Source organism: Serinus canaria, chromosome 5 (genome assembly GCF_022539315.1).
Source record: "Serinus canaria isolate serCan28SL12 chromosome 5, serCan2020, whole genome shotgun sequence".
Classification (NCBI taxonomy): domain Eukaryota; kingdom Metazoa; phylum Chordata; class Aves; order Passeriformes; family Fringillidae; genus Serinus; species Serinus canaria.
This window is the reverse complement of record NC_066319.1, coordinates 18,427,241-18,499,329: the sequence shown is the minus strand read 5'-3', so window position 1 is coordinate 18,499,329 and position 72,089 is coordinate 18,427,241. Positions and strand designations below refer to the sequence as shown.

General features: G+C 38.1%; 1 protein-coding gene across 6 annotated transcripts; it reads right to left on the bottom strand.

Annotated features, from left to right (window-relative positions):
• Positions 1–19,972: 19,972 nt before the first annotated feature.
• Positions 19,973–71,138, bottom strand: PPP6R3 (protein phosphatase 6 regulatory subunit 3). Of its 6 annotated transcripts, XM_050975748.1 has the most exons (25): positions 70,589–70,607; positions 57,131–57,302; positions 51,524–51,651; positions 49,303–49,535; positions 48,127–48,313; positions 47,177–47,314; positions 46,580–46,645; positions 45,604–45,716; positions 45,014–45,127; positions 44,213–44,345; positions 42,982–43,134; positions 40,946–41,095; positions 40,386–40,450; positions 37,834–37,949; positions 37,358–37,443; positions 36,080–36,166; positions 34,398–34,495; positions 32,404–32,458; positions 31,616–31,746; positions 30,869–30,987; positions 29,421–29,574; positions 28,240–28,346; positions 27,150–27,300; positions 23,794–23,916; positions 19,973–21,827 (listed from the first exon to the last, which is right to left on the bottom strand). In XM_050975748.1, the coding sequence occupies exons 3-25, from the start codon at positions 51,533–51,535 to the stop codon at positions 21,776–21,778; spliced, it is 2,643 nt and encodes an 880-aa protein (XP_050831705.1). In that variant the 5' UTR covers positions 51,536–51,651; positions 57,131–57,302; positions 70,589–70,607; the 3' UTR covers positions 19,973–21,775. The 6 variants fall into 6 exon arrangements, with proteins under 6 accessions (XP_050831705.1, XP_050831706.1, XP_030096512.1 ...); XM_050975749.1 differs by lacking the exons at positions 51,524–51,651; positions 70,589–70,607 and adding an exon at positions 70,990–71,125; XM_030240652.2 differs by lacking the exons at positions 51,524–51,651; positions 57,131–57,302; positions 70,589–70,607 and adding an exon at positions 70,990–71,138.
• Positions 71,139–72,089: the final 951 nt, after the last annotated feature.

Sequence of the window (72,089 nt, the reverse complement as noted above, 5' to 3'; positions counted from 1 at the left end):
GACAATAAGTGCTTTACCAAATTATATGTACTAAAATGAGAAGCCACAGGAAAGCAGGTCAGTGCTTTCATGGCTCTTATTTTTTAACAGAACACCGTGCCAGCTGCTTCATTAGCAAGTATGTTGCAACCTTACAATACAAAAAGCCTCACAAGTAGGCATTTCAGACATGAAATGTATTCACAGTAATTCAAAAAGGAGATACAGAATAATATTTACATCAAATATCTTCCAAAAATGTTTTTATATTAAGTTAATTAAAGTGTAAAAAAAATTTTGGCAGAATGTTATAAGATAGATATTCAGCTGCAAAATACACTTTTGTATCTTGTTTGTTACTGTTTTTTATTTGGTTAAAGCACAAAACAGAGTTAGCAGGATGATAATACACAGCCGTCATTATTGTACTGTAAGTGCACCCAGTCAGTCTTTTTCTGCTATGATAAGCAATAACCCATCCCATCTCTAATTTGAAAACAGGGTAGAGAAAATGGGGTGGAATACCTTTCTTGTTGACCTTGACATCCCTTTTCCCTATTCCAAGTGGATCTGAGAGTTCCTCATCACATCTCTGCATACTCTGACAACGTTCCTATATTCCTTACAAAAAGCCCGTCCCTGTTTTGGCATTTTGTAAACTTTCCTCTTCCTTTTGGGTTTTGCCAGAAGCTCTTTGCTCATCCCTGCAGGCCTCCTGCTCTGCTTTATGAGATTTCTTATTCATAGGGATGCACCAGTCCCGAGGTTGGAGGAAGTGATGCTTGAGCATTAACCAGCTCTCTTGGACATCCTTACCTTCCAGATCCCTACCCCATGGGATTCCTCCAGGTAAATCCTTGAGGAGGCCAATCTCTCCTGAAGTCAAGAGCTGTGATCCTATTCATTGCCTGGCTTCCTCCATGTCATGTAGTCATGGCACTATGGCCAAGGCTGACCCCAACATTCACATGGTTAATGGATGGACTTGGTGAACCTCAAGGTCATTTCCAGCCTTACTGATTCTATGATTTAATGATTCTGTGATTCCCCAGCCAGTGCTTCCTTGTTTGTCAGTACAAGGTCCAGCAGCACACCTCTCCTCAATGGCTCCTCCATCACCTGTGTCAGAATGTTACCATCAGTGCTCTGCAGGGGCCTCCTGGGCTCCTGTCTGCCCACGAGTTATTTCTCCAGCAGAGATCAGAGTGGCTGAAGTTCCCCATGAGCACCAGAGCCTGTGGCTGTGAGGCTCCTTCCAGCTGACTGGAGAACTCCTCATTGACTTCCCCTTCCTGACAGGGTGGCCTGTAACAAACACCCACAGAAGTGTCACCCATGTTGTCCCTTATGTGTTGACTTCTCACCTGTGAGCTCCTGTCTGGTTCTTCACCCATCCTGAGGCAGAGCTCGATACATCCCAGTTGCTCTGTCACATAAAGAGCAGTTCCACCACCTCCCATTGCTGGCCTGTCTTTCCTAAAAAGGATGTAGCCATCCATGACAGCATTCCAGTCATGTGAGCTATCCCACCATGTCTCTGTAACTGCAGAGGATGTGCACACAGATCTCTAATTCTGCCTGGTTTTTCCCTGTGCTGTGTGTTGGTGTACAGGCATTTCAGAGAAGTAGGTGTTACTGCTGCCAAAACACTCCAATAAAAACCACTTTGGAGAATCCTCAGTACACACAAAAAGAGAAAATAAGCTAAAACAAAAGTAGCAAGCCTCCACTCAAAGGCCTGGTTTGCTAGGCAAACACAGGAATTGATTTTGTTCTGCCTATCCTCTCAAAAGACAAAGCACAGGACATCCCAGATGTGCATGGACCTGACACAATATTTGATCAAGCAGAGGTTTAATCTGGCTGCTTGCTGAGCTACTTGGCCTTTTGTGCAAGGAAACTGTATGCTCTGAGTTTTGCATATTTATAAAGTGGAATAGTTCTCAGGTATCAGAGCAATGGTAGAGCTTTATCCTTGTGAATCAGCACTGCTGTGATATTTGAGCATCTCGATTCTATGCCATTTTCAAAACTCTGTAACTGCAAGTAGCCAAACCTGAATTTGCAGGCTTCAAATTGAGTGCTTTCTCCCATTTCTAAGCAAGGAAAAGATATGTTTACCATATCCAATCTTTTCCAATATTACTTCAAAGGACTTGAACTTCCAGAAGTGGATGACTCAATTGTTTTCAATGAAAGTTAAAGATTTCTATTAACTACTAGAAAATAGTTGCAAGCTCTTCAAGGAAAAAAAACCAAAAGCAATATCTCATTGAGTCCTTTGGATTGCCACCTCTGGAATTACCACACAAGTTTATTATGCATTACCAAGTAAATCCAGATAAAACCTGCATTTCTTTCTATTTTCCCCATCCACACTCATTTAATTCTTTAATGTCCTTTTTATGGGTAAAAAGGAATAAATGTGAGGCACTTTCCAGAGGAACATGTTACCTAATTTCTGGTTGTTGTCTTCATTCTGTGTTTCCTAAGAGTTACTTGGGGATATTTTGTTTTTACTTGAGGAAAATAATATTTATTTTATTTTTCAAGTACAGAAAATCATTACTTGGTTGAATCACTACTTCAGCAGGATTTTGAAGTTTAGAAATACTCTTCTCTAGGTGTACTTCAATCAACTTTCACTTCTTTATTATCAATGTAAGAAGGCCATCAGAAGGTTTTGGGATTGTTTTTACAGAGTTTGAACCAGCAGTTAATTTTTAATTTCTTTTGCTTATGCATGTAAACATGTATAAGGCAGAAATATTGAATTTAGTACTGACCAAGACACCCCCACTGGGATATTTTTGTATGTTGCAACTCAGAGTAAAATTATTACCATCGTAGTAAATGACATTATATTAATTTGCACAAAACCCCCTAAAATAAGAATGCTTCATATGTCTTTTGGGACTACTATTTCAAACTATCTATAGGTTCATGATGCCACTGCAGTTCAGGTGTACAGTACCTAAATGAGGGATCAGTGAGGTCTCAAGAAAGGGATTCTGAGTATTTGCTAGCAATTTCTTTCTCTGCTGAAAACACGAGCAGCTAAGAACTTGCATTGAGAGTCTTGGTTAGATTCTAAAGATTGATGATGTAAAGGCCTCTTTATTTAAAAAATAAAATCACACTTGCCTATATTACCTAGAAGCCTTTAAGAACAGATTAAAAGTTTGTTCTTCAGAACTTCAGCCACCAATGCCTGACTTTATAAGTCAATCTTTACTGAAAGCTTATACTTTTTACCTTTTTACAAATAGAAGAAGTAGTTCATTATTCACCTCAAAATTTAATTCTCTAAATGTACAAATGCTGAGGTTAAAAAAAGGGTAGTTTTTCTTTAGTTTACTTCTGTGTGTTTATTTTTTCTTTATCTCTTTTCTTCTTTCAGCACAGCAGTTCAATTATTACTGAAAATTTACAGTCTCAATTTTCCCTAAATAACTGAATAAAACAAATTAAATAAAACAGAAAAAAAAAATAATCAGAAACATGCCTGTCAGGCAGGTACCTTACTAGTCTTCTTGAATAATTTAATAATATTTACCAAATAAGCTCTGCAGATACTGAAAAAACAAGAAGTATCATGAACTGTGAAAATAGTTTACCTGTTCTTCATCATAAATCTACAGAAATTTCATAAAGGTTTTTGTAATGAGCACTTGTATCAGTGTAGACATTCCCAGCATGATAAAACCAGGAATAATTATGCTTATTCTTTTTGCAGTTGGTTTTTCCCTATGTGTCTTGGGTATCATTAATATATAATTGCAACAAGAATGAATATCAGTAGCTGCAGAGTCTGGCAGGGCCCATGTGTTAACAAATAAATGAATATGGGTGGTCTAAAGCTTTGTCTCCGTGTTGGGTAAGATATGCACACATGCATAAAACAGAATTTTGCTTTTCCCTCTGTCTTTGGTTAACCAAAAATGGCTTTCTCTAGACTCTGGAAGTTAGTAAATACACACTCTGATGAAGCTTGTAAGGAAATGTTTCATAATCAAAGCCCTAATTTTGAACAACTGCACATTTTGACAGACAACTCAGGTGTAAGATGATATTCTGTGGCAAGAAGAGTGCTTTGTCAATAGAAGGCTGATAATTTTAAAGGTTATATCTTGTATTTTGAGTTAGGAACAGCCGGTAGACAAAGAAGGGTGGATTGGGGCTGGGTAAGAAGGGATAAAGTTCCCTTTTTACTTGCAAAAGTCTCTCTAGGCTACAGAAAAAGACATTTAAACAGGAGTAAAATTCATTTTGCCCACCTACCTTTAGGCAGCTGTGCTGAGCTGGTCAGTTACCTCAGCTCCACTCAAGTGATGGCTTCAACACTGGAACATGGAGTGCAAATCCATCTTGAGACAACTGTGTGCTTCAGGATGAGATGTGTCATTTTCTGAACTCCACTGGCTTGTTGTCCTTCAAATATGCCACCTTGAACAGCAATTTCTTATGCAAATACCCTGCAGGGTGGACATGGAAATTATTTACTTGGCCAGTGGTGAAAACAACTTGCCAATTCTAGTTACTTTAAGGAAAATGAGAATACCATGCTTGTTTATAAGGGGAGGACTTTTGTGCTCCACTGGCTTTACCTTTGTAGGTGCACTGGTTTGGGTTGGGGTAGGTTGAATTTCCTTCAGAGCAGCTCCTATGTTTGAAAGCACACCAGGGTTTCAGCTATTGCAGAGCAGCCTGCACAGCATCAAGGCTTGCTCTGCTTCCCATGGGAGTGTACAAGAAGCCAGGAGAGGACCCAGCTGGGATACCAGTCCCTTCCACATATGTTCAACTATATCAATATTCTGACTATCTGATTGGTGTGGCAGACTGCTCTGGGTTCCTCACTGACTTTGGCAGCAAATTTGTTTATGTCATGCAAATGGAGCCTCCTTTCCAAAATTTTTGCTGGTAACCATTGTTCTGGGCCCTTGTCAGCAGGATCAGTACAGCAACCAACTGTGATTGGAAGTACATTCTGCATCTTTTGTGAGCAGGCATTTATCTTCACTCATGAATTCAAGACTGAGGTGAAAGTGGACTTCAGCTGAATGTGGAGAAATAAGAGGAAGTAATAAATTTGAAAAGAATATTGTCACAGTTTAGCTTATAATCTTTCAAGTTTTTTGTGCTAACATCAAAACGGTGTCTAGAGTCCCACAGGCAAACTGGTAAAGAGTTGCTGTTTGTATTTTAAGAGCTAAACTTGAAGCATCAGTGGTTGCAAGATTTCCCTGTGTGCTGTGGGGAAACAAAGCAAGTGCTGTCTCTGCCTTGTTTAGCAGCAGACACCTTCTGAGTGATTGCAGAACTTCACCTTCCCGCAGGGGAGAGAGAGACACCCCCTCTTCCTCTGCTCCTCTCACATAAACCAAGATGCCTCAGCTTTGAATTAGGTCATTCCAGATTTCCACTGGGAAAAATAAATGCTTCCAGAGGAGGAAGAGAATGGAAGAAGGATCACTGCCCCATCTGTTAAATGGCACAGTGGCTTTGATTAGACACTAATCCAAAGGACAGTGTTCTCCCTATCTTCATTCTTTACCACGCAAGCAAACTGAAAATGCAAAAAGAAGTTATACCTTTGCCAAGTGATTCTGAAGAACTTTACTTTTAATTAATCCTTTTTCTGTTACAGACTTCAACATAAGGAAAACTGGTTTGTTAATAAAATAAACCCCCTAACCATTAAGTTGAAAAATTCATTTTATTTTTTCCATTCCTGAATGTGGTTCCAAATTTCAAGCTGTGCTAGTTAAAATGTGGTTTTCCTTTTTCACCTTTTCACTCGTAACCCAGGTAAGAAAAAGTCAGTTAATGAAAAAAAAAACAACCTGAAAGATTGTGCATAAAAGAGCACAACACATATTAGAGCTAGTTTCTTCTATAGCAAAGCTCCTATAGAAACTGTGTTCTTAATACTTTTTAAATGTATTTACCATCATTTTTGAAGAATAAGAAAAGCTTATCCTTTGAAATGGCAGTTCTGTTTTTTTCTCACATGAAAAACAGATATTAGAAATAGCTAGATAATTTTCTCTTCTATGATTCCTGTCACCACAGAGATCTTCCTCTTTGTTTCTTTAAAGAGCATCGCATTTTTCTGTCAGTTTTCATTGTGTGGCCTACAGTTAGAAAATGACATTAATGGTTTATATAAATGAAATTTACTCATTTTGTATATATTTATGGTTAGCTTGCTTATTTTATTAGCATTTTAGTCCTGCATTAGCTCCTATTTGAAAAATATATGTGATATTTAGGGAAATTTTAATGCTTTGAAAGACATTTCAATATTTAGAGGGGTCTGGAATATTTTTTATTAGACTTTTGTAAACTAAGACCTTTAAAATGCAATTGGTGGTAACCATGAAGCCTTGTGAGTCATTCTGGGCTATTAAGAAGCAGATTCATCTTTTCTCAAGACAGCATTTTTAAAACAAAGTACTAATTCATAGAATATTCAGAAAATACTAAATAGCCAAATAGCCCTCTCATTTGCAAAATAATCCCACTGTAAGCAATGTGAATTACATTTGGATTTTTGCACTACCATGCATCCTGATCACTTTTCTGGACACTGCTTTATTGCTCAGTCTGATTCATTGGATACTCTCCATATTGAGTTTTCCTGAAATAGTTCTCACCCTTTGCCTTTTTGTTTCCCTTTTGTTTGTTCTGAACTTCTCCCTCCCCACTCTGCAACCCCACCCTGGCAATGAAATCACTCACAAAGCTTCAGGACTTGGCTGAAGACTGTATTAACACTCCTTGGGGTGCAGAACCCTTGTCCCACTCATGCATCAATCAGTTCTTTTAAAATAAGCCTTACCTTTACAGCAAATGCAGTATGGGGAGGTGTTAACCTCCAAACTTCCTTATTAAGCCATGTTTAAATAGATTTCCAAGCAATAAATTCCTAAATTTAGGGTTCTAACTCTGTATTAGGATACCTTTATATATTATTTGATTACCTGTGAAATCTAGTTAGCTTCTTTGCATCCACTTGCATGAAATGCTATGTTTTTGTAAATTTGTGATGCTTATTCTTTGCAGCTCCACATTTAGTTGAGATGGGACTAAAAAAGTCCAGACTATATCCAACCTTATTTAGGAAGTATCTCCAAATAGCTTTACCTTATAACACTCATCAAGCATTTATAATTCATGCTATTTAAAACTGCTCCAGTCAGATTTAAGAAAAAAACATAAGATTACTGTTTCTCCCCTAAATATTACTTTGGCGTGACATCCATCATAACAATCTCCCACTCATCCTCACTTTAGGAGATTTTTAAGACAAATAAGGAAGAATGTCTTTAGTTACTAGCTTATATAGGGTCATGAAAATTAATATGTATTTTCCAGTTTCAGTTACTGTTGGGATCATTCCTGTGGCTTAGTTTCCATTTGCTGAATTGTTTTCAACAGAGCGTGACCACAACACCTCAGTGCCACTCCATCCCCTGTTCCACATCTCCCTTGCCATGGTACACAAAGCTCCCTCTGTGTTTCTGCTCCTAAGGTGTGCAGACAGTTTGTCCCTGCTGAACCACAGCCAACACAAAAACGCCCTCTTACTGAACTTTGTTTTTCAGTATTTTACCCACAGCTACCCAGGGACATGTCTCCTGGAAACATTCAAAAAATATGTGAAGGTGGCACTTGAGGACCTGGTTTAGTGGTGCTGGGTGGACAGCTGGACCTGATCATCTCAGGGGTCTTTTCCAACCTTAACAATACTGTTAATAAATTGCATTCACTGCTGTTGCTTTTTCAACCATGACATTCACTGTGATGCAGTACATGAATAAAAGCACATAATTTCATGTGTATCTTTGCTAGGCTACCAACAACCACATCTGAGTGAAATCAGGAAAATGGGGATAAACTATAATTACCCAGACTGGCCTTTGAACACCACACAGAAATCTGTGGTGCATTCATGCAATAGTATTATGAGCTGTTGATGAGTGCAGGCACACAGAACAGCTCATTTGGGAACCCAGCCACAGGAGCTCCTCCTCTCCCAGGGTCTGCCCAGTGCTGAGCACAGCCCCAGCAGGCAGCCAAGCTGCGGCTTTTTGCCCTGCAGTGGCTGTCAGGTATGAAGCTCTCCATGCAGATGTTGTGCAGGTTATATGGTTTTAACTTCCCCCCAAGCTGTATGGCAGCCTTTCCCTTAAAGCTGCCCTTACCCTGCACCTTTCATTTTTTGCTGCTAGATATATTTCCCTTTCTATAATTTTTCATTTATTCTTTTGCTTGGGGATTTTTCCATTGCCTGTGTATGTTTTAAAACTTTGCCTGTTCTGTCACAGGCATATTCCTGTCATAGAGGTTCATCTTTACTCTGTATTGAATAAGGATTTAGATTCAGATTCCCTTCAGGTGCTCTAAATCTTAGGAAATTAAAATGTTGTTGGTACACACTGAGAAATACCTTTTCAAACAATACCTTGGGATGTAAAAGTCAACAATCCTTGGCACCAGTTCTGAACTCTCTTTCATTTTTACCTGATTTCCTGCATTTTGTAATCCAAAATGGGGTGGCATTCATGCAAAAGGAGACAGTGGGTCCCGAGGAGCTCCTTTGCACCACTGGAGAATGAGCCTGTAACTCACAGAATGGTTTGGACAGGACCTTTAATGAACACCTTGCTCCAAGCCCACTACTGTGAGCATGGACACCTTCCAATAGATCAGATGGAGCTCAAAGCTCCATCCAGCCTGACACTGGCACATCTTAGTGCAGCCTCTTCCACACAGCACAAGCCACAGTCTCATTAGCTCCTCCAGCAGTACTGCTTCTGCAAGACCTCTGGATGAACAGAATGACAGCAGCACAAAAACCAACAACTGATAAGGACTCTCTTGAAGACCTCTCTAAATTGATTTTTGAACAGTGAATATCTTGTCCAAAAGATTTGAGATAGGAGGATTAAAAGAAAGATTGCAAGTAGTTATTGTAAAACATGGGGAATATGATACCTAATCCAAGTTCAAAAGATCTACAGACATACAATACAGGAGAGGTATGTTCTGTCTCTTGAATTTATTATTTTTTGAATTAAGAAATACAAATTTGTTAGATATTCTAAAGTCTTAGGAGAAACTACAAAGAAAAAAAAAATCTTATTTTGAATTCTTGCTTCCACAACATCAAGGTTTTCATTTCTGCAATAGTTTTGTAAGCCAGTGGGGTGGTGCCAATGCAATCAGCTCACAATGCAGCTCTGATTCATTTGCTACAGCAATTTGGAGAACATAATTGCACAAGGACTCTTTGCATTTTCCTAATGAGATTATGCATCCTCCCCCCTCTGAAGACTGTATTCTGATATGCAAATTTTTACCTATGTCACAGATAACAAATGTATCTTCATAGGATATGAAAACGAGAAAACAAGTTTCTTGTGCTGGCTGGAGTGGGGTTTTTGTGTCCAAGATATCTTTAGCCTTATTTTTCCTGTACACCTTCACAAGATTTTTTTTGCATTGCTACCACCTAATGGTCATAATGTCTTGTCTTAACTCTAATGGTAGTAATTTTGTCTCACTCAAGTCCAGCTTTCAGACAGAAATCACACAATAGCTTTTGTCTTTTTATAAAAAAGTAGAATAGTAGTAAAATACTAAAATTACTGCCAGACTTTCATCACCCATTTTTTTCTGTTTGCATGGTAAAGTCTTTTTCCTCAGTGTTCCTGAAATTCTAATGACAAAGAGGGTTATGATTAATTTGCAGATAGAATACCCCTTTTCTAAATGCATACTGCTCAATAAATGAACAAGATGCTTACGGTAATTAAAGTAATGTCATGCTGTGCTCAAATTGCTTGTGCTAATAAAGCTAATTGGCAACAGCAAGCATTAACTGTGATTAGTCATATGCATCTAATGTCATCACCAGTGCCTATAATTTTCTACACAGAGGGAATTTCACATCTGTTTTAAATCACTTGTCTGTTGCCTGCATTGGTGCTCTTTCCTATATTAAATCAGAGATTCTTTTACTACAATAGATGATAAAAAAGTTGATTTTCTTTCTTCAAAGAAAGAACTGCGTAGTAGAGAATAAGATATGAAGCCTTCAGCCTAAATTAATTTATTCTGAAATAAGTGCTTGATTTCAGTTACATTAGCAAATCTGCATTTTCCTTCTTTTGTATATAGTCTGATACTCCCTTCAACAGAACGTAGATTATTTGCAACAGAACATTCATTTTTTCAATTTAGACTGCACACTCTATTTCCCATAAAATGGATGAGTCAAAAGATCCATTTTGTATTTCCTCTGGAAGTTTGCAAGCAGTCATTATCAAGAAGACAACCTTTTGCACCATACAGTAACTCTTAGCTGTAAATAGAACAATAATTATTTGCTGTGTCTGTCCAGAAAGGTAATTATTAAATTATCAAGAATCAGGGGGCTGAAAATGGAGTTTTAGAGACCAAAATTATCCAAGAATTCATAAAAGTGTTTTTCACAAGTTATTTATTAGACATCTTCAACTTGCATAGCTTTCTAAGTTCTCTGTCCAAATGGGTACATTTTTACAGAAGCACAGAAGTGTTCTCCAGATATGCAGCTGAGTTTTTTTTTCTGTGTTAAATGAATATTTCATGCATTAATCTGTTTGCTACAGTTCTTAGTTTGCTTTTGTCCAGCTGCTTGGATGTATGTAAGCTATGTTTAGTTGATGTTCAATGTAATGGCTCACATGTAAGGATGCAGAGCTATCCTGTCACCCCAGGATCAGCAAAGGCAAACCAACCCACCCCAGCTGAAACAGAGAGGTACCTCAAGGAAAGGAAAGAGAACGTGTGCTCTATGAACAGCCCTAGTGATCCCTCTTTTTCTTGTTTTTTATAGAAATTTACCTGACTTTTTCCACCTCAGATTTCAGTTCTATGTCCATTATTCAGAATGTTACCCAGCTGATTGCAATTTCTTTTTTTTATCCCATTTCAGGGTATGATCAGGTCATGACTTTTTTCATAATTTTTCATTTTCTAAGACTAAGTTCCAGATGTACTCATAAAAATCCTCATAAATTTGGAATTTGACACGATTACACTTCTATGCATCACTGTGAGCCAGCTCTGTGGTTAATGTGATGATAGTATCAGCATTCTTTCATAGAAGAATCTTGTTTTGCAATATAACTTAATTGTAAAGTGGTAAATATTTATCCATAACAAAACATCCAGTTTTGAATCAGCTTCAATTTCTTGGATTGTTTTTGCTTATGTAAACAACAAATGGTTTCATTTTGTGGGGTTTTGGAGAGATCCCATAAAAATCAAGAATACACATTTGAAATCACATCTAGAACTGCAGGTATTAACTTTCATTTTATCAGATGACATCAACTTCATGGTATCTTTTTTAAATTATTTAAGCAACTTGTTTGTGAGCTCAGGGGACAGTTATCATATGGCTCACTTTTACCTATGTGAGTGAGGAGTGAGCAGCTGCATGGTATTTAGTTGCTGGCTGGGGTTAAGCCATGACAAGTTCAATGTCCAATGACTGCAGTTTTTTTGATTTTTGACAGCTTGGATAACTTTGCAAGCTCCAAGAGCCTTTGTAATGACAGCAGTACTTGTTTTTCAGGAAATAGTAATCGTGTTTGCTTAGGCACACAAAATTAATCTATCTCTGTTAAATAGCTATTAAAAACCCCCAAGGTTTTACCCATGTATACCCAAGAGCATTCAGCATTTGTTTCTGAGCTCATCAGCACCACTAAACACCAGCTCACTCTTCCTATCCAGTATGGTGAACTCAGTTACTCACAAACATGTCCAGGGAGCACAGCTGGCACTCCTGGTCTTGTGGGTGACTGGGCACAGGCAGTTAGTGAGAATGTTTTATAACTGAAGGCCTCAGGACCCAAGTTCAGATGCTCTCTGTTACAGAAATTTACTATGACTGAAAAGACAAAGAGAGTGCACATGATCAAATATGATGCAACCACAAAAATAACTGATGTTGAGACTGATGATGAAGAGAAACTACTTAGTTTGTAAGCAAAGGAGACACTGCAGTGACAGGAAAATTTTAAATTTCTCATGTTAGCTTGCAGGGGGTTTGGGTGGATACTCTGCATTGGTTAATCCAGTGATGGATTTGCTGTAATCTGCTTTCAAGAGGGTCAAAACTCCTCTGCCATCAGGGTCGCCTGTCAAGGGCAGAATAAGAACAACTGGTTTTGGTTGATAAATACTACTTTGTACTACAGGAGTGGAAAACCAAAAAGCAGGTCCTATTTTTATGGGGCTTTAGGAAGACTAAGCTAGTAACTAGTAAGCTTATGTTGTAATAAGGAATGAAATTAGAAAGTAAGCAGATAAATGCAATCTTTTTGGCAAACATGGAAAGTTAAAGGGAAGTTATGCTTCACAACTTTGAGATTTGGTATTACAATTGGGGTTGTGACCTTTAAAGCTAATCCTAACAATAGAAACAGGACATATATTTAAATTCTTTTTTTTAAATTACTGATCAGACTTCATATGCATCTGAGACACTTGATTTGTCTGGTGCTACTTTGAGGTGTCATGGGATAGTTACTTAATTCTTTAAACTTTTCTAGTCACTGATTCATCTTGATACCTTTCTCAGTTTGAAAGCTTTAAGGTTCTTGCCCTCACTTTGGATTTTACATTCTACAAAGCTAGCCACCAGCCTAACAGGTAAGCAGAGCAGTAAGGGGCAAGTTAACCTACCTGAGAAGGAAATGCAGCACACTGCTTCTTATGTAAGTGCTGCTCAGTGCTAAAGAATATCACTTACATTTTATTTGTACTTAATGTTCTGGTGACTAGGAAGCAGGAAATCTGAAAGTCTAATTATGAAGTCTTTCTCTTGCCTTCCCCAACACGAAATCAATCTATTTGGAGGAATGGGAGTAAAGAACATTCTAGGGAGAGAAAACTCAAAGTGTTTTTGTGAAAGGACTGTCTGTATCATTCAGTCTTAACGTAATTACATCATTACACATGACACATATTCCCCAAGGCTTTCCTGATAACCATTGCAGAAACAGGTTCCTCTGGAGGATCACTCAGGACCTGTTTTGTGCAGCTCATGAATGCTGCCTTCTCAAACATAAAAACCAGTGAAGTCACTTCTTCTCTCATGCTAAATAAATAAATATGACAAGGTATTACAGATGAATACAGGCAATGGAGGTTTTAGATGTTAATCTTACATCAACTAATAATGTTTGCTGATGCCATCAACACACCAACCATTCACAAAAAGTGTTATCCTAGCACTGTTCAAATGTTTTCTGCAGAAATTTTTTCATTGATACAGAAGTGCCCAGTTCTGACTAAATCTCAGTTTAATGACTTGTCAGGCATTTTAAATTTTAACATAGGGGGAGCATTACAAATTCCTGGCAGTACTTCAGTACTACAGCCAAGACTGCTGAGTTTTTGTTTTCTTTTAATTATGGAGTTAGTGAGATTATTCTGGTGTACTTAATTAAGAATTTTTTTTAAATTCTTTTAAGATAAAGCTGTCCATCTTTTTCTTCCTTATACTTTCACAGCCACAACAGTCAGATTTTATATTAGTGATTGCAGGGTGATGTGCAACTGAGGATTTTTACTATGCTGTTTACTGTGAGTGCTCAAATTTTGAAAAGGGACCATTTCCCCCCTTTCCTGGTTTTGGAAGGATGGCTGTGGCTTTCAATATCACATTAACAGCTACTACTGATTATCTCTAGTTGTAAATAGCTCTGAAACTTGATGAAAACAATAAAAACATTTAAGCATCCATATTTTTATTTAACAGCTCTAACCTATTACAAATAAGTTTGGATCTTTTAACTAAACAAATGCCTTCCTTTAAAGATACTGACAGTAGTAAAATATATTACAGAAACTGATCTAGAATCTCTTAAATACTTATAATGTGTGTAGAAATGCATCATGGGGAAAAAATGCCATGGGTGGGATGAGTGGTCATGTTTTCCCTTCTCATTGTATGGCAACTTGGCTGTGCAGCTCAGGTTTTCAAAAGAATTGGCTGTTGCTATCTAAGCAAATTGAACTGTACAAAACCTCACCGAACTTCATGTCATCCCACTCCATTTCACAGATTTCATTTCGGTTCAGAATTTTTCTTCTTTTTTCTAGCATTTGATTTGTTCAATTTCTTCTCCTGATTCTTTGATTCATATTCTTCTCTGATTTCAGCACCTCAGTAAGTATAATTTTGGTAAGTTTTACTTATTTTCAGTCTCTCATAGAGGAAAAATACATTCTATTTGGACTTCTAGCATTTTGTCATTTCTCAAGAAGTTAGTGAATGCAAGGAGGAGAAATAGAGTAAGAATTTAAGCATCAGTGATCTTAATTATGCTGAGCTTTCCACAGAGCATGTGACAGACCAGAGTTCAAGCTGATGTAGTATGAAGTAAAATTCTAGTCTTTGTTACAAAGATTTGTGTAAAAGATATTTTCAATTACCTCTTTCAGCTTTTACTTAGCAGCCATCACATCTATTTAACTTGTAACATCTATGAAAAAAGAACTTTTACTTCATAAACACCTATGTCTCTAGTATGTGATTTTTGCAGTCCTGATAACAGTTCATTCTATCTTCCCACAATCCCAAATAGTTCTGTGAAATCTTCCATGAGATATGAGGCAAGAGAATGACAAACGTAATACTGCCAGGATTTTTAATGGAGAGTAAGGAAGAGCTTTCTGTAAATGATTCAAAACCTGCAAACATTTATCTGTCACCCTGTTTGTTATTTTCATCCTCTAACAGTAAAAAAAAAAAAAAAAAAAAATTCTACTACTGGCTCCTTTTCCTTTATTCCTGTAAGAAATTATCCTGATAAAGCATTTGGAGAAAAAGGTTACAAACCTCTTGTACTGAAAAGCACTGGGAAATACTGACATGGATTCTGCTCTCCCCTTTGCTTCTTAGACTAAGAGCAGTTTGTTTCAAGGTTCAAGTATTATTACTGTAGGATTTCATCTGTTCCATCCTCAGCCACCACAGAAGCTGCTATGGCAGCAGCAGAGAGTGACTCTCAGACACACTCAGGAAACTCAACACCTAATAAATGCCTGTCAGCTTAGCAGTCAGCCTCATTACCTTTATTTCTCCTCAACACAAGAGCTGTAGCTAACAGAAATGCTTATACTTACTGAGTTTCTAAGACATTCTTGGAGGTTTGTAGCACCCATCAAAGCCACAGACTGTTTATAAACAAGTCATTCTTGCTCCATTAGCCTTTCTGCTCTGAGAAAGGTCTAAAAAAGCATTTTGTCATAAAGACATGTAATGAAGACTGTCAGAGACAGCAGTATTCAAGCAGTGAAATACTGCTTTGTGTCAAAGCTGGAGCAAATCAAAAGTCCAGAGGCCATACAAGGTCCTACAGTCACAAAAGTGCCTCTGGGATACCTTGATGACACATATGGCTGAACATTACAATTGTCTCAAAAATAATCTTAAAAAACAACTAGTTACTCTTTCAAACATGCCATATTATCAGTCATATCTTTTGTGAGTAAATGAAGACTAAATTCACAGTCTTCTCTGCAGGTATATACAGAGGAAGGTTTCAAAAGACATTCTGATTTTGTCTAGCAGCAGCAATCATTCAAGTTTCTGAATCTTCATATTCCAGAGGGCCAGATGTCACTACATAACACACATGAGTATGAATTCTGACTTCATTACACAACTTACTCAGAGGATTTCATTAGTGTTTTTTTTCTTCTCCCACTGCAACTCACAACTTCAGTCTTTTCCCTTCAAGAATAACATGCCACTGGCATCACTGTCATGAACTATGAAAAAGAATTCTCCCAGGAACCCAAGGCCATTTGAGGATTCTTGTTTAGAGCAATCTATTACTCCACAGGCAGACAGCCAGCCAGAAAGATTTCTTCTTGTAGCTCCCTGAAGCGCTGCAATGACCAAAAAGTAAAATGAGGCCTTGTCTGAGATTAAGGACTTCAAATGGCCTTCCTCTGCAGTCAAAGTTTTGCTAGTTCCCTGTTTTTCCTTTAAGCCAGTATCTTGGTACTTGAAAGCAATTACCATTCGAGTATTGCCTACCTATAGCCTTTTTGCACATTTGTGAACACAAAGACTTCATGCTCCCAATAAACGTTTTAGTGTGACTAGTTGATCTGGTTTCTGTCACATTACACCACCATCTCTTTTTTGATTCCTTTTCAGACACTTGGCACAAAAGTGTACCCAGAAGTAGCATCTACTCCTCTCACTGAAGGAACTAGTTAATCATTTAACACTTAGCGCATACCTTCTGATAGGACCAAAAAGATATTGGAGAACAGCTCAGATGGAAGAGTACCAAGCATGCACATGTACAAATTCATGCTCAACATAACCCTTGTCCTGCTCTTAGTTTTACAATCCAAGTCCTTTCCTGAGTTACTCCATTCTAGATCATCATTGAGATATGGATATGCCTTACCACAGGCTCAAATGTATCAAGCAGCCGGACTAAGAGGATCAGACAAAAGCTGAAGCCTGCCTGACACCAGAGGCACCATTTCCTCCTCCCATCAAGATACCTTCAGGCTGGCCAGAGACCACTGATCATGTCTACCCACACAGACACAAGCCTGAAATGCTTTAGAATGGGCAGTAACCTGTGCACAAGTACCTCTTCTTTCTTTCTGGTATTTTACAGTCAGCACACTCTGGAAATGCACCATGGGCACTGCACCAGCCATGTTAAGAGAATGTACCCTACACACTGACGTGCACGCAGTGTAAATATAGAGAGATTTAAATAGTTCAGTTAAAAACGGTCTTCGGTGCTTGTACATAGAAATAAGTATGAATTCCACGAGAATCGTGTAACTAAAGCTTGAAACAATTTACTTACCAGGAAGTCACCCATCACTTTCCAAGTTCAGAGATTTGTCTTTGAAGTAGTTCAAACTAGACAAGCAAAGTACTAGCATTAAAAAGAAAAGTGGCAAATTTTGTCAGCCCTTTTATCTTTTCAAGCTACTTTATTCTGAAGGGACTAAAGAGAAACAATAGGGCCCCACAGTCCCATGAATATCTCACAGTTCCTTGTTTCTACCTTGTTGGTCAATACACACACTCCTCCATGGCTCACTCCAAAGCAGAGCCCTTCTCACCTGAAAACACATCTCAGAATTTTAAGTTCAGCAGTGACTAAAGAAAAACAACCCATCTTAACAAACAGAGCATTAACAAATGTTTCATTGAAGATACAGAAGGAAAAGTGCTTTGGAGAACTCCCAATAACAGAAACAAGGTCACTTGAGTTTTAGCAGTCTTAGCTTATTTTAGCAATCTTGTCTGATATGAGAATCAGTAAGAGATAGTCAACATTATTTATCTTTCATTTGAAAAAACAGCAGAGGGATTTCCCAAACATTCAATTGTGTAAGGAAAAGCAGGTTTTATTTGCATCATCTGCAGTCAGGCTTCAGTGCTCTTGCAAAAGAGCCAGGCTAATGCATTACCCAAGGTGAAATTGTGACAATCTTTGACAGATAATTGGTGTAGATAAGGAGAATCGAAGAACCATTCCCAGGTAAGAAAGACAGAAGTGTGGCACATAGTGGAGTTTAAAAACAGACCTAACTGATTCCTAACAGGTCCAGGTTCCATCTGAAAAAATGATGTCTATTAGATCCTTGAGAATCAAACACCCATCTACCTAAGTATCATCTACAGATCAAAGCAGTGAGACAACCAGACAAACTTCCCCTGTGCAAATGGGCAAACATTGTATCTCATGGGACATGAGCAACAAAATCTACACACACAACCACAGCTAGGCAAGGTGTAACTTCCTTACTCTGGGTGATGGTATGGCAAGACCAGTCTTCAGAATCATGATTTGAGACACAGAAACCACAAATCATGGGAAAGCACCCACACCATACACAAGTCAAATCCAGGATGAGGCCCAAGAATCATAATTACAGTATTTAAGCTATAGCCACAAAGATAAAGGGAATTTCCCCCCTCATTTTGCAAGGTACTTAGTGACTTAGGGAAGACAAATACAGAAGAAACAAAAAAATAGGCAACACTAAGCCCAGACTCATCTGAAAGAGAAATTCTGAAAGATGCTATCAGCAAAACACAAGGTAAAGTTTGGGTCTCAGTGCTTTAGCTTGTGGCAGCAGAGTAAGAAGTACACACAGGATACTTGGATATCATTAAAGCGTGATTACATCCAAGTCATTAACCAAGACTACACACAGGGCAAATCACAATTTGGATTAACAGAACAGGTCTGAACAAGTCCAAAAAATGTCATGAACTGTCCTACCTAAAGGAGACAGAAAAATACATCTATCTTTACAGTAGGAATATATTTTATTTTAATTTTATTACCTTAATCTCCTTCCATGCTGTAACCTTACATATTCAAAATATAATGGAACAGGAAGATGCCAAATCCTTACCTGGCTAGCAAGTAAGATGCAGAAGCTAAAATACAGATGTTAAAACCTTTACCAATAAAGGGCATTTTGCTGCCACAATAACAGCCATTTTCCATCCTGGTTGGGAAAACAATACAGTCACTTTCATAATGAAACTCAAAGCACTTACACTACACTAGAGAAAGCACTATTTATTCTGAGACAGGCAGAGGTGATTAAGTCTATTAATAGAGCCAGTTATATACAGCAAGTACTTCCTGATATAACTGTATGAGACATATGTCAGAAAACAAAATCTCCAAAGAAATTAATGCTTTAAAATTTAAACAGAAAGGTAAGCTTATAACGAATGACAGTAAGAATCTGATTCATCTTCCTCACAAGTCTCCTCAATGGATTTCACAAAAAGAATGAATGTCACTGTAAGTTTCCAGAGAAGTATGCAGATGACAACACAGAAGTCACTGTTTTCAAGAGGTAGATACAAGGTTTAATAGGTGCAAAAATGTAGACTTCACTCAAGAGCCTGGTCATATGGGAGTCCAGGTACAATGACATAATGAGACTGTTTCTACTATCCTGCTATATTTTTAGTGAATTTATAGTAATGTTAGTCGAGATGATGATTTATGCTTTTACTTAAATGGAACAATCTTGCTATAAAACTAATTCAGGGCTTAAACTTAAAAATAATTGTTTCACTGGTCAAGAAGGCATGATTCATCCACTCTGCCAGATGGGAAGAGGCAATGAGCTACTACAGATATTACTGTTCTAGCCAATTTTGAAACATACTTTTGTTTGAGTAAAGATCCTTTTTCCAGAGAAATCCTAAGGGTTAAATCCACTGCCCATTGACATCAACCAACATCATTATTCCTCAGTTTCAAGTGACTGAGCCTTTAGCCATTTCAAAGAGCACTGTGGAATGTGGCAGTGGACAAGCCTTTCAAAGCAAGCTCATTTCATCCTAATTGCTGCTAAAAACACTGTAGGAATTCAAACCTGTACAAAGGTATTAGACTTCAGTCCATGCTGCAAATACATTAAAATACCTTTTCTTAAAGAAGACTCAAATTCCATTGTGTGCAAGTCCAATCTGATTAAACAAGCTGGCTAACAACCATTCAGGATTCTTGCAGTATGTTCAAACCTTTGTAAGGCTATGTGAGCAGCAGATCAGCAGCAGTGTTGATGAAGGATGGCTGAAGAGGTGTGTTAACACCCACCCATAGACCCTCCCCTCCTCAAACACACCTCCAATGCTTTCAAGCTCTGGATTCCTTGTGCAAGTAATAGAGTGAGTGGGTAAAACACACCCTACACTTCCTCAGAACAGTGGACTGATATGACAGTTTGTGAACAGAAGGACAAGTAAAAGACTGCTGAACTGAAGGCAACGGGGCCCAGATTCAATTTCATCTACTGTGTTCTCCAGTTTTCATAGCTACAGAGCTAAACAGTCAACTTTACAGCAAGGGACAAATAGTTCTACTGGAAAGGACACAAGTTTTTCTCCTTACAAGCACCACACTTATGCAAACCAACTCACTGCTTGCCTGTATTTGGAATTTCTACTTGACTCCAATTCACATGTCAAAATGAGCAGTTGTGTTTCCAAAGCTGCTTGTTCGTGACAGATCAAAGTGACAAGAGGACAGCTGCCAACCTTAAAGCTAACACAAAAAATTGTCTTGGTCAAGCTGATCTGAAAGTAATTCTGAACTGATAAAGAAAACTTAGAAACTGACTGGATTCCATCATTTATAAAGTACAAATAAAAGGGAAACTATAGTTACCAATTCCACTTATGATATTGTGGTTTTACCCCTTCATTTTCACACAACTGATCATTTGGCAAAAACTTCCCAGGACAAGTGCACTGAACCTTGCCAAAAATGCAAAAGAGAAAGCAATAAGGGCAGTGACATACATGTGGGTTTTTTATTTCTGTATGCAATGTAATGTTTAGGCACGTTGTTTGGGACGCCTTCTAAAATAAATCATTGGCCATTGTTGAGAATATCCTTTTGGCTTTAAATACTGGTCAGGAAAACAAATTATGTAAAAAATAAATGAATATGACTATTACAGAAACAAAAATGGTTTTGTTGTCTAAAAGTGCAGGAGTATTTTAACCCTTTCACCAGACAATGTGGCAATATACAGTATATTGCTTCTGTTTGTTTGAGAAGGCTGTTGGAATTGTACACTGACATAGAAAATTATAAATTACACAGAATTAGTTTCCATAATCACTATATATATACACAAACCAGCTGTGAAAAAACTGGTTCAGAACATACAAATGAAAGCCTCACACAGATCAGTACAGTGAAATTACCAATTAACATGCTCTGCTGCCAAAATTTGTATTAAAAACACTATTTACTTTTAAAATGCAGGTACTGTAATTACATTAGCAGCATGAGCATTTCTTTTACTTGACTTGTCTAAAAGGATTATAGCGTTTTAAATACGCAGATTGTTCTGAAATGTTCCATTGTATAATGCTTGGTATTAAACTAAATCTTGGTGAACTGTTTAAAGGCAGGTGAACCACTTAAACACAACAAGCCATGTGCACTCCAAATATTCTAGTGTTTCACCTGGAAGGTATTGTTTCAAGCAAACTAGACTTAACAGAACATATGGCTTTACAGTAACATCAATTTGTCAACTAAGCTGTTGCAATAAATACTTAAAATCTCTACCAATAGACTTACATTTTTTGATCTGTTTAGAACAATACAGAAAACAATTACCAATTAAAAAACCTGTTGTAAAATGTTGAACACCAAAAAATTCTTATTTAAATCACTTTTGTAAGCTAAACCAACCAAAATAACATTTATAGGGCATTTCAGTTTCAGAAAAAACATGAATTTTCTTTTTCTTTTTTACAAGGTGAAAAATGTAAGAAAACTGCTAAATACTTTGGTCACACTAATCGTCAAATAGTTATGTCTCAAATACATTAGATTTTTGTATTCACTTTTTTATAAAACTATTCTTACAGCCATTTTAACTATAGTAACACTACTGTCATCATTACATGGGTAGCAGGATCTTATTTCACAGGCCCCCGTTATTTAGAACAATACAATATAAACATACGCAAAAATTATTGGTATTTCTCAATGTGCAATATTTTTACACTTATGAATTTCTGTACAATGTCTTAAAATCTAGAATATAAATGTTGCTGGTCCTGATTCCTTGCGAAATTAGTGCAGCAGTGACTGGCTTCAACAGGGTCTAGATGATATCCTCAAGAAACACTCAAACACCTGGACATCAGTTCTTTCTCTTCAGCCAAGGCAGTAGACATCACATATCATACAGGGCCATTAACAGATGCCTCTCCTAAATGGGTGTGTTGATCAGTCCTAAGAGGCCAAAAAAGGAGACATAAGAATACAAAAAAGATCAAAGCAAATTCAAGTAGGTGCAATAAAAACCAAACCAAAAACTAAGAACCCTGGATCCTGTGTAGCAAAATCCATGAAGTGAAGGAAGGAAACGTGCTAACAACATGCTCATCCAAATTATCTTCTGCAGTCCAGCATTTCTGGAGTCCTTATTTCCTAATTAGGCATAGCACTCAATTAACTGAGCACACCACTGAAGAATGTGTGGTCTTCATTAACTGATATAATAAGTGATCTCCAGAGACGTGGTATCTCAGAATTACTAATAAAGAGCACATTTCTGATACTTATCCAAATCTTACTGAGGCAAAATGTGATACCAGGAGTATTTAGGGTTGCACTGGAAAGCCAGCAGCTAAGACACAACAGGAAAAAACAACAGCATCTTAAAAATGTGTTTTAGTTATTAATCTAATCCACAAAGAGCCTTTCACAAATACTTTGAATGGCAGTCCATTAGGATGAAACGTTCATGAAGTATGGAGGAAAATGGAGAGCAAACCTTTGAAAGTGAAAAACAGTGACAGTATATACATTTCTAGATAAAAGTTTAGTGTAAACATGGACTCAGTTGCTCTGGACTGGCACAAAGAGATCAAACCAATGCATGAGGACATCAGAAATATGCAAGCAACAGAGGCAAAAAAAAAAAATCTCCATTTCCATTCAGTGCAAGTCTATGGAATACATTTGAAGATTCTCTAAAAGAATGTAAATACTGCTTGAAACTACAGATGAGGAAAGTTACCTGTAACTCCTGTTCTCTGATGGTGGACATCACAGAGAAGCCACTCTGGGGTCCGTGCTCTACATGCACATGACCAGCAGAAGCCCCCTAGCTAAGTCTTTGGCTGCTAAGCTCTAAAAACACTTTTTAAAAAACATATGTAAACATTAGAGAAGAGACAGACAGCACTAAACAAAAGCAAACACTTTTGAGAGAAATCTGGAAAGTACGAAACAAATGCTGCATGGACAGGAAGTGTGACAGTCTGCACAACCATCACTCACTTATTAAATGGAAAAAAGCCCGTGACAGAACAGGGCTCCTAGCAGAGATTACTCCTGCTAGCCACCAGCCAGAGACCTACCTAGGGGACTCCTTCCACTAGTCATATATACATGGAGCCCCAAAAGCACCATTAGGTTTATCTTGGTATTAATCCTGTGCTTATGAGGATCTACTGCAACAGCCACCTTTAGAGAAAGTTCTGAGCCTTGCTAAAGCCAGCAGGATTCAGTCAAAGGAGTTCAAGATTTCTCACAACCTAAAGGCAATCTAGCAAACTGCTAGCTCTGAGAACCCTCCACTGGTTCAAACACTTTTACTCAAAAGATAATCACCCAGCACCCAAGGAGTTTTTCCCTACAATATAAAGCTTATCAACATTAAAAAAATTGTTGTCTTGATAAAGACACCATCTCTAGGAGACACTGTGAAAGAGTTTTTGGGTTTCCCACTTTAATTACAGGGTTGTTTTTTCTGATTAGAATCCCCTTCTTGATCAAGTTTGAGATTTATGCAGAGCAGGAAGTTAGAAGAAAGGAGCTAGTTAAATACTGGTTCTGGTTTTTAAGACTTGTTTAGGAATATAAATTTGTCAAACATGCTTACATCTCTTCAATCTATCTAGAGAACAATCAGAACACGCAGTAGAGTTCTGTGCATCAATTCACTAATCTAACTTGGTAACATTGTCACAAAACAGAATGGGGATATTTACAACTCCCTGCAAGAAAAATACATGATTGATGATTCAAGAGTCTCTTAGAAAGAATTGAAAATTCCACTTCTGAGAATTTAATAAAATAAAAGCAAGCACATTTTTAGACTGAGCTAAACTCAATCTCTTTAGATCAATCCTGTCAGAAAAGCACACAAACCACTATTTAGAGAATTGAAAGCATCCTTGAATACAGTTACCTCTGATCTGGACTGCTGTTAGTAGGCTGAAGACCTGAAGGGACCTCTTCTGCAACCTCTGTATTCTCTTCTACTACATATTTACAAGAAGGATCCTGCGAGGTAGTCAATTTTCCTTCCTCACTTAAAAAACAAAACAAAACAAAAGCAAGTCGTTATTTAATGCATTTAACTTTGAAGTTCATTTATAGGGAATTTCAGGCCACAGGAGAAAACTGAGACGGGTCCATATTTCACATGCAAATGGATTTTAAGTTATGATTGCAATATGAAGATCAAGCACATGGCTCTAGACTCCACAAACACCTAATGATGCACTGGTGTTTACATCCATTAAAACTTGACTGGATAAAAGGGCAGGAAACACAGTGATTGCAAATAAGATCAGAAAGGAAAAAAGGAATGTATGTGATGCCTGAAGTGGTAACAATCACGAGCCTTTTCCATACATACCGATAGGATTTCAACACTCTGAAGCCAGAAGAATGCAAAAATGGAAGAAAGTATAAAAGAAATTCAAGATTCCCTCAGAAACCAGCATTTATAAAGTCTGCTCATGAAACATACCAGCAAAATCATTAGCTCATCACTATCTTACATAATAAACTCCCTAGTAACTCCACAGTGAATACTATGTATGGTTTATGGGGTACAAAGACTGCAGCCCAAACTACTTCACAAACTTCCTCTTGTAGACAAAAACAAAGTTCAGTGAAAAAGCTGTACACTCACACTATGTAAGACAGTACCATGTAAACAGGCAGCCTCAAAAGTCATTAGTGAATAATCTTCTGGTTTGCCTCTAAACCCAAACTTTTCTGCCTCTCTACTCCACCCTCTTCCACCTCAATCACACCATTATGAGCAAACTAAAATACAAATTTGAGCATATATACCTGCAAGAGATAGATATAAAGTAGCTCTGAAGTAGACAAACATCAATCTTATACCTCTGTAGCAACAAATCTATTTATTCAAGAAGTGCCAATCTCCTCTGCTGGTTTTCTTCCTATTCTCACAGTTCTCCTTTCCATGGATCCTTTAAATTTCAATGAATCCTTCTCTTTTCTCCTTCTATCCTGCAGAGCCTGCAAAAATACTGTCTTTTGCATTGCAATCTCTCATCAAGTTTTCCCCATCTAATCTCCCCATCTCATTTGCCTTGATACTCTTTGCATTCCTTCCACATAAAATACTTTGTCACCATCACCATCAAAAGTGATGTCCTAGGTTTTTCTATTTTTTAAAGAGGCAGTCTCTGCTGGCATTCTTCCTATTTGTTCTCCACTCAGAACTAAGTTCAGAAATCACATTTTTGTCCTTTGCATCTTTCCACAAGTTAACTACTCCGCTTATAAATCCCCTCAATGTTGACTTTAACACCATCAATTTTCTATTCACAGAAACCTAGATAAAGCTGAAGCCTGGAAGCATCCACTGTGAAAGGCAAACAGGTCAGAGTAGGATTCCCCTCACTACTTTAACTCTCCCTTCCTTTAGACCTTTCCCCAGCAAGCTGGTTTAAAAAAATGCCACTTGAGCATTGACTCACTATGAAGCTGCACATGTCTATCAGAGTAGAACAGTCTCTACATTTAAGACCTCATCTTTGAGCCCCCTTGTATGTTCCTTTGATATTTCCCTTCCAAATCAAGATCTGAGGAGTTTTCAACATACAATAGGCCAGAGTGCCTGGTAATCTCATCTGGGCTCCAGTTCCCATAAAAGATTGGACCAGATAAACTTTCAAGGTCCCTTTTGACTGGGGCAATTCTATGATATTGCCTACTTTTGCACCTCTATGTCCTTTTAACTACTGTTCTAGCAGGTAATTGCATGAAGGGAGGCAGGAACTGTCAGCAGATGCTGCCCCCTCATGTTAAGTTTTTGCACCAATATCACAAATCACACAACTTCAAAGTGCGTGTGACCTAAACTAATTTAAGGAGAAATTTAAAGACACCATGGATAACTAAACCAAATTTGTGAACATCTAAGAGTGAAGACCATGTAAAAGCACTGTGCAAAAGACAACAAACTGGAGAGCAGACACATCATTTACTACATCAGCAATGCACTATGGATGGCTTCATGTGACATCGACCTGCATGGAGTCCCAACACCTCTCTACAGTGCTGTGGTTCATTCCTGTACCAATGCCATTTGCTTTAGAAGCACTGTGCAGCCACAAATTTTCCCTCCTCTCAGCTGAAAAACCATCAGAAGTTAAGTCACTCAGATAACCAAAAGGATGGAATCAAGAGTGGCGGAAAGCAGTTCGGTTTTCAAGGTCTATTCATTTTGGATAGTTCAAGAATTATCTCCTACCACTCTTAATGAAGTAAATTAATTTAAACAACAGGCAGTGTAACACTGGGAAAGTTTCTTATACTGGAATCGACTCGGGGTTGGTTTTTTAAAGCAATTTCCAAGACATACTGACAATTTCTTTTTAGCATTTAAAGCTAGAATAGGGCCAGATACTAGAAAGTCATTCTAGAAGAATGAGAAGAGGGCTGCATGTCAAAATGCTCTACCAGTGTGTTCCAATTTGTCAACATCAGGGTGGAGCCAGAACACGTCAGCTTCAATAAAGGCAAAATTTTTGCATGTCATACTGTTTGTAGCCTCTGTTTCCCTACATAAATATTCGATACTAAACAAAAAGCACTTGATCATTAAATCTGAGATCACAATATCTTAGTAGATGGGATGGAGTAGACAACACTGAAATGTGCTTTATTCTCATAAAAGGATTGCAGTGTTGATATAATATACAATTTGACCATGTTTTAAGACACTTATTCCTGAATCTTTGTATCAGAAGACAGTAAAATTAAGAAGTTGTTCTTCCAGTTATTCTAGAATTCCACGTGCCACCTGTAGTCCAGAACAGATTTAACACCGTTGTGCATACCAACAGTGATCACCCTAAGTGTCTGATGAGCTACACTAAAAAGCAGTGCCTGGCTGGCCTTCAACTTCTGCCTTCTATCCTCCTGGTTGAGAAAAATAAAATTCCAATCCAAATCTAAGAATTCTGTGCAAAATTTTAAAAGCTTAGTTTTGATGTGCAATGTTAAAAGAACTGTACATGAAAAATGCACAATAATGTGTGTCAGGGACAAAAGCAGAGTCAGTCCTCTGCTTGCACTGAAACTTGCACTGAAACTAAGGCTTGATAAGTAAAGTCACATGTTATAGTAACTACCTAAAAGTCAGATTTCAAAACACTTACTTTGAAAAGTTTCTAGTACGCCTCTGGAATTATCACTTAAAACTCTTTTCAATGATACAATGTTCCATCAACAGTGTTGTATTTACATGGTGGGAAGACAATAAACAGGCATTCTTACCTTTTGAAAACGGCAGTTTCAGTTTTAGCATCTACAGTTAGGCTCAGTGTCTCCTTCATGCTGCCATTCATGACTGTCTCGGTTACCTTGTCTGCATTTTCCACATCATCCTCTCCATCTGAGCTGGCCTCCATAGCAACACTTCCTGGGGCTGCAAGTAGAAATAGAAGCAATTTAGCATATGGCTGGTGATGTTTCTATTTCATGTGCAAGCACATATGCCAATATATCAAGAACGGTATTTCTACAGCTTTGCATACTTCTTGAATTCTTCCTTACAGAGAACGTCACCTTTCTGCAAGTGCTGCAGAGAGCATGAGTATTACTTACAGATGGTTTAAGGAAAAGCCACAGTCTGTAGATTTTTAAACTCTGACTGACAGTGGTTACTGCAACAGATTTGCCTAAACAAGGCCTTAGTAGGATTTTGGTGACCAATTATTCTTCTGTACAGTCAAATTCATGACAAGTCTACACAGCACAAATTTGACTTTAGGCTTCTGAGTAGTGACAAATCTTTGGGATGTCCAGTGTGTCTGGACTTCTCAACTGCACTTCTTGCTCTCTCTGGTAATAACAGATACAAAAAAAGGCTCATCAAAATATTTTTGCCCTTTTACCAGTTCATACATGTAGAACAAACCATTAGGGCGTGCACAGTGAAGGTGGCTTTAAAAAGGAATGAGCAGGAAGGAGAAATTTGAATGTATTGGGGCAACTGGCTTATTGCCACACAGGTCAAGACTGGAAGCTACCATTGTTTTTGGGCATCAGCTCAGCTAAATGCTGACACAAGTGAGAAGATTCTCTAACAGAACAAACATACAAACTTTGTTTCTTTGTAATGCTTTTCTGTTCATGATGTGCAAACTTTTTAGAGGGATCAGTAACACTGGCTCTTGTCTTAAATTGGAAACTATTTTAAATAGTTTATAAATTCTTTGAAAAGTCATTTTTAATAACTGTCAGAACAGCAGCAGAGCCAGAGAGGAGTCTAAACCTAAAATTTTCAAGTCCATGAAGATTTTTCTTATGTGCAACTCCTATGATCAAGCCATTTGCATTTAGAAATGCAGTGCAGTTTACTTACTCTCTAGCTGTGTTGTAAGAGTAGCTGCATTTGCACTCAAGGGATCACCCGGATCTGTGTTTGTTTCCATTTCCACAGGAGAATTACTTCTTAAGGACTCTTTTGAGCTTCAAATAGAATAAAAAAACTTCAGAAACATTTTTGAGTAGCAAAATGAAGTGTTCTTAAGACAGTATTAGGTCTCAATGAAGCTAGAGGGCTTAGAACGATACTGAAACTGAATTAAGCAAGTTTGTTCTAAGAGTGCTGGAAAGACATGCTAAATAGAAGTTTAGTAATGCAAAATGCACCAGAACTGAGCTGAGGGTGTTAGATGGCAAACTTATTTTCACTTGATTTTGTTACATCGCAAGTACTAGTGGACATGTCCCTGGTAACTAAGGCATACAGGTAATCACCAGCTCCTTGCAGTGTTTCCAAATGTTTTTAACTCTTTTGCTAAATCCATTTTTCCAATTTGATAGTTCTCTCCTGAAACTGCCAGTGCAGTCATGAACCACTACAAAAGCGATTTCACTACTTAATTTAACATACAGTAGAGCTACAAGTTCCTCATTTTAAAGGAACTCAGATGACAAGATTTGGCGACTCGAAAAACATGTCATCATTTACAGAATGCATCTTCTATCCAGTAATGTGGCAACTTCAAGTCTTCATTTTCTAGGCCCTTAATATGATTATCAATTTACCTGCCTCAATCATGAAACAACACAATTTTATGCTGGAAAAAAAAAATCATCCTTTTATATCTGAGCTGTTTTGATGCCCAGACTGAAAGTCAAAAGCCAAATGTAAAAAAGCAAATCTTCCAATATGAGAAGGAAGTAGTTCTTGACTGCCAATATTTGGCAACTCAAAATTTACATCTATTTAACTGGGTACATACACAAGACTTCAGTAGAGTGTAGAGTTCAATCCAGAAAAAGAACAGCATTATCTTTTGTGTTCTCAAAATCATGCAGAACTACTTAACCTATTTATCACAGCTGCGTAACAACACAAAATGTAAAAAACCCAAAACACTAGTACCCACCCATCCTGGAAAGGGAGATCATACAGACAACATGCTGCTGGCACACACAACACTCTTCAGACACTTTACATACACCAGCAACACAGGCTTGTGTAGAGATGGACACCCCAAGAAAAGCAAACTCATCCTGAATCACTGACATTCTTACCTCAAAGAGGACGTGAAGTCAGAAAAGGAAGCCCAGCCAGTTTCTTTAGCTGGCACAGATGCTTCAGTACTCCACACAGCAGAGCCAACAGAATCCAGACTGGCACCATGTGCAGTCTCCATGGGTACATCAAAGTTCGCTGACCAGTTAGGTGCTGAAAAAACATCACCAGGGTCATTGGGAACAAATTTCTATAAAGAACACAGGTGCACATATGCCTAACACTGATTCCCTCTACGTACATTTCATAAAGAGAAGCAAGATTCATAACTAGACCTGAAAGCACATGCAGAAAAATCCCGTACATCCTGTTAAAAAATTAATGTATTCCCTAAAAGGAAAATTCTGCTAGTAAGGCAGAATTTTAAGATCATTAATTCAGAGTACTCTGCTAAAAAAAAAAAAAAAGTTTATCTGAAGAACAAAACTAATAAAACATTAAATCACAAGTACAATCCTACTTTATCCTTTAAATGTTACCATTTTCCAAACTAATTTCTATAATAATGAAAATCACAAAAGTTTTTATGCCTTTTTCAATTTCTTAAAATAATTTCTCATGCACTAAACACCACTGCTAAATTTCAGGAAAGTTTAAGGCTTTTTACAACTTAAAATATTAATTGATATTGTAAATTTGGGAGCAACTGTGAATAGCATCTAATTTAGGATAGGTCAATTCAAAAAACTTCACCTACCCAAGGGAAACATGTTTTTCATTAACACTTACATACAAAAAAACAGGCTGAAAAGGAAGCTCTGACTAGCAATTAGAAATTCCAACCCAGGCAGATATGGGAGGAGACCCACATGGATCAAAACTTGTTTGACACACAGATGCCAACGACACCAATCTGACAAAAGAAAAGAAAACCCTTAACTTTTCCTTCTAATTTAATTCCTTACAGTCTAGATAAACACAGGGCTTTTACCTACAGACATTGCCAGTTTAACAAAAGCCAATTTAGTCTGACTTGAATGTGAAAACTTTTCAACCTATTACATCAGTTAAGATTCCATATAAGAGTCTCCTGATGTGTACCAGAACAATGCAAGTTCACTGATCTTCTGTAGGAAGTCTTCTTAAAGAGCATTGTTAGACAAAAAGCTGGTCTGAAAGTCTTCCAGTAAAAATACCATCTTTTGGGTTTGGATAGTAACATATCAGGTTTTTGCAGGCACTCAATATTAATAAACGAGCATTTAATCCTCTCCTTTCTGACTACTCCTCCTTTTTTAACTCTTGAAGAGTAGAAATATGAATTTTAGAGAGTAAATAATTTAAGACATGTAAGGAATTCTAACTTCCCAATATGTGCATGCTCTGTGGCAAGCGGGAAAGACTAAGACAGCTGGAATAAAAGCAGTCAACAAGGAAACTCCTACAAAATCAGGCTGCTAGATCTAACAATTTCCTATAACCCAAGCACCAGAAAAAAGCTACGTACGTTCACTTAAGTCTACTTCCATTTTGTCCTCTGCATTGGTGTGGGTTTCAAACAAGTCTTGTTTAGTTCCATCCTCTTCTTCAGAATCTGTACTTTCTTCACTGTCTGTACTGCCCGAACTACAAATACAAAGAGAGAGTTTACATTCTGGTTTTAGTTTAACACCCTGGGCACAATGAAATACTGCAGGGTTTCAGGCTAGAGAGAACTACAATTATTTCTGACAGATTACTTGAGGTATAATTTTAGCTCTTAGTATTCCCCTCATTTCTCTCTCAAAGAAACAAGGTTTAAGATTTTTCACTTGATCACATGAAGAGGCTTTCAGTAGATATTGAGGAAGGCTGCACAGCCCTGAGTTTTGGGGCCGAGATGCTCCTTCCACTCAATGCATTTTCCTTTGTTCACAGCCATACTGGTACTGTACTGAGGACAGCAAGGTCAAACAGAGGTGTGGAGCTGGGCTACCTTGCCCAAAGCAAGGACAACTAGGCCAGTTTATAAGCAGAAGGAAAGAATATAAAGCAGGGAAAAAAACCAAATCCAGCAAGCTATGAAAGCCAAAATGGACCTTCTGCAAATTATGGCCGGAAAACGAATCACTAGAGCCACATGTCCACTCATTTCTCCACAGAATAGAAATACCTAGTTATGCTGGACAGTCTGTACTAACAAACTGAACCAGAGGACAGGTGTATTACTGCAGGCTCACTACATTGCTATTTGGATAAGAAACACCCTTCTCACCTGGAACGCCTCTGGGACTCCGGTGCAAATGCAATATGTTTTTCTTCCCAAATGTCTTCTTCATCAGAGCCACCATCGTCAAACTGCTGTATCCGCTCCTTACAGCATGCCTCAAACAAGGCTATATTGCCCTAAATACAGCAAAAGTATAAAATCCATATTTCATTAGTAAACATCTTGAAATTACATTTTTATTCTGAAGAGAATATAAAGCATTTCTCTAAAAGCAGCAGAAAACCAGAATGTCTTAATTTAAAGCTTGTCAAGAAAATATACAGTGCTGGCTGTTTTACTTGGCCAGTAACAAGCTGAGTGGACCAAAGAACACTTAGGAACTTCCATCATGTTTAAAAATGGGGTGTGGGAGTGACCCCAAAGAACCTTCCAGACAACCAGAGTACAAAGTACTTCAGCTTTATTTTCTGTAGTGGGGGGTCATTTTAGCTCAACCAACAAATAATACTGAGGTTCAGAGACTCTGTCCTTACTTTCCTGTCTCACTGAAGATTTAAATAGCTTTTAATCATAAAACACAAGTGCACAAATGAGATCTAAGCCCAATCTTAAACCCAGTTATACAAATAAGAAGCAATTCTGCTTAATACTGATTAGAAAGAACAATAGTGTGTTCCAATTAGCAAATCTCATGATATGGGAATCAGGCAGGGTAAGTACTTTCCAGTGATTTCCACATAAAAGGAGTAAATATAACCACTGCCAAAACTCTGAGGTCATGCCAAAGCTCCAAAGACAGTGATTTTTCTGGTAATACTGGAACACATACTTACACTTTCATTTGTATTGAGGGTAAAGTTGATGTCTGAAACCCGATCAAAAGAAACACTACAAGAAAAAAAGAAATGTACTCAATAAAACAGGACTTTTAATTGTGGCATAAAGACATTTAATTTCTGTTTGGTTTCTTATATTCCAATAATCTAAAAATAGAATATAAAAGACATCTACAACAAAAACCACTCAAAATTACACACCAAGGAGACCTGGCATTCCTGTGATTTCTTTTTAACCGTTAAATATTTTTAACAAAAACACAGAACATTGCACTCTACAGTTAGATGGATGCAACAAGTCTAAACAAGCATAACTGAAATTATATACCCAAATCTCAAATACTGTATTGCTATGCACTGGAGAAAACCTAGGCCTAAAGAATGCCTAACCTGACTATGCTCCACCACGATATACCACAAAATCCTGCAAATATCTGCATCTGCAGTTCTTATATATTTTAACTGATTTCACCCTTCTATGAATGGACTTTTTCAACAGGAAGGAACAAAATGAAAAATAACATCAAGTTCTGTTTCTTAACAAAAGAAGATCTACACAAACATTTTTTTAACCAGTCACTGAAATATTTTTCCAAACATAACACTATATATTAGGTTGACAGATCTATACATATCAGAAAAGTTCATATATTCTTTGTCTAGCCATGAGTGCATTCAGCAAAGCACACATGACTCCTTCTCTAATATTCATTGCATTCCAAAGTAGGGAAAAAGTAAGTGGTCTAAAGGAACCTAAGCTGTGAGTGTGACTGTATTACTGCATGATGCTATGCAGGTAATTTAGAGGGTAATTGATTCTTGCACAGAAGATATAATTTCAAAGTAGCTTCACCTACAGCTTAACTCGGCTCAGGAGTACATCATAAGTGTACCTGTCACAAGTCTTGAGACCTCTTTACATAAGTAGTCATCTTCTTTCTACCAAGAGAACAGACTTCCAAAGGCACGAAATTAAAGGAATTTCAATTCCTATCCTTCCCAAAATCCACTTGCTTCTAACAAAATTAAGGAGCATCCTGTGTTACTTCATCTATCATATCTTAATCTCTAATTTCAGCAGGTTCTGTAGTGTAAAAAAGCAGCAATGCTTCTTGGATGGAAGACACAAGCTTCAGTCAGACATCACTTACTAAGCATGTCTTACAGAAGAGCACTGAGATTATTATAAAAGCACCCTTCTAAAAACCATCTTGAAGTAATGCTTTTTATTCCTACCTGCATGTTCTGGCATCCCAAGCCATGAAATCTTATAAAAACAATGATGAACTTTACCATCTGCAAGAACCCCTATTCTCCCCTTTTCCCTTTAATGCATCCATTCACTTACGAAGAAAGATACCAGCTTTTCTAAGGGGTGTGTTCTGTTGTGTGCTGGTTTTTGTTTAGTTTGGGGTTTTTTAACCCGACCAAGACTCTTCTCATTTCCTCATCTTTCACTAACACTATTTGTAGAAATCAGTCTTAACTGCCTCGACTTTATAAACAAAGGTAGATTTACAATGCCCTCCCTTCCTCTCCCCTACAGAAAAGTACACTCAGAGACATGCTGTTCCTGTCATCCTTTCCAGGAAAATGCAGAAGTAGAGCTATTCATCTGGTCATCAGCAGGTGACAAAACCCACTTTGAGACAGAGAGAAAGTGAAAGTAACCTAAACAATGTTAGGTCAACACAGAGCCATAGCTGTCTGTTAAAAAGACTCTGTTAAAAAGCAGAGTTATCATTCAGTTTTTTGTTCACAAGCACAGTGTTCTCAACATTGGCACAACCAGAAGACTGGAAAAATAAGAGAAGCTGCTGCTTCCCTCTGTTTAGGGAGGCTTCTTTCAGTGATCACAGATGGCACAAAAAGACAGGACTGATTAGCAACTGCTTCACATCAGTAAATACCTGTACTTATCACCAGCAAAATCACAGTCAGAAAGAAAACTCACAAGACAATAGCCAAATTCAGTGTAATATTATACTCACTTGCCAATGTCATCTTGATCAGCAAACTTCTCATCGTTGAAGCCAAACTGGTCAATAAAATTGGACGTCATTTGTTGCATCTGATAATCAGAAAAGGCCTGGCAACCCCAGGACCAACGACAGTGATATAATGATTCTACTAATACTCTAAAATCTATTTGCCCATTTTGCTTCAAAGAAATAAAAGTCTATCTAAACTAAACATAAAAGGACAGAAAAAGGATTTCTCTTAACCTCTGAATTTTGAAAGGTAGCATCAACTACAACTTTACTCACATTTACTGATTTGAAAGCCAATCTAACAGCTTTCAATAAAGTTAAATCTGTTAACCTTAACTAGCACCTTTGCAAACACACCCCAAAGAAACAGAGGAACAACACTATATAAAAGAAAAAGCTGTCTTTGCCCAAAATAACATGAAGTTATAAACAGTAACAACCAGAAAAGTAAACTATATATAGATACTAAGGCACAGTTGCATATTTATTATGCAGGTATCACTAGCAAAATCAGTCTCAGACACACACCAGCAGCATCTATCAAATATTAGAAGAATGAAACCATTGAACATTTTACATCTCAGTGCAGTGTCACTGACACAACTGTGCTGGTTTTTAAATAAAGATGAGTGTCAACTGCCAGCAGATTGGTAGATACACTAAGGTGTATCTAGGGCATCATCTATTCCTAACAATAGCTTTTGTCTCTTATTTCCCAGGACTATCATTAAATTATAAATTGCTACACATCCTCTAGGGACTTTTAATAATGTTATTTCCATGTGTAATGTCAGCCAATGCTAAGATACTCTAGGAAATAAAGTTGTCATGTCAACTCTTGCTTTCTTGCCCAGGTAGCTGAGGGGATACAGTATGGTGGTAAAGTTGAACAAAGTGAATATGGAAAGAAAACAAAACAACGATCAAAAAACCCCAAGTTTAGATTAAGGCATTATGAAAATTGAAGGAAAAAGAAAATATATATAAAAGGAGGAGGTATACAGCAAGACAAACTTGAAAGAAGCAGCACTGGACCATCTGCATTTCTCCAGATTAACTACCTGGAACTGCTGGGATTGCCTAGGCACAGCAGGTCACTAAGGGGATGCATGAAAAGCACAGAGACATTAGAAGATCTTACTTTCTCACTAAAGCTGCTAAAGATAGCACCCAACTTATCAAGTTTTTGTACAGGTGCACCTTATAGGTACAAAAGCACTTAATCAGATAAAAATGTATCAGATTCTTTAAGATTGAGCCACCACCCACAATTCAAACTTAGATAAGCAATTACTTATTATAAAAACTACAGAAAATGCATAAAATACCAAAGCCAATATTAGATTAGGTAGTTACTACACAGCTGTTAGTGTCATCTGAAAGATTTTGGTTAGTAACCCCAACAAATAATGCATCTAAAGCATCTGATTCCATCTAAGTGATCTATTGGCAATCTTGTGCCACAAGGCTCCCACTCTTTCACTACCAACAAAAGAATTCAAAGAGATGCTTATGAGTCTGGTAAGACACAGTTGTGTGCATGCACACATGCCTATTAATTTAAACTTTCTAGATGTATATTTGCTTGTGAGAGAAAATAAAAGTTCCACTGCTTTTTAAAAAATTACTTAATTTACTTTTACAGAAAGAGCAACTTAAGCTGTTAAAAGAATTCAACTCACCTGCTGCAAAGAAGAATCCTGTGAGAAGCCAGTTTCTTTAAAGTCTATTTCATCATCACTGGAAGAATGAATGTGGCAGGTAGTAACCTAGACAAATAAATTGGGTTATTGGCATAGTAGATAATGCACTTGTTTATTTCAGATAAAAGAAATTATTTTAATGCTTTGTCTTTCTATCCTACTGAAAACTGAGGAGTTTGAAGGTTAAATTTTCAATTAAGTTTTACTGTTATTACATCAAGTACCTCCAAGCACATGATTATGTATCTAAAGAGCCAATTAGTGCCATTTTTCATAAGCCTAAAATTCTTCCTCTTTGCATGATCCTTCTTTTGGTCTTGACCAAGATATAGTTTCTACCAAGAGGAAAAATAACATTCATCTGCAAGCCCTACACTCCTCTTTGCATTTAAAGGCTCAAGAAAAAATGCCTTATGTACATCTTTTAGTCCTGTTCACAAGTTTGACAGTTTCAGATGAATTTCCTATTGCTTCTATTGACACCTGTTAATACGCTCCAGTTAATATTTATGTTGAAATAGTGAATTCAACAATTAACTATAGTCCAAATAACAGAAGACTAGCACAAGTCAATGAAGCCACATGCAAAGCACACACTCCTGGAGAAGTCAGGTAAAATAAAATTTACGAATTCATCTGCTGACATCAGAAACTGCCTCTGCTTATTAAAGTCTCCGAGTGATTGCTCTTAGACTGTACTTTTAACGTGATTACACAAACCTCTTCTACTCATGTGTTTTTCCAAAAGTGTAATCACTACAACAGCATGCAGAAGAAATGTGGCAGGTGCACAACAGTAAGCTAAGTTACTTAAGCAAGGTCAGTAACACAGGCAGTGGAATGCAGGTAGCAGTCTTCTGTTAAACTTGTACTGGGTCATTTACATCCTGTAGAGAAAGCAATCAACACCAGCTCCTGCACTTTTAGTTCATACTCTCAAGCAGACTGGAGTTTTCAAGGACATGACCTTGAAGAGGTAATGAAATCCTCCTCCTTGCAGATTGCCTGGGATTAGCTACACTAGGTAATGAGTCAGTTTGCTTTTACAAGCTGATTGGCTGCATTATGCCTGCACAAATATTAATGATATGGTTTTAGCTGAAAAGTAAAGTAAAGAATTATCAGTTCTATAACTCAGCAACTAGAGGGACTCCTTAAAAGTACAATGGATTTTGGAAGACTGACAGTGCTGCTGACAAAAAGAAACTGTCCAAGTACAGCAGCAGCAATTTTCATACCTTACCCATCACTACTTACCAGATCCACTGTATTCCTCTTGTTGGTTTCTCCTAAAGAGCTTGTGCAGAATGTTTCCCATCGCTCTCTCACCTCCTCTGGAAGCTCTAGCACAGGAAACAAAACACCAAACCAATTAGAAACTATCAAGATTGAAGCATCACTTAATATTCAAATATTTTTTCTGCTCTACCAAAAATACTGGTAAGAAAATATACATCCTCCTAAATCCATAAATATAACTCCATCTAGCAAACAAGTCCAAATTAAGCAGGTCAGCACCTCTTTGAATCTATTTCAGGGAGCTTTAACACTGTTTGCAATGAAAATACTTAAGCATTTGTTTAAGGATGATTGCTTTAAATGGAATACTTCAGAAGCAATTCAGTTCTTTTTTTATTTAATCCAACAGCTGCCTACTAATTTAAGTTTGCTTAATATCCTTAGCATTTGATAATGAAAGCCCAGAAGATAAAGTTAGGACCATGAATGAATACCTTTGATGAGCTGCTGGACTAGTGTGCTGTTTGGCCCCTTATCTGTACTGTGCACAATGCAGTTTGCTATCCTCGTCAGGTGACCCATGTAGCCGTGCCTTCTTCCTCCTTCAGCCCTGCAAGAGACCAAGAGTTCATCTGCTGCACTCAGAGCAACTCCAATACTGAAGGTTGTTGCAGAACACTGCCAGAGTCAATGGTACACAAGACAATGAACTGGAGTTCTTAAGTTAGACTTGCATCCTAAAACCAAAGGTTCACAAAAATATTTAAGAATTTAAGGTATCAACTGGTTTGACTTCACTGAGCCAGTTTAGGAGAGTTAGCAAGCACATGAAGTACCAAGAAGCACGTACAAGTGTTTGCACCGCTTTTGTGTGTGTGCATAGAAAGCAAAATGCACACAAAATAATCAAAATGCATTAGCAAAATAATGACAGAATTAGCAATTGATTCAGAGTTTTTAGGAAATTTCTGTTGCTGAGAGTATTTTGCAAAACCACCAAATATTCCCTCGGAGCTTTCAGCCTATGATCAAAAGGGAAAAAGCATTCCTAAGTATGCTTTAGTATTTCAGGGCTTCTTAGCATTACATGTAGCATACCCATTTAAGTTAGGGTCATTGCTTTCCTGAAATTTAGGAACAACATTTGCATGCTTACCAAAGCTACAATTACAAAGCCACTTAAATATTTCACACAGAACTGCTCTGCAGAAACAAGAATTACCAGATGTTAGAGTAGAGCTCTGAACACCTACTGCCAGTTGGAACCATTCTAAATCTGACCAAGTAGCAATCACGAGAGATCCAGCTTGAACTGATTCTCTAGCATTTGGCTGCAAGCCAACCAAACTTTTGCAGCATCAATTGATGGTTTTGTGTTTTAAACAAAAACCAGGACAGACCCCCTCACCCAGCCAGACAAAACTCCCATGATTGAAATCTTTGTAAAGTGACACCAGCTCATGAAATGCCTTGTTATGCAAACACAGATCACACGATTTTATTTTCCACCACCATCATCTAACATATGAGGCAACTGAAATTATGTTATGTCTATGCAAGATATCATGAATAAACTACCACAGTTTACAGCTTGCTTAGGTAATAAGCACATTCAAAATAAGCAGCACATGATAACAGCAAAGGTTATAGTTTCTAATACAGGATATGACACAGAGCACTTCTATTTGACAAACTAGACTGACTGGACATTGCCTAGCCAGAAAGTCTGGAACGCAACTGTATCTTTCGCTAGCAAATGCTTATTAATCACAGCGAACCAAACCACTTTTACTAGGTCAGACTTTACCAGCAGAAAGCAGTCACCCTTAAGCTTCTAGAGCTGCTTGAAGTAACATTAAGTGACAGAACACAAATGGACTAAAAAAAATACCCATTTCCTGAAATATCTAAGCTAAAAGTACCCTTAAAGTTTTATCTTTCCACAGCTGGAGCCACACCTCTACAAAACTGGATAAAGGATGAATTCATTATAAGTTTGTTTCCAGATAAATGCACTACCTAAGGTTTGAAACACTATTTTCTTCATTAGTATTCCCAAACATGAGACTAAACATTTAATTAAATCATTCTTATGGTAAGCACTGGATCAAGAAGTCATATCCAAGTAAAACTTAAGTTTCAGTTGGAATTACAGAGAAAACTTTACGTATTTCTCTCCTACAAGAATCTAACTGCCAGTAAAGTTGGCAATTCTCTATAACCTCAGGAGAACTGATATAAAATGGAAGACATTCAGGAGAACATGTTTTCTACAGTTAAATTTAGCACATTCCTTTTTCTATTATCCCCCTCTTCGCCATCCTTATTTCCAGGTCACTTACATTAGCCATATATTTACTATCTGATTCACTTCAGATACAAATGTTTTCATGAGTGGAATTCCATCAAACTAGCAGCACTAGCCCAGCTAGTCAATTCAGTATTTTGACAGGCCAGAACTAACATTTACTGCTCAGTACCTCCACAGCTAAAATTATTTGGCCTTCATGAGAACATTTTACCACCTCAGGTGACAACTGAGGGTTTTTTTCCTGCTACAAAACCAGTTTCTACTATACTAATATACTGTATTAGCTACTTGAAGCTTACATCCTTTTACACACGTAATTTTAGAAAGTATTCTATTGCTGAGGAATTCACTTTTACTATTTAGGAGTCAGATGCTCCCCAGTATGTGATATGCTCTGTTGTATTCACAAGTAATTCCCAACTGCTTTGGGAATACTAGGGAAAAGTATCCCCTCAAAACTTACAGTATGTTTATTTTTTTACTCAACATGGGTAAACTTTAAAGATCATAGTAATATCTTATACATGGCAAGAATGACAGCTCTTGTGCTCCCAAATGGCTACAGGAAAAAGAATTAGAATGCTACCAAAAAGTACAAGAGAAAGCTTTAATTTAAATATTAACATACAAGTGATTTTAGAACTCACTAGATCACTTCTGAATTGGTTATACATTCTTTTCACAACTCAAATCTTATTTAGACAATTGCAGGGACTGAGGAAACTAATTACTCACTGTTTCTTCTCATTCATCTCCCATGCTTCAAGTATTCTTTCTATTAATTGGCACTTAAGGAAGAGCTGTCAAAAAAGCAAAATATGCTTAGCAGCAGTAAAATGGAACACGATTTATGCATTTTACAGTTGATACTAAAGTCTGCAAGACTATTAATTTCACATTCAGGATATATACTTTCATTAAAGGGTTCAAAGTCCAGCAGTCAGATCACAACCAGAAACCTAAAAGATAAGCCTATATTAATTCTACTCCTCTAAGTGCTGACCTGTTGCAGTAGCATAAAGCTACTGAAACAGCAATTTCAAGCCTTAAAACTAGGAAGAACTTCAGTGAAAATGAATTCTTGCAGCTCTTCACCATGCTCCCTTTGAAGCAACAAAAAAAAAAAAAATTCTACTCTATGGCAGTTTCAGGTTTAACACCCTGAACTAACATTTTAAGTAAAACCAGAAAAACTTTTTTTTCATTCTATACATTAGGTAGAAAAGGGTGTATTTTATGTAAAAATAACTGCATGAAAACAGGAAAATTCAAGAGACTTGCAAAACACAACTTACATGTTTCAGTAAGAGATTGTCTCCACTGGAATCCTGATCTGTAATTGTGCCATTTTCCGTGTTTTCAAGAGGACTTGCAAGAATCAATGCAATACAGATTTCTACTTGAGTATGCAAAAAGTTATTCCACGTATACTTAAAAAACATGTCCTGAAAAACAAATTCACCAAGCTTTACAGAAACCAAGACCTTTTCATTGACTATAACCAACAGTCTCACCCACCTAATCATCTGAATGACTACGCACGAAGAAATCTTTAAAGTTTTACACTAAGTATTATTGTACAAGACAAAATTTGTGACCCACAAAACCAGTAAGTTTTGTGCTTGCCATTTTCTGAACACAAGGAATACCACACTGGATCAGAACAAGAATGCAACTAACTGGATTTACTGCAGGGGTCACAAGTAATGCACTTTCAGACTATGAAGACAGGGAGAAATAATGCTCCCTTACTTACATTCTTCTGCCAGCTGCAGCCCAGAAAGTCCCACAGTCAGAAGTGTTATTTATGACCTTAGAAGTCCTTGACTTTTTTGAGTTCACTTAACACTCCTAGTCTATAATACCCTTCTATAAATGTGCCCCTCATTTCAGTGAGATTCCTTAAGAAATTGTATCTACCTGTTTCAAACCCTTCATCTACCACCTCAGATAATCTAGAATAATCTAGAAGCACTTTAAGATTATTAACAAAGTACAAGACAGATACTGAGGTTGAAATACAATAAACAGCTTCCATTTAGTCAAGTTCCTGCTTAGCTATATTTTTTTCTCTTAAACACAAGTAAGATTTTTGTCAAGTCTACTTATTTTGGACTACTCAGTGAAAAATTCAAATGATTGCTGTCACTGGTAAAATGTAGTGAGTTCTGGAAATTTGTGCAGTGACTGGAACAGTATTGAACAATTTTAGTCTCATTCAAAGTACAGCTAAAGGTCTTCAATCTATCTTCAGCCCTCTTAAACTAATCACATTCACCCATAACTTTTCTAAAGGCAAGTCTGCCCAGAAAAACATGTGTTGTTTCAGCAAACAGCACGAAGCACTGACATTTCCATGGCTACAATGATTTTTTTCTTACTTAAAACCTGCAACAGAGAAGTATGTTCAAACCTCAGTTTGAACACAGTTTACAAAATAATCTATTTAGAAGAACATGCAAGCATTCATTGTGTCTATACTCCCTTAGACAATGGATCAAGGAAAAACTGCAGCTACAGTGAAGTCAGCTATTTGTGTAAAAGTTAGTACCTGTCTGCAAACCCAATTGTGAAGAAAATTTGAGATGAAAACATTTCAAACACACTCTAATAATCACTCACAGGAAAAAGGGGATTTGGACTAAAATCAGGGAAGAGAAGGTATTTACACTTTAAGCTTGCAACTGCCAACTTAGAAGTTTACATTTGTTATTCAGTAACTAGCTTCAGTTATTTTTTAATCAACCAACATTTGGATTTCTTGGGTGAACCGAAACACAAATAATACATCTGCTATAGTGGAAGTATGAGGTAGGAAGTACTCAAAGTACATACTCACATCAGCAAAGAGCAATGAGTTAGGTAACTGAGTTAGTTGTACACCACCTTGCTTTGAAGGAGTACAAGCTACCAAGAATAACTGCTCCTTTACAGGACACTGCTGAGATACCATTTCGTAGGCCATATATTAAGTGAGAAAAAGGGGCTTTGAGGGAACAACTTAGAGAAAAAATGAAAATGGCAATGAAGCCTTGAACATGGCTGAAAACTCAAGAACTTCCAGCTGAAAATAAGCTTATTAAGAAAACCACTTCATGTATATATGAAGGTTTAGCAAGTAAGAACCATTCAAGTGGTCAGAAGGAAACACTTCCCTCAGATTAACAGGAAAATCCAGTATTAAAAGTTTCTTAAACCAAGCAATAGACATCACAATACGAAAAGTTAGGCAGGAAAATAAGTTAGACTGGAAAATTATCTGCAGAGTCAGAAAAAGCAGACAAGATCTTAACAGCAATCCATAAAAATGAAGACAGCATAACGTTCTTACCAGTATGACTCCTATGCTGTTCAGTTCTATAAGCTCCTGATTCACACTGCTTGTATTTGTCTGTAAAAGGCTAGATATTAATCTAATTACATTTAAACGTGTGTTTCCTACAGGTGGATCCAGTACGCCCCAGGTTGTCTTCATGACACTTTTCTGAAAAAGAAAAAAGTTTATATATTAAACCCATTAAAATATCTTTTAAAATTTCAGTTTATCATTTCTACATACAATAGCTGAGTAGTGCTTAAAAATAGATACATTTAGTCCTTGAGCAACTGTCTTACCTCCATCCTGCAAAAAACCCCCTATTTTTAATCCCAAACACAGTAGCTTATTTTAATTCCACAGACAGGAAGCACTAAAACCAGTCACATGAAAGCTACAACTTGGTAAAAAAATGATTGCTAACTACAGACAGGATCTCAAAGTAGATGAAGTCTACTCAGCCTTGACAGTAATTACGAGATAGTTCCTCAGAAATAATTCTCACTCAATCCAGCTATATTCTACATTACTACAATATACACAGAACAGCTAGGTGGACAGTATAAATACACTATAATGCCAGAGCAACCCTAATTTCATATATTTAAAGACAATTTCACGTTCATTTCTCCGTTAAAATCTGCAGCACCCAGTTCAGGGTGCAGTGCCCCAACTGAAATTCTGCCAGTGAAAATGTGAGTAGAAAATACAAACGGATCACAGGTAAACCCTCTATTTATACATTTTTTTTATCTTTGGCAAGAGCATAACAGAGGTAAGTTGCTTAAATCAGTTAAAAAGCCCAAGGAATTTAACATGCCTAGGGTGCAGAGATATGTCATGGATCTAATTTACATGGGTCCTGGGAAAGTCAAGAGAATTGCACGAGCCTAATGTGGGCCACTCCAAAGTTCCAAACAACTGCAGCATCTACAGTCCGTGTTTCCTATCTAGACTGGATTTCCAAGCACAAAATACATAGCACATCTCTTTTTGTTGCTTTGAGGAAGAAGTAACTGCTCCAAGGTTACTTTGCTAATTAAACCAAGTTTGTGCTGGAAAAGCACAAAGCACTGCTGTTCATTATTACTGTCTGCCTGAGCCAAAGCTCACAACAGGCTAAGGAAGTAGCCTGGGTACTTGCCTGAAAGTTGTCAGACTGGGTTTTGTTTATTATAATCTGCCTAAAACAGACACATGGTTAAGTTTTGCTTCAATTAATCTGTTAACACAAGATTTCACTTACTTTTGGAGGCTCAAGTAGGAGCTCATGGAAGGATGAAAGTCGTGCTTTTATGGCTTCTAAAACACTTTTGTTGACAGAATATGTGGAATTGCTCATGCCTGGAGGACAGATCTCCAGGATATGACCTTCAAATCTAAAATGCACATAAGCAAAATTTGATAATTAGTACCAAAACTAGTTGTAAAACATCTCTGAGGTATGTAACAGTTCTGAAAGGATGTGAAAATAACAGAGGTAAAAAATGCAAAAACCTAGGGTTACACACACATAAAAATTAAGTGTGACATAATGGCTGAACAAGAGATTTTCCCAAACACTAGCCCTAGTATTTCTAGTATTTCAAGTATTGTGCTTGAAATTCCCAAAATAGTCTTGAGATTAAAAATTACATTTTAATTTGTTTTATTAAAGCAGATAAAGAGCTTCATTTGTCTATCTGAAACAATGCAAGTTGAATGTATCAGAGAGATCTGTTCAGCAGTTTCTTCAAATTAAGTTGCAACAGTACTACAAGTAACTTTTGAAAAGTCAATTCAGTCACTGCACTATACCTATTCACTCTATTCCCTGTATCCAGAAATCAACTGATGAAATGTATTTAATCTGATCTATTGGTACTCACACTAGGAACAGCGGCAAAAGGACCAGTCTTTTGGTGAAAGTGTAGTAATGCCAACCACACTCACTCGATTTGCATTTTTACTCCTTTGGCTACAACAGGTCACAGAAATGGTTTGGTCACAAGCACAAGGAAGGCATTTGCTACTGCAGGCATAAACCAAGTGAAATAATAGCACTTACGTCTGTCGTCTTGTCTCAAGTAAGGTCAACAGGATTTGGATTGCACTGACAATTGCAGATTCATTTTTTTCTTTATGAAAAATATTAGACAGAAGCTGCTCTATGATTTCTTGTCTGAAAAGAAAAGCATTGGTAACGGATAAAACCACTTCAGGATACAGCTGTTAGCAGAAGTAACTCCCATTTGCCCACATAAAAAAAGGGAAAATGGAATACAGGAGAATCTTTTCTAGCAGAAACATACACTTAGATTAACTTAAAACAAGTAACAGAACAAAGCTGAAGTTTCTCATATTTAGTCTGCACAGTATCAAGCTGACCTCCAGACATAAGATACCATTCAATTGGGCAGGACAGGAAATAATTTAATGAGACAACTTCACAACTTCTCTCCCACATCCACCACTAGAAAATCCGCCAGGTGTCCTCTGCTTATTTGCCAAGTTATTTTTCATTACACAAACAAAAGATGGGTAGTCAAGAAAACTAACCTGAAAAGAGCTTGCCATTTCTGAAGGTTTTCAAGGGCAAAACTTAAAAACTAGGTTCTTATGAAATGAGAATAAAATCAAAAATTCACACCAACTTACTTCTCTAAACTTGCAAGCAGTGGATCTGGTTCTGAACTGTTCTGTACTTGTAGCATCTGGTCTCTGCTTAGACGAATGATTTCACAGAGTGACTGTGATGCATTTGAATGCCTCTGAAACAGAAGACAGCACTTTGAACTACAAAATAATAACATGCTGGACTCTAATTTTTCAGTTAAAAAAGGTGAAAACTTCAACATGAACAAGAGCTCTTCTACCCAAAAAACATTCAGGCAGTAGTAGTTTCATGCTGTAACTAACCCTTAACCAAAAAAAAAAAAAAATCTTGAAGCATGAGGCAAGAATGTATTTCCAACATAAAGGTGGCAAAACATGAGAGCTGAATCTTCCAACAACTTCAAGTACGCCTAAGGCGGATCTCAAAAAGGGGGCAGGGAGGTGGACAAAACCACATAACCTTCCTAAAATAACCACACTTAATACAGAAATCAGATTACTGAAAAAAGTAAGCAGAAAACAGTAAAAGTTCTAACACCATGTTGTACAGCTGAACAGATAGACCCAGGGGAGTGCCAGTAAAGCCTTAAGTTTTAGCTTTTATATTTTTCAGATCCTGTACTGCATTAGGGTGTAACTGAACTTCATATCGAGAGTTAGTAAGCTCTCCACAATTTGGTTAGACAAAATCCTTCCAGGCCTGAGAACCAAGGTCACCATCACAGCCTCAAGCCTGAAAAGTATAAACAAAAGCTAACTGGTGGGAGAAGCAAACCAGGGCAATGTGACTTCATTACCTGAAGCTATAATTGGACAACTAACCTCTGATATGCAAATAGACCAAACTTACATCTGTCTGAGAAAACTTGTGACCTACATCCATCTTGGGTATAGCCTCTGCAAGGCTCCTGCACTGCCCAAGTCTATCTATTAAAGGGTTAATAAACGCCCACTTGAGTCTCCAACTCTGTCTAGCCTCTGTTCTAGGTAGCCAGTCCAAGGCATCATCAGTACTTACATCTTCATCTTGAGATGGGTGTACGATTTCCACAAGCCGCTGGATGATTCTCTCCTCATTCAGCCACTGTAAAAAAGTTTGTGGATTTTAATAAGAATTTTTCCCAAGTGAATTAATTAAATGAACTCATGGAATTGAAAGCAGCCTTTTGACAACTGTTACATGTCATAATGTCAATACTTCTAAATAAGGATTAACAGTACTTCAGAAAAAAAGTAAAATCAGCATTTCTTAGCCCCAGTAAAAAAGAAGATCTTAGGTTAATGTCAACAAACTTTGATGCCGAAGTGTGTTTCATAAGGTTCAAAACAATTTAAAAATTGCATCTGTCAGATCTAAGTTAGATACCAAAGACTGGGGAAGAGACCAGCCACTCAGGTTCTAAGTTGTCCCGAGCAGTAGGATTTCACTGGAAAAATATTGGCAGCTCAGAAAAAAAATCAAAACCAAGAACAAACTAACAAAAACCACAAACAAACAAAACCCCAAACATCTAATTTCAGCATATTCAAGAAATAAACTTAGTAAAGCCAGCAGAAGTTAAGCCAGCTTAGAGGTCACACATGTCAGATGTAAGTTCTGCGATATTTTACTTACATTTAGCACTTCTTGCCGGGGCTGCGGAGGTTCTATGCAAGTCAGTAGCCTGAGCAACAAGTCCATGATAGCAGAGGTCCCTATGTGCTTAATAATGAGGTCTACAAAATCATGCTTCCTCTTTAAAAAATCTACAATCTGGAAATGAAAAAGTAAGCTTATATTTGCTTCATATATTTTACATGATAAATTACATCAATCATTTTTCATTTCCCTCTCCTATCAAACTGACAAAAGAGATGAGAACTTCTTAAACGCTTCTGCCACTTAAAGCCTGCAATACATGACAAGATAAAATAAAACCTAGGCACAGGGCAGACCCATACTACATGCAGTGTGTCCTGGGTCTCCTCTCAAACCCAATTTGCTCACCATAACCTACTTATAATCCAAAGCAGAGTCAGGTTTTCTTTTTGGGTCTCGTCTCTGCTTAGTGGGCAAAGCTCAACACAGCAAAACTCTTAGTACAAACAGCACCTCAGGTTTGAGAGTCAAATCATTGCAGCTGTTTGCAGTACTGAATCACATACACTGAGCACAAGAGCATTTCTGAACAAAGACTCCAAATGTTTCTCAATCGTTCTCCAAATAATTCTTCACACCAAGTCAGGAACACTACCACTGATTCAAGTAATTTACATTTGCTTTTAACAGCAATAAATGCAAATATGATCGTATAAAACACTGAGCTAAGCCAAAAAGTAGGCACTCAACACTGATTGCATAAAAAGCTCAGGCAAATCTGAATCAAATACATCCTACTCATCCAAGAGTATTTTTTAATCATGTGCATAATGGGTGTCTTCAGCTAGGGTGGAACCTGAATGCCCTCTTTTGACACTGCTGCTATCCCTCAATTGTGTACCTTAAAGAAGAATTGCTGAATACCACAGCTTTATCAGAGCACTTGTAAAATTGGTGAGTCTGCTGTTACCTGTAGTAATAGTTACCTGTTCTGGTTTTCTGCTGATAAGAATACTTAACACCTTGCTGAAGAAACTGGCCAGTAGTGGGTTTAGAGGAGATTCATTTAAGAGGAAGCTGTACAGTTTCAGAAGTAAGGATTCTTCTTCTCCCAACCTATCATTGATCTGTGAGACATCTGATGTAAGCAGCTCACAGGATATGTTTGGGTATCTGGGGAAAAGAAGAAAAATCCATCACTCATACTTTGGAACTCTCATACTTCCAGCTCTGAATTCAGAACCTGGTAATGCATCTGACTCAATTTTCAAGCAGGGTTGGTCTACACTAAAGTAGCAAATTAACACAAAGTAATAAAATGGCACATTCAGCCTATAAACTCTGTTTTCATTTAAGAAGGGTACTACTTCAATCTTCAGTAGGAACAGAACACCAGCAGGGAAGTTGAAAAAGGAAAGAGCAAGCTTTCATTTCAAGATCTATTGTTAAACCCATCTCTTCAAGTACTGACTTCTTATGTGCTTCAATTTCCAACTCTACTTGGTTGGAGGCTTGGTTTTTAAGAAATCGTGATGTTCTGAGCAACTAAGAGTGTAACTTATTTCACATTATTTTAACACACCATTTTAAGAAATAAGCACCTTTCTGTACAGACAACACTAAATTAGGCCAAAAGCAGAAGTGCTTTTCTACAAACTGCTAGATAGATTTTGAGCTTGAACCTTCTCATCAAGCCAGAAGTCAGGGCCATACTCTGGAAAGGAAAATATCAGTATCGGGACTCTAAGGACATTGTTCCAAGGAGTATCATGGATCTTCTAAAAGGCATCTTCAAAACCTCTTACAAATAAACAAAAGAAAGTTATACTACCCAAAAAGGGTTTTTCATTCAACTATTTTCTGAAACACAACTACAGGAATCTTAATGTGAGTCCTGGTTGGACCTTTTTTTAGCAATTTCTCTGGACATGAACTGGTTTTGGAAGCACTTGTGGATAAGAAGCTTCCATTTGAAAATGATGCATATATTAGAATTATTTCCTTAGAAGTTCCATGAAGCCTCTTAAAAACATACTTAATCTAAAACACACCAATACTGTACTATACACCAGTACACAGAGATTCACACTATCAAATTAACTAGATTTATTTAGTCCTCTTTCCACCTTCCAAATCTCCCCCACCACCAAAAGTTTTCCTACTTATATCGAATTTTTTCATCCATGTCTTGAGGTGGCTCTTCAATAATAAATGAAACTAAGTCTTCCAAACATTCTGACTTCAGCAGAAACTCTATAAGTTTGCGATTCTGAGCCTTGCACTCCTGTAGAACATCCTCTTCATCCATCAATTCCTTCAGTGTTACATCTTCTCTCTCTAGAAGTGTATCTATGTGTGATGACGAATGGAGATCAAATTTCCAAAACATGCTGGTCTGTGTAAGAAGAACAGCAGTATATCAGCAGTAGTCATTATTCTAACATCCAAAGGTAAGAGTTAGGCAGGGTTTTACTTACATGAAAGGAACACGCTAATTTGCATTAAAGAAATGGGTATGAAATTTGCTTTTCCCGTTCCTTGCTTTTAATCTACACACTGAGTCAGAGATTCAGAACTATTAGCTCAGCAATTAATCGAGCTGGGTGAAGATGAAATGGACAGAGAATAACTGCACTGAAATACCACCCCAACCACTGAAGAAAACATCTATAAAGGCAGAGGAATTTTAAAAAAATTGGCTTGCAGGGAGCACACGACAGAGTGCAGGAGCTAATTTCAACACTACACTAATTGTCCCTGCCTCCACAAACTTGACAGAGGAGGAATATCAAAGGCCAAGGTGTGCTACACAAACATGTCAAGGGCAGTGGCCCCAGCCACTGAAACACTCTAAGAGGCTGTAACAGATCTGTAAGAATGAACAACTTCACTTTTTGCTATAAATGCTTTGGCACCTCTGTATTAATTCTGTTTCTCTAAGACACCTTTCGAACAGTTGCTACTGAGACAACTGTGCTATCAGAAAGAGTATTTCAGTTTACAATATATCCAATACATTCTTGTTTTCACCTCTCATTAAGCTCCATACAAACACTTCATTTCCCTCCAGCCCTGAAAACGGGGCTTTAAAATGACATTTGACCTCTGACACGGTATTTACTGGATTTATATGAATGCAGATTTTAAGTGGACTGAAAAGAGATACTAGAACACAGTAAGAAAAACTTTCCTTTCCTTACAATTGAAAGCAGTAGTTTTGTGCAGCACACTTAAAGAAAGACTCCTTTTGCTCCTTTAGTAAATATTTTCCAAATGTGAAAGATTAAATCAATATATTAGTTACTGCTGTTCATTAGCAATATCAGCTGTGAGGACATGTAGTTAAGGCAGGGAATTTCAGTGAACAATATTATTTTGGCAAGAACACTTCTGTAAACTGTAGGCTGTATACAGGAGCAAGCTTAAAGGCAATAATCCAACTATACTGTTGTCATACACTCAAAACACCCCATAAATACAGAATAGAAATACCCATTTCTTTTGCAGCTAAAAGGCAGCATGTAAGCACTTACTTCCAAGCTGAAATTGATTCAGCATCCATACTACAGCTACTTAAAACAGCATTGTGTCAAATTTAGTAATTGAGCAGTTTGGAAACAGAAACAACCTCAAGGATCTAGCAAAACCTTTGTGTGCACAATCTTTCCACTAGCACAACTTTCAGTATTCAGTCTAAATATTATAAAGCTTGGTATATTCACTATGGAGACATTTTAATTGCTTTGAAGGTTTTAATTGTTGCTTTAACCACTACATACCGATCATCTTACTCTGCTTGACCTTTTTTCAGAAGTTGTAACATTCATAACTGTCCCTAGATAACAAACCTTTCTGTTTATAAAGATGTGGGGTTCAAACAAAACCAATCAGGCAATGTACAGATTTATCTGACTGCAGTACTGGTACTAATCTAACATCCCATGCAAGTATTAAATGATTAGGAAGCAGAAAAAAAACCTATTTTGTACTAGAAGTATTAGTAAACGTTCAAGCAAGGGTTTAACACACCTGATCTTACATATTAGCTTAAATCGACTTATACAGTTGTGAAAAACACTAGCTTGTGGGGAATGCAAGCTACACACAAACTTACTGTAAGGATTAAAAATAGTGCATTATTAAAGCCAGAGGATATTTTTTGATTGGGATTTTTAAACCTCTAGAAAGTAGATCAAATCCCTCCCCTTGCCCCAATTAGTGAAAGTACCATGCTCATAAGTAACCACTGAAAATGCTAATTCGAGATGTGAATACCTCTGTAGTGATTAACGCTCATTTCAGTAGCTTCAGTGTATTTCTCAGTCAGTTATTTCAAGAGAAATTCAACAATGGAAAAGAGCAATAACAAAAAAAGAGGCGTACTACTGCAAACATGTTACTGTGTTATTTCACAAACTGTCTCCCAGGCAAGCTCCTCTAGGGGCTGCTCCCTCAATATGTCAGGTGCCGGCCACAGATTATTCCATCACTTCTCAACAGGAGCCCAGGTCCTTTGAAATAAGGAAAAATAAACAACATAAACTGTGCCAAAGGGAAAGTCAAGGAACCCTGAAGAGAAGAGAATTTTCTCAGGCATTATCACTGACAATAATCTAGAATCAGCCTAGCATAGTTTTGATTGGAAGTTTTAAAATCAAAATATGTGATTGCTATTTTTCTCAAAGCCTACTGTTCTACCCTCCCTCCCAAAATCTACCAGTTCTGAATCATCACCATGCTTTTTCAAATTTCAGTCCCATTAACAGTCAGCATTAGGCCTTCTGTCCAAAACTCACAAGTGTGCTCCTTCCAAAACTTCAATACCTGCAAATTTACAAAAAACTCAATAGATCAAATGGATTGTATTACTCCCAATGTTACTTCACTTTCAGCCAGAGCAGAAAAAGACATTTGGACTTAATGCAAGATACAAAAGACTTCCAAATATGAGATAAGATTAGAAACTACAAGAAGCAAAATAATCCAAGATGATGTTAAAAACTCATAGGTGGAAAGACAAAATTTGTTAGAAGTTGGTAAAGATGCTGCATGTATTTGACTGTCTTTTGTAACATGTTAGTTTTCTACAATCTCTGAAAGTTTCCAGTAAGCAAGACTGACAACCAGTTCATTAAACAGTACTTACAAAAGTTTACATGAACTTGATCAGCAAGTTCAATTTATGACAATTCAAGATTCTGAGTAATATCTAATATTCATAAAAATATTGCTTTGTTTTCTTAATTAATATTGTTAACCAATTCTTCTCTGAATGAATGCTGAATACAATTCCATGTAATAAACACTTGACTTAAATCTGAAAAGAAAAAAAAGTTCAACAAAGCAAAGAAAGCTGCTTTCAATTGCTAGCACACAGGTTACTGAAATTCTTACTTTTATTATGTGCTAAATGGAAGAAATAATGCTTAGAAATAATCCTTTCAGATCAAGAATGAAAATTAATTCTTCTATCTGTTACAGGGAAAGAAAGCCACACAAGTATTTTTAACAGTAACTAATCAGTGGCTCTTTTTGGAGGCAACAGTTGTATCACAAAGTCTCTCTGCAGCTTCAAGTGATGGCAGCTGTCACACACCTTTCCTGAAGAGACACGTTGGTGTTTCCAAGCTACCAGACCAAGATGTGAGTTCCAGTAAGAGAAGAATATGGTTTAATTTTGGACAACGTCTCCTATACTGAACCTTTTACAAAACAGACTAACAAGTCTTGAAAGCATCCAGAAGTCTTCTCAGTAAATAAAAAAACTAAAGTAAGCTGTTCCTTTGAGTTGAATTTTTAAGCATCCTACTTAGGTTAAACAAACATGAGAATAGTGTTTTGCACTGACTTCCTTCCAACTCAGTACCTCAGATTTCCATACAAAAGTGAGTATTGGCAGGTCCAAGCAGACAGGGGCATCTAGACCAGTGCAGAAGGAAAACCAGAAGGATTTCAGTAGCCAGCTGAAGGCTCTTTACCCGATAACTACATAGATAACAAAGGCATATACACAGAGCACCAGGTAGGAATTTCACAGATTTTACTGCAATGCCCAGTTCCATTTTTCAAGAAAGAGAAACTTCCCGTCAAACTGAAGATTCTGCAGTATGTGAAATTCTGAGAAATGCTACATGTTGAGTTGTAACAATTACTGCATTATAAAAAAACTCAGAATCTGTTACTTTTCTTCGTGCACTACTGTATTTTCTTACTATAGAGTTCAAGAACACAGATGGAAAAGAAAATTAGTTACTTTTGCACCAACAAACATTTCCACAATTGAAACACATCTTAAGTGATGCAGCCTACTTCAGCAAATCAGAATTTATAATTTCTGTGCAGCAACTAGCAAAAGCCAACCTAGTTGTTGGATTCAAGGAGAGCAACCATCAAAGGAGTCCTTGATTTTAGGATGGTCTTGCACTTCTTAATGATAAAAGCATTTCCAATGCTAAGAATCCCTTGATCCTAAAAACCGAAGAGTTAGGTAAGCTTAAGTTAGGATAAAGTAATAATAAAGATAATTTATTAATCTTTTATAATGAAAAATTTTGGAAGATTATCTTCTAAGACCTTTAAACACATTAAGAAATTTATTTCAAATGCCAAGCATGCCAGCTTCACATAACCTCACCTAATTACTATCTAGGTATGTTTAGTGAGATTGCAGTTTAGGGCAGAGGGTCTCTTTCTCCAGTCAATGGACAGTAAATAAGACACTGTGCTAGCATTTATAAAGTGCTTAATTTTGACACTGAAGGTGAACCATCTGTTCAAAACAAAACTAAGCATGAATGTACCTCTGAAAAAAATTTAGAGCTGAAGAGAATTACCAGTGAACAAAAATGACATAGGACACTCTAGTTGCTACTTTTTAAACTGCCTGTTGTACTCAGCAGAGTACAACCCAGAGTTTACCCATTGTAAACTTGCTGTCTACAACTGCCTGTCCTAAGCCATTTGGAATAAATTTATTTTCAATCAGAGCAGTGAGGTTCACTGAGTACTATTAGCTAGAAAGATTTAAGCTGGTGTTCAAAATCTAGATTTAATTACAGTACTTTACAATTACACCCAGCAATCACAAAAAAAAAAAAAAAAAATAAAAGCAATAATAAACTTTCATGGTACAGTTGCTACATTTCTTAAACAAAATGTAAGATCAATTTGACACTGAATACAAGTCTCAAGTGAAAACAAAACACACAGCAGTTTCTTCAGCATCAGAACAGCCTATTCACGTCACAAACCTGAGACCTAGTGGAAAAGAAATACTTCATTACTTACAATAAGCTAGCGAAGTTTCAAAGAAACTCTGTGGAGAAAGGAATGAATAAATGGTTTGAAATTAATAGGAATTAAACAGAAGACAAAATAGAAACACCTCTACCTCAACAGTTTAATACATATTTCTAATACCATGCACACTCCTTCCTAGTCCACGGGTGCAACAAAGTAGAAGAGATACTGAAAAGGAAACAAAACCAACCAACAATTCCTTCATGGAAGGCTGGAGATCTTGCGCAGGCTGGCTGCACTTCATTCCTTATGGCAAGATTTCTGGATGCTTCACCCTCTTCTCAGTCACTGCTGGGCCCAGAGTGGGATGTTACCAAGGATCTCTGACCTTCCTGCAAAACTGCTGCCACTGTCTCATGCAGGGGAGCCCAGACACAGGACAAAGAGCAGGCGGAAGCTTAGGCACAAGAGGGGAGGCCGAGGGCAGTCCCTGTGCAGCAGGGACAGCGGAGTGATCCCTGAAAAGGGGATCTCAGTCTACCCAAGCCTCCTCCTCCCACATGAGCACATCTCTCAGGCCACAGCCCCCCCAGCTCCCAGGATAGCCATAGCTGGTCACATACACTGGTGCCACAGTGGCCTCCTGATGTCATGCCAGGATTCCTTCCAGACACTATACTCATTCACAGCAGGTATGCTCCTCTGCTAGCTACTACTACACTTTCAGAGGGTAACTACATCCTCTTGAGAGAAATGCAATGTGGCAATCTTTCCCTGACTGTGAGAAAAACATGCCAGAAAACTGGATGAAGACAGTGATCTCCTAACATGCTCTTGAACAATGGGCCACCTCCTACTGAGGCAAGTTTTTAAGCAGGGACTTCCACTCCCCTATTAGACATGAGAAGGAAGAGCCTGCTATTGCTACAGAACAGTTAAGAAGTGAAGTGAAAACACTTTTACCCTTATTTATCTGTCCCAGCTGCACACCTATCTAGATGAGAACTATAAAAACACATCTGTGAAAGAGTCAGCAGTGTACCCTCGTGGCCAGGAGGAAGAATGGTATCCCTAGGGTGCATCAGGAAGTGTGGCCAGCAGGTGGAGGGAGCTGATCCTACCCCTCTATTCAGCCCTAGGGAGGCCACATCTGGAGGGGAGCACTATGGCCAATCTAGTCTCTATGGTTTAAGCAAGAAAAGGAGCTACTCAAGAGGGGTAGCTCCAGTACCTCTGCCTCCAGCAGAGGCCACAATGATGAACTTGAGGTCTGGAGCATCACTGATGAGGAGATACTGTAGGAGCTGGACCTCTTTAGCCCAGATAAGAAAAGACTGAGAGAGCATCTCTTGCATACAAATATCTAAACTGGGTGCCAAGATGATGGTGCTGGACTCATTTCCATGGTGCCCAGCAACAAGATAAAGAGCAATGGCCATAAACTAAATGACAAGAAATTCCACCTCAACACAAGGAAGAACTTCTTGACACTGAGGGTGTCAGAGCACCGGAACCCAGGGAGGTCCGGAGACAATCAAAACCCCACCTATATGCTCCCGTGTTACCTGCTCTAGGTGACCCTGCCTTGGCAAGAGGGTGAACTACACGTTCTCCAGAGGTTCCTTCCAACCCTAACTACTCTGTCATCCTATAATTTTTTAAATAATTCATTATATATATATATATATATATATATATACACACACACATATCATGTGCATATGCACCCCCCCCTTATGACGGAACGCCCCAATAATCTATAGCTTTGACATGAAGTGTGTAAATAAATTCAAGGTAGTTCAAGTTTATACCAAGACACCAATCCCCCAAAACTGAAGAGTTCATAACTGTTCAACAGAAGCACAAAAATCAGGCGAAATCTACAGTCTCCAGTGAATTTACAAGACCAATTTCATACCAAGCAACAACTATATCCTCATCAATTCCTACACTATCTCCAACCACAGGTAACTAAGTGTTAATAAATAAAGATCTTAATTACCTGCAATAAATTCACATCATCTGCCAATTACAAATTTAAAATATCTACTGGTCACAGAATTCTGTTAGATTTTTCCTACACTGAATTCTTCCAATTAGCTTCAAAATGAAAATAAAGATATTACTGCACTAAGAAATGCACACGATTCCATAAAACATAAAGCGCAAGCTCAACGATGCATAGCTACCCAGAAGACACTTTTGCACTGAAACATGAAGTTTAGTACCAAAAAATTCAGTTGCAGAAGACAGCTTTACTTCAGTATAATAATCTATAATCATTACTCATATCTACCCTATGTCAGTTCATGAACACATTTGCTTTCAAACTCTTTCAAAAACGTTGGGCAGCAGACACACTTCCTGGCACAAAAGGAAAACATGGTATAACAAACAGAATATTCACAACTGTGTGTCTGGAACACCCCTGATTGATTTCTCCCCCAAAGCAGGGTGAATAAGATAGTGCAAGAGCAGGGTAGGTTAAAAGACAAAGTTAGAATCAGCCAGCTAGAAAGCAGTCAGAAAAAAGCTGCAAGAAAAGAGAAGGCATGACCACAAAGCCTGAACTGAAGAAGGAACTGCAGCTTAGAAAGTGATAAATGTGAACCTAAAAAATTAGGTGATTTTAGTGGACATCAAGGACATTAAAATCTTAAAATTTAAGTGGTTTCTGTGTGCTTTAGGATAAGACTTTATAGATGCAGAAGCTAAATCTACTGCTGTATGTGAAGTTTAATAGTTTCTTACCTGTTAAAACACAAAAGTTTTTAAAAGTTAAAAAATCAGAACGTTTTGTATTCTCTCAGGCTTCTTGCCCATTACAGGGTATCCTGGCAACAGCAAAAAAATCTTTCAATCTACAGTACTAGCAGATTAGCAGGACTGAATTAGCATTGAATTAGATGAAGCAGATTTCTTCCTACAACGACAAAAAAAAAATTGTATAATATTGTTAATAGGTTCTATTCAATAGCTTGACAACTGCATAAATACTAAGGACTGTTTTGCAACAAATATAACACATGAACAGAGGAAAGAAATAACTTGCTAGGAAGAAAAGTGTCAGTTCAGCAGAACATACACTGAAAATAAAATGAAAAGCAGCATGTCATCTGAAATACCTATTTACTTTTAAACCAATTTTAACATTTCCCTCCATTTTTGGGAGTCAAAGGAAGAAACTTCTTTGTCTCACTGAAATGAAACTGCCTTTATAATCAGCAATTTACTGAAATCTAACACAAATCCAGACTCAAAAAAAAAAAAAAAACCTATTAGCAATTTTCTACAAAGTAACATCTTCAGATCTGGAAGATCTGAAATACCCATTATTAGAGCTTTCTGCAGTACGTTTTTTCCTATCTTCATAACTATTCCCTTATATTAATGTCATTTACCCACAAACCTGCAGAAAAATAAACTAAGAAGCATTAAGAATGCCTGTTAGCACAAGTCTATAAAGAATTCAGCCAGTTTCAATCTGAGAACAGGCCAACTTCAAAAAAAACCAACACAGACCACATCCAGGCTTCCAAAGAAACAAGCTGAATTAAGACAGCATTCAGTCACCACTATGAAAACCTCTACTTTTGATAGTTCAATATTACTTTGTTTTACACTGGAAGAATTAACAAGCCCTATTAGGTGTCCTTAACTGGCTTCAGACTGACACTTACCTGTCTGTGCTCTAGTCAACACCACACAGGCAAGAAAAAGCACTCTACAAACTGATTTTCTTTCCAGCTGTTTGTAGTAGTTGCAGGAAGAATTTCTAAAACAAAAATTCACCTTCCAGCACTTTGAGGGGCTTTTTGATTTTGCTTTTTAACACAGGTTTCAAGCAATGCAATACTTTGGTTTCTTCTGGGAACACGAGTAATAGTGTTTATGGAAAATAAAGTACTAGCAACTAAGAAGAGTAGCAAAATTAGTGGCATGTTTATTAACTCAGGTCAGTGACTTTAGCTTAAGATGCCAGTATTTGGCATCTTCAGCTAAAAAACCCAAACTGTTCACCTCAACAGCATTTCAAGTATTCTGCCAAAGAGAAGAATGATTTAATTTTACACCTTCCACGTTAAAGATAAGGAGCTGTGTCTCCAAAGCTGGCTTTTGATCTTTGCAGGTGATTTAACAGATGGTCTGTGTCAACCTAAAGATCAGAGATTCAAAGAATACCTTGGGTTGGAAAGGACCTTAAAATTATTTCTCAGGTTATTTTAGCAACCAACATACACATGAACTGAAGCTCAGTGTAATACACTGACCATAATTCTTTTATAGGTCTTTTAAATGAGTTTTTTCACCTGCAGACCTTCAGGTCTCCATGCCTGACAGACCTGCCAATACCCTGTGAGTCAAGTGATCAACTAGAGCAGAAAAAGTAAACAAATTTTCCAGACTCAGTTCACTTTACTAAAGTTTCCTAGGTTATTGTTTCTGCATTTTAAAATGTACCTATGTTCCAAAGCAGAGCTACAAAAAGGGAGAGAACATCACTTCTTCAGTTATGTGGAAACAAAATAAGAAGCCTTCTTAGCTTAATGCACTTTCAGAAGAGTTTACACATTCTTAAGATCCACAGATTTCAATTGCCAGTGGAACTATCCAAGTGAAAACCACTATTATTACTCCCCTTACAAGGATGTCTTTGTTATTTCTCTACTCTGCTTTCTGTTTGAAGACTTCAGTGTCTAAATTCCCTTGTCTAGCACCAGAACAGCTGGCTTCTGAACTCAATACAGTAGGATTATATTGTAAATTAGAGACACCAGTGTAATCAAAATTAGCAAGATACTTGAAGTGTGTGTATTATAGCATACCCTGTAAAGGGTGTGCCCCCAGAACCCTGCTCTGGTCAATCAGGACTTTTTCAGTCCACCTCGGAATCTACAAGAGTATAGAGGTTGGTCTAAAGACTGACTTACACTTACTGGTACGTATGGTTTATTAACTCAGACTGTTCCTCTCTGCAAGACAGATTAGGTATTGCATTATGAAAAAAGGGACAAACCCCCATCCCCAAAAAACCACAGGAGTTCTTTCCAAAACACAATTTAAAAAAAGAATCACCTGACTGGATAAGGTACAAGTCTATTTAAATCTGACTTTCCTACATCCAGGGATGGCTTATATTCAGCAACAGTTCAGCCAAATTAATACAATTCTGTCATGAAGAAGTATCCAATGATGGAAGGTTAAAACCTTAGATCTCAGGTAACATGCTAAGGCAGGATGAAGTATTGGCATGTGTACAGATGGATTACATTCAAACACAGAACTATGAAGACTCATCACAACCAGGATCACACCCATGTTCATGTTTTATGTGAAATACTTAGAAAATAAAGCAAGGCACAACTACCCAGGGTAGGAGCCATCATGAAATGCAATAGCATGGCAAAGTCTGTTCTAAGTATTGCCTAACAAACTTTATTCACACATTTTTAGATGAGACAAGTTAACCACTATGCGACCAGTTGCCATGAAGAGGATTAAACAAATTTCATTAATGCTGCATGAACTCGGCCACGTCTGTTTCTAAAACTATTCCCATGCATCTCTATTGGCCCAAACACTGAAATCAAACAAGTCTCTCTACTAATAGAAAGCAACGTAACATTTGTGCATCCTGGTAAAAAAGCAAGAACTGCAAGCTCCTGAACAGTGCTGCTCTTACAGTAATTCTCTGCATGCATTAACTTATATAACTTCATATATCTGAAATAAAGTTGTTACATAAGCTTGCCAAAGCCACTAGCAGAACACCAGCACCTCTTCTCAAATGTTAGGGCCTGGACTACAATGAATAAAGGGAAGCACAGGACATAGGATGGTTTAGTTCTATCACCTCTCTAGGCCAAAAAATGTCCACGAACTTTTATGCAACACATGTGAAAAGCACCTGAAGCACAAAACAGTAGCATCTTTTCCCTTCTTCCGCTGGCTTACTGGCCCAGAAAGATCCCCCAGTGAAATTACAAGCTAGCAACACAAAACTTTTTAGTGTAACACTTTGGCAGAGCACTGTGAAATCGTAATTTAAGACTCAGCATTGCTCCATACCACATCTCTCCGAATGTCAGGTGAGAAAAATCTAAGTAATGCGCACTCCTCCTTAGAACACTCATGTGTTGCCACATAATCAGGAACATCTCTTCCCAAAAACTTTTAAGAAACCCCTTGGACATATGGTTCTCAAAGAAACTTGACCCGAAAGTGTTGTCTACAACCATCAATTTGGTAGTGGTGAGAGCTGAAGGGCCAAGACATAGGTACATTTGAACTAGTCTCATCTGTGAGCTAATTAAGTTTATAGAAAAATCTTCATGACAACTAAGGCAATTTTTAAACACTATGAAGAGTCTCACTTAACTAAGGACTTAAAACATTGAATGCTTTGGCTATCAGTTCCCAACACCCTTGCTTAGAGGGTACATTTTTAAGCTGAAATGTCACCATCCACACTCAGAATGAGGGTAAGGACTGAAATTCCTTGTGGTCTCTCACAGGAGTGCTTTAGGATGTTAAAAGAGCTTATGCAAAGCAGCTTTGTTCTACCCCTTGCTGAACAGTCACCTTCTGTTGGCTCCCCAACAGTGATGAAACCTCTGCCAAGACATTTCCAAATGAAAAAACCTACTCCAAAAACTGGCAAATGCACGGAGAAGAAGGGAGAAGAGTTCTTCTGCCATGTTCATGGGATGGAACAACTCAAAGTGTCTATCAATCACCAGGGCCAGTGCAGCCAAGGAAGAGGGAACACACCATTAGGGACAGTGCAATCAGGATCTGACTCTTCCATCTTTGTCCTAAATTACATCACCTCAAGTCTGCTCAGGATGACAAAGTAAAAGCTCTCCTGAATCTGATAAATAAGATGGGTGATATTGAATTGGGACAATTCAGCATCAGTTCTACTGTTGTCTCAACCAGCTGATAATTTGCAAGTGTAAATGAATCCTGAATTCCTGTACTGCTATTTTGGAAATGCAAAAAACCCCAGTAACACTGACTCACTGCTTTAGCAGTAAACTTTACTTTTTTGTTTGAACATTTTAGAAACAACTACTGTAACTTAAAGACACAGCCTTAAGTTAAAAGGCATTAATTCTACCAGAGGTTTCTTTTACAGCATGTGTTTTATTTTGTTCACTGTATTAATTCAAGGACAGCATGAGTTTGGATTTTTTTTCCTCAATTTCATCCTCCTATTCCCCTTGTGGATTAGACCTTGAAAGTTGGACATAAATCAGATTTTCAGGCACATGAAAAATACATGGAGGTAAAAGAAAGCTATTTCAGCAACTTCTAACCAGGATGCCAGTGTTCTTTCTGTATAGACAGTGCATTCACATCTATTATTTGCTTTATTTTTTTCATGCAAAATCACAGTCTTGTTAAAAAGAATACTTAAAGACTATTTGCAGTTCAGAAATGAAAGTCAGCAGCTTCTAGGAGCACATCAATGTTTTGTCCCCTGAAGCTCCAGTCAGCTACAGCTGCTGCCAGAACTGGAGTGGACTCTCATTTGAAGATAGCGACTTCAAAGTTAAATCCAAACCAATTGGTAATTTCTTGCTTAATTCTTCACTTTCATTCAAGGTTTCTGGGACCTGTTGTTCAGGCAACCTGAACTTTCATTGTAAGTTACATGAACTGCACTAGTTAAAGGCTGTGCAGTCTTAAAACCAGAGTCTCTCCCTGGTTTTCCTCATAGTAAGCTTTTACAAAGCCATTAAAGTAAGTTTTGACAGCCGCAAGTTCTTTTAATTAGGATATCAAGAAATGCTACCATATCCAGAAAAAACTGACAGAACTATTCAACCCACTCTAAATGCACACAGAAGCTAAATATTCCCTTAATGACAGTATCATAAGCATGTTTTGCTTTTCAGAATCAAAGTTATACTCCCTAACACTCTTCAAAGTGTGTTCAAATCCAACATCATGAACAGAAAAGTTGAAGATATTTCTTCTTTTAATCTTTGATTTAAGCAAGTTAAAACATCTTTTATTTTGATTTGCTCATGGGCAGAGACTACTAAATTGACTTGATTTCCCAAAGAGCTTAAGCCCCATCTCTACTTTTCTCTACAATAGCAGCATTTTCAAGTTTAACAATACAATCCCTAGGATTGTAAAACATTCTTCCAAGTGGAGCTTTTCTAGTAGAAAGTTCTTCCAGTGAAGAAACTTTTCTAGTAGAAAAGTTCTTCCAATTCCAAGCAATAGAAATAAAACAGAGAAGCAGTATCTAAATACAAGGGGAGTGATGATACTTTAGCATATTCACTTCTCTAGATTTGGCATCTGCATTTACCAAAATGTTTTAGTGCCACCTGGAATCTTCCCCAGCCTGGTGCCAATCTTACAGCTTTATTTGTCCCTTTAACCAAACAAGAACACTACTTTCCTTCAGAGAACATACTCTATTTATTCAGGGAAAGCAGTCAGTCTACACAAGACCTCTGCAGATACCCTGAGGATGAAGGTAAATACTTAGAAAAGACAAATATGAAACATATGAAATGTCAATTAAGTAATTGATGCTGAACAGTCAGATTAACTTATCACTCTAAAACAGCTGAATAGTGATTCAATATCCTCCTTCTGTAATACAGAGTGCTACAAAGACAACTGTCCAGTAACTGCTGTTACTTAAAAAACAAGCTTTAAAAAAGCATGACCAGCTTGACTTTTCTGAGACTTATCTCAGAAAACTAAGAAAATAATGCTTTGAATGGAAGATTTCATCATCAATTCTCACCTACATAAGTTTAATGAATTACCATCATTTTTATTTAGGTATGTACAAAAATATGTTTCAGAAAAGAAATTAGAAACCCAGCAAAATCATGAAACTTCAGTGCAAAAAGCCTTCCAGTGAAGCCTGAAGTGGCTATTAAGCTAATGTCATCTTTCTTTCCAATTCCCCACTCCCACAGGCAATTTATATTTTGGAGACTCCAGTAGCTGAGTTTTGCCATGCTGTCCTTTTACAAACTACACAGACAGAGCAATCACACATTTTTTTTAATGCACAGGTGCCTCTGGTGTCTCAACTGAACAGAAGGAATGCCTTCCCCATGGAACTCTTCTATTTTGTTGGACAACAGTACAAAAATCAAGACTGCCTAACAGAATAAGACACCTTCTTCCAAGTGCAACACTCACCCTAATTTAATGAAAAAAAAGCTCAAGTTGCATAAAAAAAGAGCCAAACCTACTATTTTCTTTGTGATCTTCAAAATAATATTTTTTAAATTCTACTTCAATGCTTCTTGAATTAAGACTCAAACACATGCGAGGAGCAGATTTGAGTGCCTATCAGAATTCTACGGCAGTTGTAAGTGGCAACTATGGGGCAAGTCTGTCTCAAAGATTTAGCAGCATTTCTTAATAATACTGTTGCCAAAGGGTGACTAGTCTAAATTTTTACACTGAAGTGATCACCAGCTGAGCAATACCATAAGGGCACTAGTATGTACTTGCAAACAGAGTTTAAAAAACCCATTCAAGCAATATGCCACAGTTCAGGGACACAGTGTCCTTCTGAAATGACCCTTCCTTCAACTGGCTGTTTTCTTTAATTTATTTTGTGCCCTTTCAAGAAAGGGCTACCACACAGTAACTCACCACAGTACTTTCAGCATCCATTCCTTCCTACAAGTTCTTTCTCTTTAACTACCAATCTATCTGCCAACAGTTTTCTCCTGCTGCAAGAAGAGCCTCAACTCTCACCAAGTGTTACTTCACTAAGAATTACTGAACACACACTGTTAAAACTAATCCCAAAGCAAGACTGAAAACAGCACAGATAGGTTATAGTTACACAAAACTACAGTGATACTTCTCTGCCCTACGCCTACTCAAGGGATTTAAAGCATAAAGTTTCAAAGAAACCAAGCTATTTAAAATGCAAGCTCAGAATTTAAAATGGTATTTATTACAGCATTACATGATAAAGCCCTAAAGAAAAATACCCTGCTGAGCCAAAGACTTAGAAATCAATTTATTTAAGACCTGAATTTAAGTCTTCTTTTCAGTAACATTTAGGGTTCCACACAGACTTTTGTCAAGACAGTCTTATTACCATTCCAAAAAGTAAAGTTACTGCTATGCCAAGTGGCACGGAAATTAACTTAGTTTAAAATGCCTTGAAGTCTATAACAAGACTTCTTAGGTGGTTTCACTCAATGTTCACTACCTACAATAATTTTTTTTTTAAATTACACATTTGGATAACCTATAAACCCTTCTTCTTATGAGGAGATCAGCACCACATTACAAATTTTTATTGTTCTGTAAATAATTTCATTCCTGGCTGCATGGGGCTACAACTTCAATAAGGGAGGGGAAAAAACCCCAACCCCACTGCATTCTAATCTCCAGCATTACAGCTAGGAGTACAAGTTAAACTTCAGAATTCCCAAATCCAGAAGAGGGGAAGACCGGACCAGTGCATTTCAAAGAAAAAAAATCTTGTACAACTATTAACATCATTGCTTTCTGTTATGCCCTAAAAGGCATCCAGTTTCCCATAGTGAAAAACATCTGCAGGTGTTTCCTATTAAAAAAAAGATACAAATAAATAAATACATAAATCCCATGGGCTTTTTAGACTTTGAATCTTTTTTCCACAGACACTCTCATACATAAAAGATTCTGAATTATTCTTGTCTGCCTTCAATATCCTATCTCTCCAATTCCAGTCTGGGCAACTAAATTCCCTAGTCAGTAACCAAGGCATTAGGGATTAATTTATACTTATAACTTGCATTTTTGCAAATTATAAATTTGCATTTTTGAAGTAGAGCATCAAAGCCAAGTGTAACTGGTACTCAGTTCAGCTATGTTAAAGTTCTTTGGTTTTTGTTCTCAAAATAAGTCCTATTTAAGTACAGCAGGAGGGCATACTGGATGAGGCAGATACAGGGAAAAAAAGTATGTGCCAATCTATGACTGAAGTCATATTAAGACAAGCGCACCTGGCACAACTACTGAGTAACTAAAGCAACCAAGCATTAATGGGCTGAGAAGTTCAGTCTTCAATCACATATTACTCATATCAGAAAAATGTATAAACTTTCATATTGTGACTCTAGAAGAGAGCATTAGCCCTTAGAGCACAGGCAAGCAGCCTGAAAGGATACATTTAGTTTTTTATGTTGATCATTAAGAAATGCAGATCTCTCATTAATATTATCTTTACCATCTCCTTTATCAAAGAGATTTCACTAAACAGAGTTCAGTAAACAATTTTGTGCTATTTGGATTTGGATTAAAGTATAACAAAGAACCCACCATCAGCATCAAGTACACACAGAGAAGGATCCTTGGATGGATGTTTGCTTGTCACAGCCAAAAGGAAGAACTGATACTTCACAGCCAGCTCACTGTACCTTCCACAGCTGTCCCTCACAGAGAGGAAAAGACTCCTACATGTCATCACCCCTCAGACCTGCCATGAGCAGTGACAAACTCCTCCTTTGTAAGAGCCAGAAAGAACAGAGAAGGACAAACATGGCCAATGGGAACAAAAACCCTGAGCTGCTGCAACTTCTAGGCACACTTCCATCTAGACTGACCAACACCGACATGACATAGACCTTAAATTCCTGGTAGAAACCCCCTTACTAAAAAAGTGGGTCTGCTCCTGCCACCACCACAGCTTTGTTTGAGCTGTCTCTAACTTTCCATCCTTTTCCAACAAGTCAGGCGACAACAGCTAAAGTTGTCAAATCTAACCTACTACTTAATATTTTCTAGAAGACTTAGCTTTCAGTTACATGGACATCCAGCAAGCCTGTCAAGACAGCAGCAGAAGAAATAACAAGAATTCAAATTCTGCAGTTCAAACCAGACCTAAAGTTTACAGCTGAACTGTTTAAGATTGGTAACCAGTCTGAGCAGTAGGTACATAGTAAGCAAGAACAAAACATGGAGAGCCCTACCTCTGCAAATCACTGAAAGAATGAGTTTTTTCACCAATACCTAACCTATGATTTTTGCCTTAATGAAACTTAAGAGTAATTGAAAAAAAAAAAAGGCAAGCAAAAAACCACACACACACAAAAAATCCAAAGCCCCTACACAAAACCCCTTTTTTCCCCCCTTATACTATACTAAGTATATTGGAAACATAAGACTTGGTTTCCACTACACTTACAAAAAAAGCAAATAGCATTTTATTTTCACCATTTCTATGAGAATCACTAGTTGTTTAAGCACTCTTCTACAAAGATGCAGAAATCCACCCCGTGAAGGCAGTGACTTACACTCCTTTCACAATGCAAACAGAACTCAAATAATATCAACTTGTAGCAAGGCAAGCCTTGAGAGTATCTGCTACTCCCTTGTTTTCTGCTCTAACAAAAGCTCAAACCAGTTACAATACAATGGAAAATGCAATCACACCTGCACTAGCATTGCTTACCGCCACTGCATAAAGCACCACTTGAAGCTTTTAATCTATCAATTAGGTTACTCCCACAAGAGAGAAATGTGCCACACAACTGAGGATTAGTCTTGGGCTTTGCCCTTCTAAAGGAGCATCATGTCCATTTACAGAATAATTTAGAAAATAATGGGATTCACTTCAAAAACCCACAGCAGAAGTTAAATTTCTACAACAAAATCTTATTTTATATACTGGTATCCACTTAGAAATCCTGCCAGTGGTCATTCAAGAAGGGAATGCTCCCACTGTGTAACAGGGGTGGGAAGCCTGAGATTCACTTCTGTAGTTAATCAGAATGCTTTTAGTAGTGAAATAGCTATTCTAGAACATAGTTAATTAACTCAGAAACTACTTTTTACTAAAAAATTTGAAGTTTTCATTCTCCATCCCAATTGTGCTTTATTACCAAACTGGAAATCACATGGCCATCTCTCAAGCCTCACCTAGCACAGGCCTGAGCATCCTAAAACGGCTTTAGAGATTTCTCCGTGTTTAAAAGCATCTTTTGGCACAAGCAACAAGAGATGGCCCACGGTGTTCCTGTGTTCATTTTCAAGAAGGGCCAGTGGACAGAGGGGAGAGACCACCAGGCCACGTACTCCACCTCCTCACAGACACACAAACTGCATAAATGTTTGGAACCATCTCATTCAAAATGAAATCAGATAAAGTTTAAGAGCCTTTCAAGGAAACTAATCTATCCTCAAATCTCACCACTGGGCAGTTTCTCTTGTGCACACATACATTTTTTTATTCTCCTTTTTTACTCTCCTTCCCTTCATTAATCAAATCCCCACTTTGCATTTCCCAGGCACTCTTCTCTGCCATTCTGCCTACAGGCCTAACAACATAAATCTCCCCTCCAGTGAAATGTTACAGCTTCACTGGTCCCTAAGGTTGTATGCTAAGGTGCTTTTGCTATTCTTTTCCACAGCAGGCATGCAACATATCCCACAGATTTGAGATTTGACACTGAGCATTTCAAGTTTAAGAGGAAAAGATACATCCATTTAACAGATTTAAGGGATGACTGTATGAACAGCAAGAAGGAAAAAAAAAAGTCAAAGGGTTAGGTAGGAACTTTTTCACCTATTCCAAATCACATATACCATTTCAAACATGCTTCTTGGCATGTTATGTAAGCTATTGAATAATCAAGGGTCACAAAAAGTCTTGTATTTCATACCAACAAATTTTTTGCCTATATTATGTGAAGAGCTATTCCATAAACAGGCAAGCTTTAGCCACATGTCCTCCCAATCTTTTCAAGTCAGTCTATTCCACTTCCTGAGAAGTGTCCCAAACTAGCTATAAAGCTACATACAATATCCAAGAGTAGAAAAATATTTTACTTCAGTTGCTTAGTAGCATATGGTTTCTAAAACAGATGCTGGCACCCTGACACGCTAGAGAAACAATTAAACATGCTATGCAGTGTTTTCAACATGATATTCATGTTCTCTGTGCATCTTCTCCTTGATCTTTCAGACTTGCTTCCCACCCCAAAAATATCAGGATCACTAGTTTCTCAAGTTCTTTGCTCTCTTCCTCCAACTTACCAAAATAAGAAGACACAAGCAAGATACTATTTCTCATTTACCCATACTTGTTTGATGATTGTCAAAAGTTTTGCCAATGGCTCTACGTCTTGCTCTTAGGACAACCCAACCAAACATCTGGTCTTCTAGAATCTGGATGTGAGATACTAACCTGAGCTAACACACTATTCCTAAACCTGGCATACGACATAGTGGATTACACAGCAAGTTTAAGGACCACAGGTGAAAGAGCTACTACAAAAGACTAATCTAGAGGGCACACAATGTACTGAAGCCATCCTACCTTACCACAGAAAGAGATCCCTATGCCCATACCAGCACCTCTTCTGCCCAAGCACAAAAGCCATGGTTTCCACCATGCCATAGTTCCAAAGGCCATAAATTAACTCAGTTACCAAAGAAAGGTACAAAAGTCTCCCACCTACAAAGATGTTGTGTACTATGCTGAAACACTGCTCTTTGCAACCATAGTGCAATAAGCCATTTTTTAGCTTCCATCTTTAACTGTGGAGTTAAGTACATACTTCAAGGCTTTTAAGCACTTGGACAAAACATGACCTTAATGGACAGAAAGGAGAGGGGACCAGACACTTCTTCGACACATTTCTCCCTTCTGACTGTCCCAACCTCCTGACGGGCTGGTTTTGAGCCAGCTCTTTAGCATTTCACAGTACACGCAGGTCAAGCTTAAGCTGAATAAATAAGCAAAGATGTTGAGCCATAACAGCGTTGACTCTCCAAACATCTGTCAATACTAAAGCTACATACACAAATTTCTAAGTTCAGGTTCCATCTACTAATTCACTTGAATTCCACTCTCGGAACACGATCTGATTCTCTGAGTGGTACACAAGCTATAGCATCATCTCCCTTAAGTGAAAGACAGAAACACTCCAAAGGAAAAAGTCACTTCTGCTCACTACAGCAACTCAGCAGAAGTGAGAAGTCTGTAGCCAGTATTGTGAAGAGACACATAAACTACCCAGTACCTTTAATTCTGTAAGGGAATAACAGCTACTTGAATTATATTTTTAAAAAATCCAAAGTTGTGATGCTTACAGCAGTTTACATACAAATCTAACTAGCTTGTAAAGAAGCTGTACTGCACTACTCTAGTTAAAGGCATTCCTGCTAAACAGGTTGCTTTTCTGTAATTTCTAAACTACACCTTTCACTCCACTCAATGTTTTCCTTGATCATTGTAAACAGACCTCATCAACAGTTCTTCTGGCCAAAACAATACTTCCAAGTAGTTTTAGAAAAAAAAAATCCTTTAATAACTCCAGATAGTACAGGATTCAATGCCTATACATTCTGCTTTTCAAACAGAAAGCAAATAAGTAGAATCCATTATGTTCAAATAATATCATAGATGGACAAAACAAGTATTTTAAGTGAACCTAAATGAACTCATAAAAACATGAACTGTCAAGAAAAACATGTAACCTGATATCACTTCTACATGGTGTCTCATTAACAATTTACATATTGATAGGTAATTCTGCAGTGTTATTTTCTACTTGTATAATAAAGAAACTCTTGCAAGCTTCAGTTAGTCCACATCTTGCTACTGAAAACAAACAACACAGAGCTAAGTAATCAGAGTCGTATTTGAATGTCTGTTGCACTGGAAATAAACCATTCAGTTCAAATAACTTAGGCAATCTTTCTGGAACACTGAAACAGAGAGACTTCCCATCTTTCAGCATCATAAAAAAAAACCCACACAGGTATTTGTGCAATCCAAAAACGCACTGCACTGTTAAGAGTACACTTAAGACTCATTCCACTGAAGAACATTCAAAACCTAAGTAATACCACCACCACCAAGTAACACAATCTTTCATTTTTAAGTTGTCACCATCTCAAAGGATTCCTCTCAAAAGCTATCCACCTACTCCTAAGTTTTCTCCACTAAGAACACTGTTTAAAAATAGCAACACACCCATTCAAAGTATCCCACTGGTGTGACTTAAACAACATTTATGCTGACAGAAATGATCTTTAGCCTCAATTGCACTTATGTCATACAAGACAGTCTCGTATGACACTAAGTAGACTAAAACTCTAATTCCCTCTTACACTTTGGAAAGTTCTTAGCAACCAACAAAAAACAAAACCAGAAAAACTGGCAGGTTCTAAGCGAGATTTTGCCAAACGCATTTAACAGCAGTTAAAGCTCACCCAAACACTGCTATGCTCCTAAACCATTACAGTTCTAAGAAGCCGCCTTGCTGAAGCCCCAGAACAGCCCCACCGTCCCAGCGAGAGCCCCGCGCGGCGGCCCGGGGCACAAGTGGCGGCAGGCAGGGCGGGCTCCGCCGCGCGGCCCGGCCTCCCCGCCGCGCCCCGGCCCCCGCGCCCCACAGCCGCGCCCCGCCCGCTCCGGGCCCCGCGCTGCGCCTGCGGGAGGCCGCGCGCTACCGGCCCCGGCGGCTCCGGCCCGGTGCCGCCCGAGCAGCGCCCGGAGCCCCCGCACGGCCGTGAGCGGGCGCCAGGCCCGCGCCGCCGCGGAGGAGCCGCCGCCGGAGCGCTGCTCTCCTGGAAGCGGCGGAGCGGAGATCACGGCACCGTCCCGGCCGTACCTCGACAGCGCGTCCCCCGCCACAGGCCCCGGGTGCCTCCGCTCAGGCGGGAAAACCTCCGCTCACCACCATCACCGACGCTCCAAGATGGCGGACATGGCAGCTCCGGCGAGCCCTCCTCTGCCTCCGCCCACCTGCCAATCACCTCGCCCCGGCACCGCCCTTCTCCCCGGTTCGCCCCTTCCTATTGGGCGCTGTGCGAAGCTCGGCCTCTCATTGGCCGTCTAGCCAATGTCAGTCACCCGGCTGCGCGACTGCGACAGGGTGGGAAGCGGATGGCGGCGGGCTCTCGGCTTCCTGTTGGCCAATCAGCGCATGGGGCGGGTGCACCTGGATTCCCACCTTCCCAGCCTAGCAACAAGGCAACGTCACGCTGACAGGCGTCTCTTTTGGCCAATAGAGAAAGCAGATTCCTTTTAAAAATAAACCCCTTCTGTCCAATCCGGAGCCGAGGCGCTCGGAGGCCGCGGCGCGGGGGGGCGGGAGCCAGCGGTGGCGTCCGTCCCGCAGCTTCACCGGCTGCTCCTCGCCATTGGCCAGCGCGCGGGGCCACGCCCCCGGGGCGCGCGCGGGCGCCAAACTGCCTGACAACAGGGCGGCGGCGCGCGAGGGGCCGCGGGGGGGCCCGGGGCCCGCGGTGTCGGAGCGCCCGCCCGGGGTGCGCGGGCGGCGGCGGTGGCGGTGCTCTCCTTCTGCAGCAGCGGTAGTCGCCTGTTCCTGAGCCTGCCGCCGTGCAGGTGCCCGTCAGGCCTCCAGCGCTGCCTGAAATGCGGCAGATTGTGTTTTGTAAAACCATAGGATCGTTAAAGGTAGAAATGACCTACTTTAAGGTGATCGAGGCCAGGCGTCAACTAGCAACACCGCCTTCATTATCACTAAACCATGTCCCGAAATTCCACCTGCCTTTTGAACACTTTCAGGGATGTTGATTGCACCACTTATTGGGAAGCCTGTTCTTAATTCATGAGAATTTCTTGAGTAAAGACATTTTTTCTAATATCCAATCTAAACCTCCTCCGGTGCAACTTCAGGCCATTTCCTCCTATGCTGCTTGTTGGCTGGGAGAAGAGGCCAGCCCCCCACCTGGCTCCAGCCTCCTC

What these genes read in the sequence shown, in the direction of transcription:
- PPP6R3 (XM_050975748.1), bottom strand. An exon ending in CCCGGCAAGAAGTGCTAAAT is followed by an intron (nt 46,646 to 47,176) that starts GTAAGTAAAATA and finishes ACTTTTTTACAG; the next exon opens with TGGCTGAATGAGGAGAGAAT. An exon ending in CCCTCAATACAAATGAAAGT is followed by an intron (nt 31,747 to 32,403) that starts GTAAGTATGTGT and finishes TGCTGTATTTAG; the next exon opens with GGCAATATAGCCTTGTTTGA.